The sequence below is a fragment of the Oncorhynchus kisutch genome, linkage group LG5, assembly GCF_002021735.2.
Source record: "Oncorhynchus kisutch isolate 150728-3 linkage group LG5, Okis_V2, whole genome shotgun sequence".
Lineage (NCBI taxonomy): Eukaryota > Metazoa > Chordata > Actinopteri > Salmoniformes > Salmonidae > Oncorhynchus > Oncorhynchus kisutch.
The window spans coordinates 47,717,435-47,789,523 of record NC_034178.2 but is presented as its reverse complement, the minus strand read 5'-3'; the positions used below and the strand labels follow the sequence as shown (position 1 = coordinate 47,789,523).

Here is a 72,089-nt window from a genome sequence, read left to right as displayed (position 1 = left end):
ATAAAGAAATACCCTTGAATGAGTGTGTCCAAACTTTTGACTAGTACTGTATATATATATATATATATATATATATTTCTAGGTATGTGTATGTACGTATATATATATCTATATATCCCCTGGGAATACACACCTTGGGCATACACACCATTACATGGTTATTACAGGTGTGATCATGTTCATGAAAGTTGTGCTTGTGTGGGTGAGGGGGGTTGGTTGAGCCCCAGAATAGGAGGCTTAAGACCTGGATGTGTTTTAGCATTCGTCACACTTCTCTGCACCCAGCCTGGCTCTCAATCTACTCAGTCCCTCTGTCTATTACTGTCAGTCAGGATCTGTGTGTGTGTGTGTGTATGGTAGAATAATATATTTTCCCCTCCTTATATCTGATCAAGAACATCTGTCATTGAGTCATACAGCTTTTACCAGTCAGTGGTACATAAAGCAACATGTCACCGATCAAAACCGTAGCTCTAGAGAGGGACACGAGAGGAGGGGGAGTTATCCTTCCCATGAGCCTCTGCCTGGGAGACTTCTTTCCTGCTTTCCTCTTTGGTACTGTACCTACTGACAGAGGAGTGGGGGGCTGGGGGCTGTGGTACCTCGGAGAGGGGGGCTGTGACACCTCAGAGGGGAGAGGGGGGCTGTGGTACCACAGAGGAGAGGGGGGCTGTGGTACCTCTGAGAGGGGAGCTGTGGTACCTCAGAGATGAGAGGGGAACTGTGGTACCTCTGGGGGGAGGGGGGGGGTACCTCTGAGTTTGATCACATTTCTGATTTAATCCACTAACTTAATTGAGATTCAGACACCCCAGGTGGTTCATGCCAGACCCCTGTGTGTGTGTGTGTGTGTGTGTGTGTGTGTGTGTGTGTGTGTGTGTGTGTGTGTGTGTGTGTGTGTGTGTGTGTGTGTGTGTTGGAGCACATTTGTACTCTGTGTTTTTCCCATTTTCCATGAATGTTAGTAATTATGTTGCATGTGGTTTGCCCTTCATGGGCCAAGGATTGTGTGTGCACATGTACAATGTTTGCATTGTAATTACATTATTTAAATTGAGTGCCACTCTAACCTGCTGATCCTTGTTTATGGCATACACATATAAGATGATATACCTGGAGCTTTTCATGGGTGATTGTGGTGAGTGATCCCTTCAAGGTCACTTCAATACCCCAGTGAATCTTGAATCACAGTCCTGTGTATCAGTGCAGAGGGGGCTCCGTCTGTCTCTGTGTGAGTACTGCACCCTAACTTTTTTATTTTAGGTTTGTCATTTAGCAGACGTTCTTATCCAGAGCGACTCACAGTTTGTGCATTCACTTTAAGATATCCAAGGTGAAAAAAAACATCACAGTCATAGCAAATACATTTTACCTCAATAAAGTAGTTATCATCCATCTAACACCTTTCAGTTAGAAGGATGCAGAGGCACGTTCTGAAGTCGTCGAGTGACCTTGTCTGCAGGGTCTGTGGTTGGCAGTGCTAGAGTAGTAGGAATAAGCTAAGAGGATGGATGGCGCATGCCAAGAAGTCACCCTTTCTCCCTCTCTCATTCTCTCCTCCCCTCACTCCCTCCCTCTTTCCCTATCACACTGTCTCCTGACATATTCCCTATCCAAGTACTCCGGAGGGCTGTTGTCACAGAAATAAAAATCTACTGCCATGTATGTTTTGCTTCCATTGCCGTTTACCTTATAACCTTGACACTATTGTGCAATCCTCAGGTAACAATAGTATGTCTTATCTTAAGCACATACAGTACATCTGTGTGGTGATGACCAACCATGCGCTGTGTGTGTGTGTTTGCGTCTGTGTGTGTGTGTGTGTGTCCTTTACCCATCAGCTTCATTCAGGCTTTGACCTCAGGTCTTATCTATCATCCAAGGAGTGTGTTAGTGAGGGCATTCAAAGTTCCCTGTTCAGTAAGACTTTAAATCAGAGTAGTGCCACTGTAAGCATTTATTTGGCCTATTGATCCGGACCTTGGTAGCGCCCTGCAGGACTTTTGGCTGCTCTCTCTTTTGCCAGTAAGCAGTTTTACTGGAAACAAATTAGAATTACAAATTGATATTATACATATTATCTGCCTCTTTATACATTCCCTATCTACCCCTCTCAATAACTATTAGCGGAAGGACTATAATGCATGGCAGATATACAGTACCAGTCAAAAGTTTGGACACACCTACTCATTCCAGGGTTTCTTTATTTTTACTATTTTCTACGTTGTAGAATAATAGTGAAGACATCAACAGTATGAAATAACACATGGAATCATGTAGTAACCAAAAAAAAGTGTTTGACATTCTTCAAAGTAGCCACCCTTTGCCTTGATGACAGCTTTGCACACTCTTGGCATTCTCTCAACCAGCTTCATGAGGTAGTCACCTGGAAAGCATTTCAGTAAACAAGTCTGCCTTAAAGTTAATTTAAAGTTAATTTGTTTGAGACAATCAGTTGTGTTGTGACAAGGTAGGGGTGGTATACAGAAGATAGCCCTATTTGGTAAAAGACCAAGTCCATATTATGGCAAGAACAGCTCAAATAGGCAAAGAGAAATGACAGTCCATTATTTTAAAACATGAAGGTCAGTCAATCTGGAACATTAAGTACTTTAAAAGTTTCTTAAAGTGCAATCGCAAAAACCATCAAGTGCTATGATGAAACTGGCTCTGAGGACCGCCACAGGAAAGGAAGACCCAGAGTCACCTCTGCTGCAGAGGATAAGTTCATTAGAGTTACCAGCCTCAGAAATTGCAGCCCAAATAAATGCTTCAGAGTTCAAGTAACAGACACATCTAAACATCAGCTGTTCAGAGGATACTGCGTGAATCAGACCTTCATAGTCTAATTGCTGCAAAGAAACCACTACTAAAGGACACCAATAAGAAGAGACTTGCTTGGGTCAAGAAACACGAGCAATGGACATTAGACCGGTAGAAATCTGTCCTTCGATCTGATGAGTCCAAATTTGAGATTTTTGGTTCCAACCAACGTGTCTTTAGGATACGCAGATTTGGTGAATGAATGGATGATCTCCGCATGTGTGGTTCCCACCGTGAAGCAAGGAGGAGGAGATGCTTTGCTGCTGATACTGTCTGTGATTTATATAGAATTCAAGGCACACTTAACCAGCATGGCTACCACAGCATCTGCAGTGATACGCTATCCCATCTGGTTTGCGCTTAGTCGGACTATCATCTGTTTTTCAACAGGACAATGACCCAAAACACACTTCCAGGCTATGTAAGGGCCATTTGACATAGGAGAGTGATTGGGTGCTGCATCAGATGACCTGGCCTCCACAATCACCCGACCTCAACCATATTGAGATGGTTTGGGATGAGTTGGACCGCAGAGTGAAGGACAAGCCACCAACAAGTGCTCAACATATGTGAGAACTCCTTCAAGACTGTTGGAAAAGCATTCCAGGTGAAGCTGGTTGAGAGATTGTGCAAAGGGTGGTTACTTTGAAGAATCTAAAATATAACATTTGTTTTGGTTACTACATGATTCCATATGTGTTATTTCATAGTTTTGATGTCTTACCTATTATTCTACCATGTAGAAAATAGTACAAATAAAGAAAAACCCTTGAATGAGTAGGTGTGTCAAATCTGACTGGTACTGTATATTCAGGGATATGATTAAATGCTTATGAAGGTATTTAAGAAGCACAAATTGAAGAGAAAAGTGCAAAATTGAGAACATCATACTTGCAATATTCAAGACATAGTTGAGAAGTTCTGGAGTGACAGTGTGTGCAGAGTCACAGTATGAAAAGCAATAACCTTTCTCCTTTTCTATCCCCTTTTCCCTCTCTCTCTCTCTCACACACATGAACACGCACAAACAAGTTGTTTCGTTTGATGGGTTTCACATTAGCATATTTTCTTCATTATGACAGTGCAGATTATGGGCCACCTGAATGGCTGTGCCAGAGTAGCTGAGCGTTATTAAAAGTCTCTGGGGCCGTCTCAGGCTCATAAACCCACATTAACATACGCCATTCCTCATTCCCGCCAGCTGTCATTCACTATTTCATTCCCCATTCCAATTTATGCTAAAACTATTGATGCCCCCAGTCTTTATTAGGTTGTTTTTGTTGCATTGCTCTCCCCCACTCCTCACACACACGTGCACATACAACAATGCACATACACACTCTCTCTCTCTCTCTCTCTCTCTACGTCTGGCTCCCTCTCAACTCTCTCAGGGCAGAGAACTGCCATTGACTTTGAGAGGTGGCTCAACTTACCTTCTCCCCTGGCCAGTGCAGTGCTGGACTGTTCTCAAGTATACTTTGGCTTTACCAACATGAGAGAATCTGGAAGAGCATCTCTTCCTCCTCCCTCTCTCCTCCTATCTTTATCTCTCGGCTGAAATTAGGATAATTGTGCAGCTGAGCAGGAAGTGGAAAGTGGTGGAAATGAGCCATCATTGAGAGAGAGAACAAACTATCTGGCCCTGCCCTGCTTTTACATCCACCCCCACCCCTGGACAATGTCACCCTGCCTTTTCCATCAAGTTAATTGACCCTATTGATCTTTTGGGGATTTAATCCAGGGGGGGTTCTATTCCAGTCCTGGGGCCTCCTCAGCTGACACATTTTGTTTCTTTTTCCATTCTTCTTCCATGCCTACACTAACACACTTCTTCCATGCCTACACTAACACACTTGATTCATCAAATCATCAAGCCCTTGAGTAGTTGAATCAGGTGATGCTCCTTTTAATCACCTAAACCAGTGGTGTCAAACTCATTCCATGGATGGCCTATTGTCTACTGGTTTTAGTTTTTTCCTTTCAAGTAAGACCTAGACAATCAGGTGAGGGGCGTTCCTTACTAATCAGTTACCTTAATTAATCAATCAAGTACAAGGGAGGCTGTCAGAGTCGTGTGTGTAGGTGGCAGGGAAGTCAGGCGCAGGAGAATCAAACTTAATGAAATGGAGTCGTTTAATGATTGTAAATAAAACATAACTCCAAAACTATGAATAATAACACAACAAAATGGGTACGAGGACCCGATCGCGCACCAATACAAAACAAAACAAAACAATAAACAATCTCTGACAAAGACATGAGGGGAAACAGAGGGTTAAATACACAACAGGTAATGAATGGGATTGAAACAAGGTGTGTAGGAAGACAAGACAAAACCAATGGAAAATGAAAAATGGATCAATGATGGCGAGAAGACCGGTGATGTCGACCGCCGAGCACCGCCCGAACAAGGAGAGGCTTCGACTTCGGTAGAAGTCGTGACAGAGGCGCTAACAACCCGCAGACACTCGGCCCTCTGTGGAATGAGTTTGACCAATGATTATGGGTATACTGACACGATACATGTCTCTCTCCGCACTAACAATGGGAGTCCTTGTCCACAAAGCGGCACAGCGGGTTGTCTAAAGACTATCCTTTCTTTGGATTGGTGGATACACCTCATTATTCTAATCCTTTTTTGAATATTCAATGAGGGTTGTTGATGTCAACCGCCTGTATTTAATGGAGAGAGATGCTATGCTACTAGCCTCATTCCATGAATATATACAGCCATCTCGAGAGAACTCCGATTTAAAGTGTTTTTTTTTCTCAAGGTTGCCGGGATGTCACATGTCCTACTTATATCAGTAAACTTCTAGCAACTTAAGCATTACAAAACTTTTATTAGATCAAATAAATCTCACGTAGCAAATAAAACATGTTTTTACATAATTCGACACTCTCATTGACCTCCATACAAAGAATCCTTGCTTGGTAGGGAAACGACAAAAACAACACCACCTGCTAGATGGAGACAGATTTTTAGCTGAGTTGGGCCTATCTCTTCCATTTTCTCTCTGATTTGACAAATGTGGCTTAAATGATTCTTAATTTCTCAGTGATAACTGATAGTCTAGCTAGAGTTAGAGTTTTTTGGCACAAAATGGCCAGCGTGGACCACCCAGTTGCACCAGTCAATTCCACAATGATCTCCATGAACCAAACTCTGTCTAGACTCCTGAACCATGGGATCATTACTGGGATTAGCTTCTCTGTTTTCCTGTGCAATTGTTAACTACATCTGGGCCAGTCAAATGACTCCTTTAGGTAATTAATTATTGGTTCAGTGCGTTCAAAGTTTTCTTTTGAAAACACTTCACAAGGTTTACCTTGAGTACACACACACACACACACACACACACACACACACAGCTGTCAGCTCTCCAGAGGAAGAGAGGGATATATTAGCAGGTTAGGTATTAGATCTGCCATTGACTGGGGTCATTCAATGCAGACAGATTTGTGTGTTATTGGCATTCTGCATCACGAGTAGAGCTGCACTCTATAATGATGTGTCATCTTAGATTACTGGACTCCAGACTTGCTTCTCTTTCATTGGACGCAGCTCTCTGCTCTCGTCTCAGGCAGCTTTAGCTGGGGTCCCAATTGGAGCCAGTCTTCACTGGTCATTTTGTGAAGGTGAAGGATGCTCTCGAGAGTGGAGGCTTATGCCATTGTGAACCGTTGTGACGCCATCAGCCATACAGGTGGAATATGGTGAAGATTTATTAAAGATGGGATGCTGAGGTTATTGAGAGAACAGATGGCAGGGAATGAGGGAGAGGAGAGTGTAGGAGGGGTTGACAGAAGGTGGTGAGGGGGAGAGGGGGTGAGCTGACGGATAGGTACATGGGTCACTGGCATCCTGGGAGAACAGACTGGAGAGAGTGGAGGTGGAGGAAAAGGGGGATGAGGAGAAAGGGTGTTCGGGGTTGCAGTGACAGGTCAATGCGCTTCTCATCCTCTATCTGTCACTGGATGCTGTGGATTGAAAGATTTCTAGACTGGACAGGAAGCCTCCCTTATACACACACACACAGACACGTACACACACACAGGCACATGTACACAATGTGTACATTTAGGCACCATTGTATAGACGCTTATATACACTGACACACACATTTGAACCGATTCTGTAGTTAGGCCAACAATAATGGAATAGATTATCATACCTCTGTGAAATGGTTTGGCCAGTGGTTATATCTTTCAGTTGATGCTTCCATCATTTGGTCTGGGTTGCCTTAGACCCAGAGTTGGTTTCTAAGCATCACTGTCTTCACAGATGAGACTAATTTCACAGCCCATTAGAAATGTGAAAATGTAGCGCTATGCCTATTAACTATTGTTCCCTGAAGGAGGGATACAAGGTACTTTGGGGAGTTGCACTCTCGCAACTTTGGTTGAAGGATCTACAATCACACCTGACAAGACCAATGAAATCCGCGCCTCGCTGGAAGCCCCACCTTCCACAGGTGATAAGCGTGAGGCTCGAATTCATTCCTTCAACTTAATACCGCTCTTCACCCAGCCCAGTAACAGGCTGTACCTCATGTTGGACCTCTTTCCCCTCCTTCAGGGAATATTAGTTATAGTCATAATGTTACGTTACATTTCAGTCAGTCAACTTTGGTACAACATAATATGGGGAAATGTAATCACGCCCCAAGCCGACTCCAATGGATACTAAATGAAAACGGCCCATGGCAAACCACCCAGACCTGACCCTGCCAGATGTGTCAGTCTAGGTATTGTGCACATGGCATGCTGCCTAGTGATTTTCCCTTGTCCCAGCCATAAGCACCCTGTGGGCTACACTGGGAGCAGTGACATCCAAGTGATAAAACCTCACAAAAGTGTGTGGTGATGGCCAAATCGCTGCAGCACAAATATCTCCTACAGTCAACCGTTTAAACAACGCCTAAAACGCTGCCAGACCCCTGATTGATCCTTAAGATCCTTAAGTATATTTTAGCAATTACATTTACCTTTTATACCTACTTATATTTTTACTTGAGCTATTTTCTATTAAGGTATCTTTACTTTTACTCAAGTATGACAATTGGGTCCTTTTTCCACCACTGGAGAAGGGACGCTTTCCATCTAACTAACATGCGGGAGACAACACTTTTGGCACCTGTGAACTATGGCATTTGAGGTTGAAAAAATATTTTATGTCCCAAGTTTTGCATAAAAGTCTCCTGCAATCCGTGACGTACCTTGATTTGTAGTGCCATCTGGCGACAGGTGTCCTTAAACAAGGCACTTAACCCTAATTTTCTCCAAGGGCTCCGTACTACCATGGCTGACCCTGTAAAACAACACATTTTACTGCACCAATCTGGTGTATGTGACAATAAAACATATATCTGCACCACACACATAAAACACTTTATCATGGAGGTTAACCTACCAACCAGCTATAGTTACTGGCGACAAAGCGCCTTGTAACCCAGCTGGGACAGACAGCTCTGAAAAACTGGCGCCTTCTGTGATAACAGACAGGGGCAATTGGTAATCAAATCAATTCCCAGGAATGAAAAGTGCTGAGCTGGAGTAAGACAGTTCATTTCGGCATACATATGAACCACAGAGACTGTGTGGGATAATAGCATGTTCGTGTCCAACCTTGCTTGTTCCCTCGACTCCGCTACCAACCACCAATCACCTACAGGGCCCATAACCTGTATCACATGACACCTCATAGGGACTAGTGAGCTACAGGCAGAAATTTGTGGACAGAGAGTGAATCACCCAATTTATTACTCCCTGCCCTGGGGAGATTAATATACCCCTTGAACCCTGTTAACACCATGTAACGCAAGGTACCAGAGGGGATTAAACTTGGACAAGCTTTCAACACACGTTGTACTTCCGTGAGATTGTATAGCCTGCATAAAGCTGTCTGTGCATGATAACTAACAAACACACAAAGAGACATAATAGCTGCCTGTGCATGATAACCAACAAACACACAAAGAGACATAATAGCTGCCTGTGCATGATAACCAGCAAACACACAAAGAGACATAATAGCTGCCTGTGCATGATAACCAACAAACACACAAAGAGACATAATAGCTGCCTGTGCATGATAACCAACAAACACACAAAGAGACATAATAGCTGCCTGTGCATGATAACCAGCAAACACACAAAGAGACATAATAGCTGCCTGTGCATGATAACCAGCAAACACACAAAGAGACATAATAGCTGCCTGTGCATGATAACCAACAAACACTATAAACCCATATGCTCAAACATTGTGAAAAGGATGTATAGATTAAAAGCTCTATTTGGGCAGAATTTACTACACAGTAGCCCCTTTTCTTATGGTCAAATAAAAGTATAGAATGTTTTTTAGGTCTACTAAAAACCTATTACCAGATATACTTTCTGCACAGGTGCCTGTAGATGCGTCCACTTTGGGCATTAGTAAGGGCTCAAACAAAGACACTGTGTAAACATGCTATAGCATGTTTGATTCAATTCCATCCTAAATCTTCATGTATTACTGGTGTACAGTACAGTGCCCAGCTAACACATACCGTTCTGACAACCTTATGTTTCTAAGAGTATGGTTGTCCTATGGTTATGTTGCATACAACCTCCTCTCAGCATTCTGGGAATGGTGCAGAAGAGTTGCTTGGCTTTGGAACTGTAATGAGTACGCTGAGAGTCAAGAAGCAAGTTCAGGGAGTGAGTGTTTTAATAAATAAAATAAACAATGACAACAAACCACAAACAATGCACCGACATGACAACAGAGTCAATAACACCTGAGGAAAGAAGTGACAGTTATAGGGAAGATAATCAAGGAGGTGATGGAGTCAAGGTGAGTGTCATGAGGCGCAGGTGCGCAAGATGATGGTGACAGGTGTGCGGTATAATCGGGATAACGTGACAGTAAACATTGCTCAACACACTTAAGGAACTTGACACAAATATGTTATTTTCTTGGTATTTCATTACTTTAGCATAAAGTTTCCTAAAAGTTCAGAACATAGGTACATTTAATGACATCTTTGATAGTTTTCTAGGAACGTTCTACAAATTGTTTGACATTGGGAATGTTCTCAATAGTTCTGAGAACATTAAGAAACATCGTTCTTCCGTCAGAAATTCAGTACTTCATCAAAGCGTTTCGTGGTTCTATTTAAATTCATGTTCTCAAATTGTTCAGAATGTGCAAAGTTGTCGTCAAGACAAAGGGTGGCTACTTTGAAGAATCTCAAATATAAAACATATTTACATTTGTTTAACACTTTTTTGGTTACTACATGATTCCATGTGTGTTATTTCATAGCTTTGATGTCTTCACTATTATTCTACAATATAGAAAATTAAATAATCCAGAAAAACTAATGAATGAGTAGGTGTGTTCCAACTTTTGACTGGTACTGTATAATGAACAAAAATATAAACGCAACATGTAACAATTTAAAAGATTTTACTTCATATCAGGAAATACATTAATTAGGCCCTAATCTATGGATTTCACACGACCGGTAATACAAATATGCATCTGTTGGTCACAGATACCTTAAAAAAAGTAGGGGAGGGGATCAGAAAACCAGTCCGTATCTGCCTCATGAAGCGCGATTCATCTCATTTGCATAGAGTTGATCAGGCTATTGATTGTAGCATGTGGAATGTTGTCCCACTCTCCCTGTCACACCCTGATCTGTTTCAGCTGTCTGATGCTTGTCTCCACCCCCCACCAGATGTCTAATGGTGGTGGATAGGTTTTCCAAAGCAGCCCATTTTATCCCCCTTCCCAAGTTGCCCTCATCCGAGGAGACAGCCCAGCTCATGGTGCAGCACGTCTTCCTGATGCATGGACTTCCAGTCGACATGGTCTCCGATCGCGGTCCTCAGTTTTCATCCCGGTTCTGGAATGCGTTCTGCACCCTAATTGGGTCGTCGGCCAGCCTGTCCTCTGGATTTCATCCCCAGTCTAATGGACAGTCGGAGCGAGCCAATCAGGACCTGGAGACGGCTCTTTGTTGCTTCGTCTCTGCCAATCCCACCACCTGGAGCCAGCAACTCGTGTGGGTGGAATACGCCTGCAACACCCTTCCCTGCTCGGCCACTGGTCTCTCGCCCTTTGAGTGTTCCTTGGCATATCAGCTCCCGCTCTTCCCTGAGCAAGAGGAAGAAGTCAGCATACCCTCTGCCCAGATGTTCGTCCGCTGCTGTTGTCGTGACTGGAAGAGAGCCCGGTCCGCTCTTCTCAAAACCACCTCCAGATATCGGCGACAGGTGAACCGCCACCGGACCCCTGGTTCACGCTACGTCTTGGACAGAGTGTATGGCTTTCCACTCAGGATCTGCCCCTCTGGGTGGAGTCCCATAAGCTTTCCCCCCATTTTATCAGCCCTTTCCCCATCTCTAAAATCCTTAGCCCCTCTGCTGTTTGTCTTCTGTTTCCCTGCACCCTCTGTATACATCCCACTTGTCATGTGTCTAGGATTAAACCTCTGTCTCATAGCCCTTTGTCTTCTGTTTCAAGGTCCACTCCTCTCTCCCATCTTATCGACGGCCATCTGGCGTACACGGTGAGACATCTCCTGAATCCTGAATGTTCAACCTCAGGGCAGAGGATTCTAGTACCTGGTTGACTGGGAGGGTTATGGCCCGGAAGAGAGGTGCTGGGTCCCTGCTAGAAACATCCTGGACCCAGCCCTCAGCGCTAAGTTCCCCTAGTGGGGGGAAGGGGGGGGGGGGGGGACTGTCACACCCTGATATGATTCACCTGTCTTGTGCGTGTCTCCAACCCCCACCAGGTGTCTCCAATTTGTCCTCATTATCTCCTCTATATTTATACTTGCGTTTTCTGTTTGTCTGTGCCAGTTCGTCTTGTCTTGTCAGGTTGTTCCAGCGTTTCCTGTTTCTCAAGTTTTGTTTTCTAGTCTTCCCGGGTCTGACCATTTTGCCTGCCCTGACTCTGCCTGCCGTTCGGTCCCTAATTGACTCTGCCTTGGATTACTGACCTCTGCCTGCCCTTGACCTGCCGTTTGCCTGCCCCCTGTTTTATAATAAATATATGAGATTCGAACTGTCCTCCTCCTGTGTCTACATCTGGGTCTTATTCCGAGCCATGATACTTCCAGGAATTGTGTACAGATCCTTCCAACATGGGGTTGTACATTATCATGCTGAAACATGAGGTGATGGCAGCAGATGAATGGCACGACAATGAGCCTCAGGATCTTGTCACGGTATCTCTATGCATTCAAATTGCCATCGATAAAATGCAATTGTGTTCATTGTCCATAGCTTATGCCTGCCCATACACCATAACCCCACCGCTACCATGGGACACTGTTCACAACATTTGCCGAAACTGCATGCCCACATAACACCATACACATGGTCTGCGGTTGTGAGAATGGTTGGAACTACTGAAAAATTCTCTAAAATGACATAGGAGGTGGCTTATGCTAGAGAAAATTAATTAATTAAATTATCTGGCAACAGCTCTGGTGGACATTCCTGCAGTCAGCATGCCAATTGCACGCTCCCTCAAAACTTGAGACATCTGTGGCAGTGTGTTGTGTGACAAAACTATACATTTTAGTGGCCTTTTTTTCCCAGCACAAAGTGCACCTGTGTAATGACCATGCTTTTTAACCAGCTTCTTGATATGCCACACATGTCAGGTGGATAGATTATCTTGGTAAAGGAGACATTCTCACTAACAAGGATGTAAACAGATTTGTGCACAATAATTGAGAGAATTAAGCTTTTTGTGTGTATGGAACATTTCTGGGATTTTTTATTTCAGCTCAGAAAACATGGGGCCAACACATTCTGTTCTCAGTATCAACAAAACTCTCTCTATCCTCTACCTGTTCATGTGTGTTGGCCGTGCTCGCTAATTGGTCACACCTCATCTTAATGAATGCTTGTTTCCTTTGAAATTAGGTCTGTTTCAATAAACTAAAATGAACAGCTTTGTATGTGTAAAAAACATGGCATTCTACCTCAGTCATGGTGGCACAATGGACTAATTCCATGGATAGAGAACACTATCACTAAATAATAGGTTTGAATTGCACTGATGCCGTGTCACAAGAAAAAAGACATGAGTATGCATGATTAATGGCTAAGGAAATGAATTGTCATTTGTCCTATCTGTGCTTGGAGTTTAAAAAAAAGTTGACCCAAAATAAGCTAGCAGTCTTATTAAAGGTCTTATTGAAACATTCAGTGAAAGTTTTAAGGAAGTTATTAAAAAAAATCTAAATAATCTAGAATTTACTTCCTCAGAGCGTTAATAAAACCTACCAGGAAAAGTTTAAATGAACCAGAGTAAAATGTTCTCAGAACCTCCCTGCAAACTAAAATTCCCAGAACAGGTGAAATTTGCATTTCTGTTTTATCGGTCAGGAAACTTAGGAAGCTTCATTCCCACAACCAATGTGAAACCAAAAACATTAGTTCCCACAACTTCTAAGGAACCAAATGTGCTAGCTGGGTTTGGTAATAAGATGATGAAAAAGTATGTTATAAACACACTTCAGGGGTGGTATTTAAAGAGCTTCCTCTCTGTCCCTGATTTTCTATCCTTTTAATGTTCGTAAGGTAAATGTAGGTCTCATCAATGATTCAATGTCCTAATTAGCTCTGATCAAACAGCTGCTTCACTTCTTCCCTTCCATCACACATCCCTCTCTCTCTCTCTTGCTCTCTAACTCTCCCTCTCTTTTATTGTCCGTCTTATCCACTCCACCAATCTACCTGTTGCATAATCCTCGCTGTCTGTCGTGGTCCTTTTGTTGACTAACCCCAGACAGTAACTCAAGGTCAGAGCCACAATGGCTCAAAGGGCTCATAGGCTCAGTGACACACGTTTCATTCTCCTCTTCTGTTCACTCAAATGTCTCTCTCTTTTATCTTAATCTCTATCTCTCTTCAGGGCCACAAATGTTGATGGGGCGATTCCTGTGTTTTTTCACTCATGTTCTTTTTTAACTGGGCCAATTGTGCGACGCCCTATAGGACTCCCAATCACAGCCAGATGTGATGCAGCCTGGATTCAAACCAGCCTGGATTCAAACTTGTGTCTGTGCATGGGTCCTTGAAACACAGCCCATTGTACAAAAAAAGTCACTCCGAAGTGAGGCACATCAAAGAGGTTAACCTCCAACATTCATAAGCTTGTTCAGTACATGAGGGCAAATTTAGTCATGACAGCCATAGTTTTTTTTATAGACCTGTTTTAAGGTTTTTGTTCCAGCCATTCACTAACACCTCATTCAACAAATTGTGGTCTACATTGAAGGCTTGCACACAGTACAACCCCCTGGTACAGAAATCACATCTGTATTTTAGAATAAGCTAGCTACCTTTATTAATGTGCAATCATTTTGTTAACTGTTTTGCATATTTTTTTGTATTGGTCCAGTTGTTTACAGTAGGAGTAGAATAATTTAGCCACTAATTTGAACTAGTAACACCAAACCCAATGGTGAAACACAATAGGGGAAGGGAGAGTGACAAGAGAAAATTACAGCATTCACACCCAGTGACTTGTTCCATATTTTGTTGTGTTACAGCCTGAAACTAGGACACCAGGTTAAACTGAGATGTTTTGTCATTGGCTTTCACACAATACCCCATAATGTCAAATCTAATTATGATTTTCGAAATAGTTTACAAATGAATACAACATTAAAGTTGAAATGTCTTGAGTCAATAAGTATTCAACCCCTTTTACCATGGCAATTCTAAATAAGTTCAGGAGTAAAAATGTGCTTAACAAGTCACATAATAAGTTGCATGGATTCACTCTGTGTGCAATAATAGTGTTTAACATGGTTTTTGAATGACTAGCTCATCTCTGTATGCCACACATACAGTTATTTGTAAGATCCCTCAGTTGAGCATTGCATTTTAATGTCTGTGATAGGACAAAACTGAGGATGGATCAACAACATTGTAGTTACTCCAAAATACTAACTTAATTGACAGAGTGAAAAGAAGGAAGCCTCTACAGAATACAATTATTCCAAAACATGCATCCTGAATGCAACAAGACACTAAAATAATACTGCAATTAAATGTGGCAAGCAATTAACTTTTTTCCCTGAATAAAAACTGTTATTTTTTGGGCAAATCCAATACAACACATTACTGAGTACCACTTGTTATATTTTCAAGCATAGTGGTTATGCTTGTAATCATTAGGGACTGGAGAGTTTTTTAGGATTAAAAAAAACTTTAGCAACATGTAGTAGCCTAAACCTAATGCTGTTACATTGTCCTGGGTTAATGGAATATGAATGAGAGTCATCCAATATGCTGTAATAGAAATAAGGCCATGCTCATAAAAAATAAATCATCCTCCCTCATCTTAAACAGCACTGACCACCACTGATGCTGTCGTACAATTCGATCCAGAGCATCCCATGCATGCTCAATGGGTGACATGTCTGCTGAGTATTCAGGCCATGGAAGAACTGGGACATTTTCATCTTCCAGGAATTGTGTACAGATCCTTGCGACATGGGGCTGTGAATTGTCATGCTGAAACATGAGGTGATAGCGGTGGATGAAAGGCACGACAATGTGCCTCAATATCTCGTCACGGTATGTCTGTGCATTCAAATTGCCATCGATAAAAATGCAATTGTGTTCGATGTCTGTAGCTTATGCCTTCCCATACCATAACCCAACCCCACCATGGGGCACTCTGTTCACAACGCTGACATCAGCAAACCACTCGCCATACACGCTCATGAAATATGTGACCAACACTTTACATTTATATTTTGGATCAGTGTATATAAAACGGCGGTTGTTGATGTGTATGCCTGCATTTCAGATACATTTTCGTACATTTGAATGTTGCAGTAATAGGACCTTGGCCTAGCGTTATGAGCGAGCGAGAGAGAATATTATTTTGATAGCAGGCCTGATCTCAATGACTCGACTGCACCTGCATGGAGAGAAAGAGAACTGCTCATTTTCTAAGAATCTCGAGGCTCATTTCAGTTTCCTAATGCAGCAGGAAAATTATTTGTGAAAAAATAATCATCAAGTTAAGATCTGACACCTGTAGCAGCGTTGTGACATTTTAAACTGCACAGTCTCAGTTTCGTTATCCACTCCAGCTGGTCTTCACTCAGAGGCTCTAATAAGGTCAGCCGTGAGGTTCCTGTCACTGCGTCTCGGCCTTCAAAGGCGATGCAAGCTGTGTCTGAATGTAAATCAGCTTAAAGCACATCCTAATTTAATTCTCAAATCCATTATTGACCAGGTGCCTGGGATTCATCTTTAAGTTCTTTGTGAAAAAGTCAATAAAGTAAAGAAAGATCAGTTGTCTTCAAAAACACTACTACTCCTCCTGAATGTAATTAATTTGAATAGATTGTTTTAAAAGTATCATGACAATAATGATTTGCTATTGTCTTTGTGGGATAACTCATTTAGCTCAAGTCAAGTGTGTGTGTGTGCATTCCAGCACGTCCCTAACAGATGCTCAGCTGCTGAGGTCTTTGGTCACAGCTGTTTCAAAGATCAAGAGCCTGTCTAGAATGTGCATGGGAGTGTTACACAAGTGTGTGTTTGTGCATGCTTGCGTATGTTTGTGTGTTTGAGTGAGTAAGTGTGTGCGTGGATATGTACGTGCTTGTCTGTACATCCCTGTTTATATAGGCCTGTGTGTGTGTGTGTGTGTGTGTGTGTGTGTGTGTGTGTGTGTGTGTGTGTGTGTGTGTGTGTGTGTGTGCGCCCACTAGTGGCTGTGGTGCTGGCTAGGCTTGTCCTCTTGACTGAGGTGTTGCCAGAGCTCGAGCCATGTGAGGGTTCCTGTGTTGATACTGTGCCAGGGTCACAAGTGGGGGTGCTGGGGCTCTTCGATGCTCCGCTGCTTGGGCAGGTGGAGGCCCACATCTCCTAAAGCCTTTTACATGCTTCCCAGTTGAAAAGGTTGCCACACATATTATGATGACATTTGTTTACGCTTTCGTTCGTCTTGGTGTTCGGCAGGTTTTTTTCTGGCTGTTCGTGCATACACATTTTTTTCTTGAGGCAAGTCGAAGTTCAGTAGCCAAAGTCTACGCCCCTTCATCTGTGATTGGTCAACAGTACTACTCCTAGTAGGACTGGGAACTATGGACGGGATTCTTCAATGAAGTGTTGTCATTCAATTAGAGAACCTCACTACTGTATATCGCCAGTCTTTTTACTGTTGTTTTATTTCTTTACCTACCTATTGTTCACCTAATACATTTTTGCACTATTGGTTAGAGCCTGTAAGTAAGCATTTTACTGTAAAGTCTACACCTGTTGTTTTCGGCGCCCGTGACAAATAAACTTTGATTTGATTTGAGAAAGCTGTGTTCCAAAATGCGTACTTGCGTTCTCCCGTTCTTTCAAGGGCGATCTTCCAAGAACTCCTGAGAGAGAAAACCGTCTAGTATGGGAGACCGCAGAGCACCTAAATACTTTGACATGACCTCTAACATGAACAGGAAACTGCATCACCACGTAGCCTGCATCATCACGTAGCCTGCATCATCACGTAGCCTGCATCATCACGTAGCCTGCATCATCACGTAGCCTGCATCATCACGTAGCCAGCATCATCACGTAGCCTGCATCATCACGTAGCCAGCATCAAAAAAGCTATGTGCTTCAGCACTCGGCAGTCCCATTCTGTGAGCTTGTGTGAGCTCTTCAGTGGAGATTGCTGTGTGCTCGATTTTACACACCAGTCAGCCACGGGTGTGGCTGAAATAGCCGAATCCACTAATTTGAAGGGGTGTCCACATACTTCTGTATATGTAGTGTATTACATCCATGCATATTATTAAATGACACTGATGTTCAAGATAGTTTGGTTTTATATTCACGTTACGCATTGATAGCTAATTGATAAGTGATATGATGCAATACAATTAGATTAGAAGGCCTAGACTACTTCATCCTAACGTAAGCTAAATGCACTGGATACAAAACAAACACTGGCACATTATAGGAGAACATGGAGGAGAACATGTCCAATTTAATGATATGTATGCATTTCAAACAGGAATATATATTACATTAAATGAATACACCATTGTAATATTATTAATGCCTTTCTCTCCTTACAGGGGATTAGACAGATGAACTGCAGCCCCCAGATGCCCAAGCCTCAAAACCAGAACAGTGCCGAGACATCAACACTTGTCATTTTTTATAAGTATTAACCCTTTTATTTGCTTTCCTGTATCTATGGATGAATCCTTAGAACACAGCCCCTTGTACAAAACAAGTCAAGTTTCAAGTTTTATTGGTTGTATGTACCAGATACACATGGTCCAACGAAATGCTTACTTGCAGGTTCCTTCTCGACAATGCAACAAAAATAAGAAATACTAAAAGATAAGAATACGAACATAAAGTAAATGGCTCTGTAGAATACACCTTTTAGCATCCCCAAGTGAGCGACATCGAGGAGATTAACATTCAATATCTTGTTCAGTACATGAGGGCAAATTTTGTCACGACAGCCATGGGTTGTTTATACACAGGAGTTTGCAGTGTTTTTTCCAGTCTTTCACTAACTCCTCATTCAACTAATTGTGGTCTTTGCTGAGCAGGAATAAAAACATGCACAGTGCAGTTCCCTGGGGCAGAAAATGCCCACGTCTGTATTTTAGAATGAGCTTCATATGTTACAATGAGCTGACAATTCTGCATGATAGAGAATAATGTGTGGATCTACTTCTAACATAGTGATGTTGCACACTGCTGAATAAACTCCTGGGATAGGGTGATTTACCTTGTGGGCGAGAGGATCCAAAATTCTGTCTGGGTGATGGGGTAGGATGTGCTTAAACCTGAGGAGAACAGTGAAGAAACCTAACGCCATGGGAGGAGACATTTACTTCACTGCAAAAAAAGTATGTTTTTCTTAATGTGCAATGGTTTTGTAAACAGCTTTGCATATTCATAGGCTTGATCAAGTTGTCACCGATTTACATTTAATTGATCATTTCATTATTCAAAAATGTTTCCTTATATGGATGGTGAAACACGAGGGGAGGGGAAGTGACAGATGTTAGCTAACGTTAGGTAAATAGACAATGCATGCATTTATTGACTGATCATGTAAGAATACACAAGTACCTTGGCTTGCTAGCACACCTAGATTAAACAGAACACAGCTAGCTGCCTTTTCTACATTTTTAATCAGATGTTGTTAAAATGTCTTACCTCTAAACCAGTCAGGAATTACTATTTTGTCCTGCCAAGCCAATGCCATAGAGTGAAATGAAGGCATCAGTTGCCATCTGTCCCTGAAAACAAATAGAAAAAAAAGATTTGCTACAATCATCATTAGCTGGCGAGCAAGTTTACCAATTCAGGATTAAGGAACTGTCCGGGTAAAGAGCAATGACTCAACTTTTGAATTCATATGAAAGAAATTAGTTGAACATTTTAACATAATTTGGTGAATAAATAAACATAATACTTACATTTTACAAATTTAATCCTTAATCCTCTGGAATATTTTCCCTGAAGTGGGAATTTTCTCTGTGTCGCAATTTGTTATGGGATACCCTCCCCGGTGAAGAGAATGAAAAAGTATGCACCCATGTGCGTTTTGTTTTCCAGACCTCCCAAGTATCCTTATAGAACTTCCGGTACATACTCGCTATAATATGCTCTAGATAGAAAAACAAGTATGCATTTTGGAACATTACGTAGTTTTCATGCACATTTTTGTTAGATACCACATTTTTTGCAAACATCTAAGTTAGATTTTTTCAACTTTTGCAACTAAGACCTCATCTGCAAAAACATCAAAATGTATTACAAAATATCTTGGTTTATCTTCGATTAATTGCGACTATTTTGAGGAAGTGTATATCATGTCTATGTTGTTGCTATGGTGTCTCAAAAGGGACAAACAGTAATATTGATGCTTTTTTCTCGTTTTTCAACAAAATATATTTTAAGGGAGTATGCAAGGCACAGATGTTTGCTTCGCTTAGCCGAGTTCTGCTACAAGCAAACTGAACCTAGTATGTGGGCGCAGTCAGGCCTGCTGTCAGACAGGACACTAGTAGGTCTTAATGATGTGACACTATATACAGGGTCAAGAGTTTTCCTGACAGTGTAATCTGCTCTAAAAGATGCCCCTAGCCCAGAGCAAGGGCTCAGAGTTTTACCTGGTTAGGTAAGTGGTTGATACAATTATACAAGTGTGTGTGTGTATGCATGTATACATGTGTGTCTTTGCACCCTGGCTCAAGGACACAAGTGTAGCGTCTGGTATATGGGCGTTTGGCTGGCCCTCATGATCGCTGGCTCATTCTGCATTTTAATACAACTGAGGTCATCAGCAATACTGATGGGTAACAAGGCCAGATTGTGTGTTTTAGAAAGAGGCAGAAAGAGAGAGAGAGAGATGTCAGTCAAATCACTGTGTTCTAATCTAACATGAGCCTCCGAACTCACTCCATAATTTTCCCCAGCAGCACCCTCCGGCCTCTGTTTATCTGCCCTCATTTCCCTTGGTCTGTATTTCCCGCTGTTCCCTGAATACACTGCTGTATTTTCCCTTGCTGTGTGAAGTTTAGTGCACGTTTGGCGATGGCAAGGGTTTGATCGTTAGACAGGTAGAGAACGTCTTTGAATACTAAAACGTAAACACGTGTGTGTGTGTGCGTGCGGGTGTGTGTCCATGAGAGAGAGAGAGAGAGAGAGAGAGAGAGAGAGAGAGAGAGAGAGAGAGAGAGAGAGAGAGAATGTAAAAGTACACCATAGGACACAGACTATCTCTGGTAGACATGGCCCCCTGTCCACATTGATATTTAATTTCTCCCTGTGATATTATCAGTTTTAGCATGTAAATCTTGGTGGGGCAAAAAATGTAAATGTGGGATGCATGCCAGCAAAGACACTACACAACACTAAACAATACATTATTTGCACTATACTACAAATGGCTATCAGCGGAGCCTTGTCTGGCAGCGAAACAGATCATTCAGCCTCATTTACTGCCTTTTAAAAAAACATAGCTGATATGGCTGATTTGTTTAAACAAGTGTGGTTTCTACTGACAATTGAGATGTACAAACTATGGCATATGGGGACGACAAGCGGATAAGAGGCAATCCATAATTTCGATTAAGACATTAATGAGCGAGCTAGGACAGACGTACACAATATAACTATTTGATCAGTTCTTTTGAAATGTAGAGCAACAGAATTCAGAACATGGGCCATTTTTACAGTGTACAAGTCAGAACCGTAGGGAAAAATAAAGGGGGAAATGATAGTGACAGGTAACGCGTAATGATGGTGACAGGTGTGCGTAATGAAGGGCAGCCTGGCACCTTCGAGCGCCAGAGAGGGGGAGTGGGACTGCTGAGGCATGGGCACTGGACAAGCTGGCTGAGGCGTAGACACCTGACGAGCCGGCTGAGACGTGGGAGCCTGACGATCCAGCTGAGGCGTGAGAGCCTGACGATCCCGCTGAGGCATGGGAGCCTGACAGGCCGGCTGAAACATGACGTGGGGTGGGCGCCTGCCGAGCCACCCGAGGCAAGAAGACCTCTTGAGCCAGCTAAAGCATGGAAGACCGATGAGCTACCTGAGAGCTACGTTGGAGACGAGAAGCAGGTACATGGAATGAACATTTAATAAACAACGGACATGAAATAGAACAGGAACAGCGTCGGGACAGGGAAAAAATAACACATCAATGCTGACACAGGGAGCAGACAGATATAGGGGGGTAATCAACAAAATAATGGAGTCCAGGTGAGTCCAATATTGCGCAGCTGCGCCCAATGATGGTGACAGGTGTGTGTAATGATGAGCAGCCTGGCTCCCTCGAGCGCCAGAGAGCGAGAGAGAGAGAGAGAGAGCAGGAGGATGCGTGACACATTTAAGCAGACAATGAAATCTCTTACAACATTCAATGATTACATTTCTCAAAAACAGGTTATAGGCTACATGTGCACCACCAAGTCAGAACAGTAGGCAAAATTATTAGGGTGAGGCACATGGGCTACTAACAGCCTACTACACAACATACACTTACTATTACTTTCTTAGCTGCAGTATACATATCTCCCTGGCATATTACATAATTTATGCAGCAGCATACAATAAATGTTTAGTCTCACCTTGTTGTGCTGTGCTGGCGGTCCTTTCATGGGCAAATTTTGTCACCAGACTTTGTCATCAAAGTCTGTCATTCTCTGGATTTATAGTGCTTTCAAGACAACTGGGAATTCTGGAAAAAAAGGGTTGAATCATGATGACGTCAGTGATCTTCAGGTCGTAGCTTTAGAAAGATGCCCGAGTTCCAAATTTACAATTACGAGTTGGCTGAAAGTTTAAAATGCATTTTCTCAGTCGTAGCTCGTTTCTCCAGAGTTGCCAGTTGTCTTGAACTCACCAAAGTCATATTTTGAGCGCGGCACAAATCATGCTTCATTGACAGCATGGACAATGTTGAATGTTTATCATTTTAAACTAGGAAAAGAGACCCTTAATCTTAGACTTGGGACCACACAGCCACTCCACTGAATAACAGGCTAATGATTGCTTTGTAATGATTGCAGTTAGCCACTGATTCCTTCCAAACCACTCATTGTTGAATTTGCGATTTCCAACTTGCTGTGTAATGTTTATGTCCAATGGCCGATGTGCACCGATACGTTTGATCTATAATTTCTCTTCATTAATTATCTTCATATGACAAGGATTAAAAAGGATTTGCCAGTAGATTGTCAGCTTGATTCATGATGATGACTGCTAGCTAAGAAAGTATGAAAGTATGATGTTGTCCAATCAAAGCTACTGTAGATATAACGTGATTAGACGTCATTTTATCTGTGGCCAATCACCTTGAGCCTTCTTGGATGGGCACTACTAATGTAACTCTATAGCAGCACACAAGGGGCAGGAATTTTAGAGCTCTATCCTTAGACTTGGTGGTGAAGTAGTATCCCCATGAATGACAGAACACCGCTCAATGCTCCGTATTTTCTACTGGCTTGCCCCACCACCACAGAAAGTACTGAGCTAGGCTGAAACACCTGCATTTTGGAGCTGCCTTACCCAAGAAAACAAAGACGAGACCATGTGTGTATGCAACTTTTTTAACTCAATGATATATCTATATTTTTTTACATTGTTTGCAAAACTGATATGTGTCACATATTAATGCCCCCAAAAAATCTAAAAATGTGGGCTCTGCCCCATCTGCCCTGAATGATGGGTCGCCACTGGATATTTTCCACTAAACACTACCTTGTTTTACAGGGAAGAAGTGTTTGAATTATAAACATTGAGCTTCACTTATATGGCATCTCATCATGAAGTCAGTGTGACAATTTACTGGACATAAATTCATATTTTTGACAGGTTCACATAAAAACCTAACCTCCAGCTTTCTCCCTTTTATATGCCACCTATTTTATTCTTCATCCTATTCATCTTATCATTTATTTGGTTTAACTTCTCACCCTCTCACAGATTGAGATTGAAACGTCTGATATGGATGGACAATGACTGACATTTCTGTGCCAGGGTCTGACATCAGACAATGTGTAAAGTAATTCAGTTTTGCACTCGTCACTGACACCCGTTCATATTCAAGGCAGTGTGATTACTTGTGGGGAGCTCTCACCTCTAGAAAATACAGGGGAAAATAGAGGAAAATAACCAAATGAAACAGAACATTGTCTGAATACAATATCTGTTGAATAGAGAGGAAAACAGTGGCCATTTTTTATCAAGCGGACCTGCCATTCTTTCATCTTGTCCTCACATACCCACCCTGAGAGATAGAGAAGGTGGAGGTGGTGTAATATAGTGTTGTACTGTGTGTGAGAGGGAACAGAAATGTTTCAGGAATCACTGTTAGGGAGCATTCACCCTTGAGGAATCTCAGGTTGTCCTTGTAACAATACCCATCACACCCCCTCCCTCATATTCCATTCCCCCTCCAACTATAGCGCTCAATCCCCCCTTCTCCACCCGCCTCCCCTTCCCACATGCCTTCCTTTATGCCTGCAGATAGTGACCATATTGGAGAAGGGTTGGATTGGCTGCGCTTCTATGAGCGGCAACCAGCTGCAGTGCATGTGTATTCTATGCGTTTCGTTTGATTGATCCATGTGTGGGATGCTTCATTCTGTGTAGAGACAATGAGCTGATTTCGTCTAGAGAGGGAAAACGCTAAAAGGTTGAGGAATTAATTGATTTATGAACAGAAAAAGGTCGGTACTAACCTCTCTTTCTTGTCCCGTGGAGGATTTCGTACCAATCCCGCGCTAAAGGCGCGAAATTATTCCGGTCACGTCGCGCTGAAAGCGGGCTGTCCTGGAGCTTTGGTGCTCTGTGCACGCGAGAGATAGCGCAGCGCGCGGACACCTGCAGTAGAATGTAGCGGGAATTCCCCTCCTAAACCGGCGCAAGGAGGTAAGTCAAAAAAAGTACTAAACCATTTACATTATGTTTATAATACTATATAGGTTATAGGCTGCCGTTAGCCTTCCACCATGTTATCCTCTACATATATATATATATATATACTGCATCTTGAGAGTTCATTTATCTATTGAAGGATAATTTGTTTGTTTTAGACATTGATACAAGAGAAGTTGGAAGAAATTGTTGAATTGAAAAATGTTGAATTATGCAACATTAACACACATGTTGCAGTTCAGACCACATGGCAAGGACGCAGAGTCGGTAGAAGTGTGCGATCAGCCCAGAGGGTCGGGAAGAGACGTCCATAGAGCGTCATTACCAGCTCAGTAACCTAACGTAGCCATGGCAGTAATGGGATACTTACCAAAGCCTGTCCTGCCGAGGAGTGTCTCTGTCGAATGGTTGTTTTTATGGATGCTTTGGAACGACAAATAAACATAAGTCGCCAAGTGCATAGTTGTTACTCTGTATGCTGTAATAGTACATGGTCTAGTTTTTTTGTATGCTTCATTGTGGCAAGTAGGCTAAATGTTAGACTACTATAGAGGCATATTGTCATTGCAAACACCACTGACTGTCACATAGCAGGGGTATTTAAAAAATATATATATTTAAAGATATTTGTCTTTTTTCTAAATTCTTGAATAATAGTGAATGCATAACACATAACACATGGAATCATGTGGAAAACAGAAAGTGTTAAACAAATCAAAATATATTTTATATTTGAAAGTCTTCAAAGTAGCCACCCTTTGCATGATGACAGCTTTGCACACTCTTGGCATTCTCTCAACCAGCTTCATGAGATAGTCACCTGGAATATATTTCAATTAACCTGTTGAGTGTAGGGGGCAGTATTTAGATGTTTGGATGAAAAACGCACCCAGATGAAACTGCCTATTTCTCAGGCCCAGAATCTAGAATATGCATACAATTCTCAGATTAGGATAGAAAACACACAAAACTTTCCAAAACGGTCAAAATATTGTCTGTGAGTATAACAGAACTGATATTGCAGGTGAAAACCTGAGGGAAATCCAACAAGGAAGAGCCTAAGAGAAACTAATCTCCCTGTTCCATTGCATGCCTTCCCTCCATTTAAAGGGATATCAACTAGATTCCTTTCTCTATGGCTTCAATATGGTGTGAACTTTCTTTAGACATAGTTTCAGGCTTTTATTCTGAAAAATGAGCGAGAATGGTCACATCATGTCAGTGGATTGCTGGGTGCCAGCAGAGTTTTGCATGCGCAACAGCTTGGAGCAGACAATTTCTCTCTCTCTCCTAATGAAAAAGCTACGGTCCGGTTGAAATATTATTGATTATTTATTCTAAAAACAACCTGAGGATTGATTATAAAAAACGTTTGACATGTTTCTACGAACTTTACGATACTATTAGGAATTTTCGTCTGCCCGGTCGTGACAGTTCGAGCCTGTGGATTTCTGAACAAAATGCGCCAACCAAATGGAGGTATTTTGGATATAAAAATAATCTTTATGGAACAAAAGGAACATTTATTGTGTAACTGGGAGTCTCGTGAGTGCAAACATCCGAAGATCATCAAAGGTAAGCGATTAATTTTATTGCCTTTCAGACTTTCGTGACCAATCTACTTTGCTACTAGCTGTTTGTGATGTTTTGTCTGCTGGGAGCGATGTCCTAACATAAACGCTTGGATAGCTTTTGCTGTAAAGCTTTTTTGAAATCTGACACACCAGGTGGATTAACAACAAGCTAAGCTGTGTTTTGCTATATTGCACTTCTGATTTCATGAAAATTAAATATTTTTAGTATTTAGTATTTTTTTGGCGCTCTGCAATTCAGAGGATGTTGATGAAAATGATCCCGCTAACGGGATGGGTGCGCCAAGAAGTTAACAGGTGTGCCTTGTTCAAAGTTAATTTGTGGAATTTCTTTCCTTGCGTTTGAGCCAATCAGTTGTGTTGTGACAACTTAAGGGTGTTATACAGAAGATAGCCCTATTTGGTAAAAGACCAAGTCCATATTATGGCAAGAACAGCTCAAATAAGCAAAGAGAAACGACAGTCCATCCTTACTTTAACTTCTTGGATATAGGGGGCGCTCTTTTAATTTATGGATAAAAAAACGTGCCCGTTTTAAGCGCAATATTTTGTCACGAAAAGATGCTCGACTATGCATATAATTGGCAGCTTTGGAAAGAAAACACTCTAAGGTTTCCAAAACTGCAAAGATATTATCTGTGAGTGCCACAGAACTCATGCTACAGGCGAAACCAAGATGAAACTTCAACCAGGAAATGGGCAGAATTTTTGAAGCTCTGTTTTCCATTGTCTCCTTATATGGCTGTGAATGCGCCGGGAATGAGCCTGCCGTTTCTATCGTTTCTCCAAGGTGTCTGCAGCATTGTGACGTATTTGTAGGCATATCATTGGAAGATTGGCTATAAGAGACTACATTTACCAGGGGTCCGCCCGGTGTCCTTTGTCTAAATTGGTGCGTAATCTACAAGCTGCACACAGTCATCCAGTGATTGAGAGGAGAGAGGAGGCTTTCAACGAACGATATATCATGAAAAGATATGTGAAAAACACCTTGAGGATTGATTCTAAACAACGTTTACCATGTTTCAGTCGATATTATGGAGTTAATTTGGAAAAAAGTTTGGCGTTTTGAAGACTGAATTTTCGTTTTTTTTGGGTAGCCAAACGTGACGCACCAAACGGAGCAATTTCTCCTAAAGAAATCATCTTTCAGGAAAAACGGAGCATTTGCTATCTAACTGAGAGTCTCCTCATTGAAAACATCTGAAGTTCTTCAAAGGTAATGATTTTATTCAAATGATTTTCTGGTTTTTGTGAAAATGTTGCCTGCTAATGCTAACGCTAAATGCTACGCTAGCTTGGCTAGCTGTTACACAAATGCTTGTTTTGCTATGGTTGAGAAGCATATTTTGAAAATCTAAGATGACAGTGTTGTTAACAAAAGGCTAAGCTTGAGAGCTAGCATATTAATTTCATTTCATTTGCGATTTTCATGAATAGTTAACGTTGTGTTATGCTAATGAGCTGCGGGGATAATTACACTCCTGGATACAGGCTTTTTTCGTAGCTAAACGTGACGCACCAAACGGAGTGATTTCTCCTAAACAAATAATCTTTCAGGAAAAACTGAGCATTTGCTATCTAACTGAGTCTCCTCATTGAAAACATCTGAAGTTCTTCAAAGGTAATGATTTTATTTGAATGATTTTCTGGTTTTTGTGAAAATGTTGCCTGCTAATGCTAACGCTAAATGCTATGCTAGCTGGGCTAGCTGTTACACAAATGCTTGTTTTGCTATGGTTGAGAAGCATATTTTGAAAATCTGAGATGACAGTGTTGTTAACAAAAGGCTAAGCTTGAGAGCTAGCATATTAATTTCATTTCATTTGCGATTTTCATGAATAGTTAACGTTGCGTTATGGTAATGAGCTTGAGGCTGTATTCACGATCCCGGATCCGGGATGGCTCGACGCAAGAAGTTAAGACATGAAGGTCAGTCAATCTGGAAAATGTCAAGAACTTTGAAAGTTTCTTCAAGTGCAGTCGCAAAAGCCATCAAGCTCTATGAAGAAACTGGCTCTCATGAGGACCTCCATAGGAAGGGAAGACCCAGAGTTACCTCTGTTGCAGAGGATAAGTTAATTAACTGCACCTCAGAATGCAGCCCAAATAAATGCTTCACAGAGTTCATGTAACAGACATATCTCAACATCAACTGTTCAGAGGGGACTGCGTGAATCAGTCCTTCATGGTCTAATTGCTGCAAAGAAACCGCTATTAAATACACCAATAAGAAGAAGAGACTTGCTTGGGCCAAAAAACACGAGCAATGGACTGGACCGTGGAAATATGTACTTTGATCTGGTGAGTCCAAATATGAGATTTTTGGTTCCAACTGCCATGTCTTTGTGAGACGCAGAGTAGGTGAACGGATGATCTCAGCATGTGTGGTTCCCACTGTGAAGCATGGAGGAGGAGGAGGTGTGATGGTGTGGGGGTGCTTTGCTGGTGACACTGTCTGTGATTTATTTAGAATTCAAGGCACAATTAACCAGCATGGCTAGCCATCCCATCTGGTTTGCGCTTAGTGGGACTATCATTTGTTTTTCAACTGAACAATTACACAACAAACCTCCAGGCTGTGTAAGGGCTATTTTTTATTTTAATTTTATTTATTTCACCTTTATTTAACCAGGTAGGCTAGTTGAGAACAAGTTCTCATTTGCAACTGCGACCTGGCCAAGATAAAGCATAGCAGTGTGAGCAGACAACAAAGAGTTACACATGGAGTAAACAATTAACAAGTCAATAACACAGTAGAAACCAAAGGGGGAGTCTATATACAATGTGTGCAAAAGGCATGAGGAGGTAGGCAAATAATTACAATTTTGCAGATTAACACTGGAGTGATGAATGATCAGATGGTCATGTACAGGTAGAGATATTGGTGTGCAAAAGAGCAGAAAAGTAAATAAATAAAAACAGTATGGGGATGAGGTAGGTGAAAAAGGGTGGGCTATTTACCAATAGACTATGTACAGCTGCAGCGATCGGTTAGCCGCTCAGATAGCTGATGTTTGAAGTTGGTGAGGGAGATAAAAGTCTCCAACTTCAGCGATTTTTGCAATTCGTTCCAGTCACAGGCAGCAGAGTACTGGAACGAAAGGCGGCCAAATGAGGTGTTGGCTTTAGGGATGATCAGTGAGATACACCTGCTGGAGCGCGTGCTACGGATGGGTGTTGCCATCGTGACCAGTGAGCTGAGATAAGGCGGAGCTTTACCTAGCATGGACTTGTAGATGACCTGGAGCCAGTGGGTCTGGCGACGAATATGTAGCGAGGGCCAGCCGACTAGAGCATACAAGTCGCAGTGGTGGGTGGTATAAGGTGCTTTAGTGACGAAACGGATGGCACTGTGATAGACTGCATCCAGTTTGCTGAGTAGAGTGTTGGAAGCCATTTTGTAGATGACATCGCCGAAGTCGAGGATCGGTAGGATAGTCAGTTTTACTAGGGTAAGCTTGGCGGCGTGAGTGAAGGAGGCTTTGTTGCGGAATAGAAAGCCGACTCTTGATTTGATTTTCGATTGGAGATGTTTGATATGAGTCTGGAAGGAGAGTTTGCAGTCTAGCCAGACACCTAGGTACTTATAGACGTCCACATATTCTAGGTCGGAACCATCCAGGGTGGTGATGCTAGTCGGGCATGCGGGTGCAGGCAGCGACCGGTTGAAAAGCATGCATTTGGTTTTACTAGCGTTTAAGAGCAGTTGGAGGCCACGGAAGGAGTGTTGTATGGCATTGAAGCTTGTTTGGAGGTTAGATAGCACAGTGTCCAAAGACGGGCCGAAGGTATATAGAATGGTGTCGTCTGCGTAGAGGTGGATCAGGGAATCGCCCGCAGAAAGAGCAACATCATTGATATACACAGAGAAAAGAGTCGGCCCGAGAATTGAACCCTGTGGCACCCCCATAGAGACTGCCAGAGGACCAGACAGCATGCCCTCCGATTTGACGCACTGAACTCTGTCTGCAAAGTAATTGGTGAACCAGGCAAGGCAGTCATCCGAAAAACCGAGGCTCCTGAGTCTGCCGATAAGAATATGGTGATTGACAGAGTCGAAAGCCTTGGCAAGGTCGATGAAGACGGCTGCACAGTACTGTCTTTTATCGATGGCGGTTATGATATCGTTGAGTACCTTGAGTGTGGCTGAGGTGCACCCGTGACCGGCTCGGAAACCAGATTGCACAGCGGAGAAGGTGCGGTGGGATTCGAGATGGTCAGTGACCTGTTTGTTGACTTGGCTTTCGAAGACCTTAGATAGGCAGGGCAGGATGGATATAGGTCTGTAACAGTTTGGGTCCAGGGTGTCTCCCCCTTTGAAGAGGGGGATGACTGCGGCAGCTTTCCAATCCTTGGGGATCTCAGACGATATGAAAGAGAGGTTGAACAGGCTGGTAATAGGGGTTGCGACAATGGTGGCAGATAGTTTCAGAAATAGAGGGTCCAGATTGTCAAGCCCAGCTGATTTGTACGGGTCCAGGTTTTGCAGCTCTTTCAGAACATCTGCTATCTGGATTTGGTTAAAGGAGAACCTGGAGAGGCTTGGGCGAGGAGCTGCGGGGGGGGCGGAGCTGTTGGCCGAGGTTGAAGTAGCCAGGCGGAAGGCATGGCCAGCCGTTGAGAAATGCTTATTGAAGTTTTCGATAATCATGGATTTATCAGTGGTGACCGTGTTACCTAGCCTCAGTGCAGTGGGCAGCTGGGAGGAGGTGCTCTTGTTCTCCATGGACTTCACGGTGTCCCAGAACTTTTTGGAGTTGGAGCTACAGGATGCAAACTTCTGCCTGAAGAAGCTGGCCTTAGCTTTCCTGACTGACTGCGTGTATTGGTTCCGGACTTCCCTGAACAGTTGCATATCACGGGGACTATTCGATGCTATTGCAGTCCGCCACAGGATGTTTTTGTGCTGGTCGAGGGCAGTCAGGTCTGGGGTGAACCAAGGGCTGTATCTGTTCTTAGTTCTGCATTTTTTGAACGGAGCATGCTTATCTAAAATGGTGAGGAAGTTACTTTTACTCCATCACCCTCCATCACCCAAGGAGGGTGATGGAGTGCTGCATCAGATGACTGGGCTTCCACAATCACCCAACCTCAACCCAATTGAGATCGTTTGGGATAAGTTGGCCGGCAGAGTGAAGGACAAGCAGCCAACAAGTGCTCAGCATATGTGGGAACTATTTCAACTGTTGGAAAAGCATTCCAGGCGAAGCTGGTTGAGAGAATGCTGGGAGTGTGCAAAGCTGTCCTCAAAGCAATGGGTGCATACTTTTAAAATCTAAAATATATTTGGATTTGTTTCATACTTTTTTGGTTACTACATGATTCCATATGTGTTATTTCATAGTTTTGATGTCGTCACTATTAAGCTGCAATGTAGAAAATAGTCAAAATAAAGAAAACCTCTTGAAGGAGTAGGTGTGTCCAAACTTTGGACTAGCACTGTATGTATGTGTTTATATAGGCCTAAGCTACTATATAAACTTCTATAGCATCTGAGTGTTTTGTTTCAGAACTAGCCTATGGATTACTACATTAAAGTATCTCTATAACCGATAGGCCTACTGTTATCAAAGAGGCTCGCAGGTCGCAGTTGCAAATGAGAACTTGTTCTCAACTAGCCTACCTGGTTAAATAAAGGTGAAATAAATAAAAAAAGGCTGTGTAGTCACACAGTATTTTACATTGCCTGTGCATTTGTATGCAATCAGTTGTGTGTTATAGGAGCTGCTTTTCTCCTCATTCGTATTGTTGCTTGGGGAGTCCCTGTTGTGAAACCCAAAGGGATTGTCTCAAAAAAACTATTCCCATTCCACTCACATTTTTTTTGTGGCTCCCCACTCTTGACGGCAGAGAGAAAAACGTGAGTTTTAATGTTAATTTTCTGCAATTCTACACATTTAGCCATGGGGCAGGCATAGAGAATATGTTGCAGGTTTTCTGCAATTCTACACATTTTCCCATGGGGCAGAGATGATGTTTTAAAGCTAATTTCCCGCTATTCTACACATTTTGTCATGACTTATGTCATGGAATGATATCTGAGTGGGAGTGACTAGCAAAATCAATGGGGGCCCCCTGGAGATCAGGGCCCCTGGGCACGTACCCTGTGTGCCTGGTTGGTATTCAGCCATGATTACTAAAAGTTTAGATAACTATCTAAACTAACTTACCAATGTAAAAATTGTTAGCTGACATGGCTAATTGAGTGACTGTCTGTTACTGACAAAACAAGAGAACTACTGATGCACACCCAAATTTCGAACTTGCACCTTGAGTCTTCTACTATTCTAACTCCCAAAAGAAAGTTGAGACCCCCGCTGACTTTATAAAAATAAATTTAAAAAACACTTATGACTCTTATGCCTGGAGCCGGCCCTGTGCGTGTGAGAGAGAGTGCGAGCGAGAGAAAGAACGTGTGTGTGCATACAATTTACAATTTTGCACACTAGAGTGTTTGTTTGGTGTTTGTCTTTCTGTGCATGATGTGGTGCACGTGTGTGTATTCATGGAGGATTTGATGGTGGATGTGGTGGGGGAATATATTTTTACAAATGTGTCACTCTACAGCTAGCTGCTGCAGTAATTGAGCGAAGCTGTCATGTTTGATTTCTGTACAATGAGTAAAATATTTGCTCTCTCCTACAGTTGTTCTGTAATGCACTGAATGTTCTGATGTAGAGGTTAATACACTCACTATCCTAAGATTTCACAACATCATGAGAGTCACAATTTGCCTGGAAGTCTAGGGACATCAGAAATAAGAAAGGCTAAGAAAGGTTGATGTTTAAGGCAGTTGTCTATGGTTAAGTCATTTGTGGTTGAGTATGTTTTCATCTGTGTTGGTATATCTGATGGGCTTTTGTGTTGTGAATCTGAGGGCCTACAGTACAGACTCACTGGTTCCAGCTATTTCCTAAGACTGCTAGAGACTATTATTCTTAACAGAGTGGTTGCAGATCCAACTTTTCCTGGACCTTTCTTCCTGCCAACTAAAGGTCCGAGAGGTCTCTACAGTACCTATATATATATTTGCATAGCTGCTGCTCACTCTGCTGCCGCTTCAATGATCGGGCGTCTTGTCCTGTTGTAGTCTACCAACTTCGACATGTTGCACATGATCGATATGTTGTTTAACAAACTTCTTTGTCTGTTGGAACAGTAGGCTAGGCTATGGCAAACATAAGCATGACACAAACAGGCAATCTAATTAGCAATGGCATGTTCTTTTTTCAAAAGGGAGTACATGCAGCTATTTAGGCAGCATATCAAACACAAGCAAGACACAGACATGCAGTCTAAATAATGATTTAATTACATTTTTTCATCATCATTGCAACATTGGCATGGTAGTGAGCAGAAAAGCAGTCAAAGTAATAGTGTTCTTTTTCAGGATACAACAAGGCAGCATAACTATTGAGATTACATCATCGCAAATGTATGTGTGTGTTTAAAAAGCAGATTGTTTTTCCCTAATGCAATGTGTAGACTGCGCCCTGCTTATGCTGCTGCAATATCCTTGGTTACAACAGACGGAGAAAGTGGCAGCCTTCGTCCTAAATTACCCTTAGTAATATAAGGCCGAGACATAGGCTACATCATCATGTCGATCAAATTGGTTGAGGGTTCAGAAGAAGGTGAATAAAGAGAGAAACGTGAAGGGGAGGTAGAGCAGCAGATACGTAAAAACAAAATAGTGCGTAAAATAACACATGCAGAACTTGAATCGGACCTTCAGCTCTGGGGAAAAAAAGATCCAGGGGGGCAGGACGGTTACGTACGGATCCGCAGCCTCGGTTTATTCTTCATGGCCGGATATTTAAAGTCATCCAAAACCATCTCTAAACTTTTCTCTCTCTGACTCAGAAGGTTTGAACAGGGTTGGATAAATACAAATGAATATGAAGAGGGTTCAGTTTTACACAGTTCTACTGTGCAGACTTTCCCCCTGTGTAAAGCAGTGAGGTGGCTATGTGAAATTAGAAGCACATTGCAATTAATTCACTGATCCAAGATAATGAGTGACGAGAAGAGATTTCTCCACCGCACAATAAATACATCGAGAAAGTGAGAGAGATGTGTGTGTGATCCAAAGCTAGATAGGATAAAAGTAAGGAGAGGGGGTGGGAGGGAGGGACACATGAAAAGCAGACAAAATGGATAGATGGAGAGATAAATCGCCAGTGAGGTTGAGGGAGACACTAAGGAGAGATATGCCATCAAGGAGGGGGAGATCGCTGTGAAAGTGGGGAGATAAAACACAAATGTGTGTGCTTTTTTTATCCGTTCATGTGTCTGTGTGAGTGCATACGTGTGTGCGCTTGCTGTGTGTGTCCACGTGTGTGTGAACGTGTGCACGTGGGTGTGTCCGTGTTATGTGTGCCCGTGTGCATCCGTTCATGGGTGTGAGAGTGTGTGTGTGACTGTATGCGTGTGTACATGTGTAGTATGACAAGGCCACGTGCAGGACGGTATGGTGCTGGTTTCCCTTTCCTTCTGTTGTTGAGGTCTGTCACTGCAGTGTGATAGCCTAGCGGAGGGAGTGAGGGAGATGACAGTAGTGGCCCTCCCCTCCTGCCCAAATGACGCCCTGTCTGCAGGAGATAGATGGGATTCATTGAGCTCTAATTGCCTTCTGGAGAGATTTAACTTCATCACTTTAACCCTACTTAGGCCTCTCATATCTGTCATGTCTGTCTGTCTTGCCTTTCTGCTACTGTGTCTATCCTCTGTCCCTTTCTCTTTCTTTCCCTTTGCTCTAAAAATGTAACCTCTCTTGATCTACCCATCTCTCTGTTCCTGTTTTTCTCTCCTTCTCCCTCTCCCCCCTCTCTCTCTGCCTTGGCTTGTTCAGGCAGATGTTGAACTGTAATGTTACAATTGGACTCTGGCGTATGTTGAAACAAAAACAAAACTACACCTCCGTCCCAACACCAGCAGCCTGCTTATCTGGGACGAATTCATACATAAACACTTCCTAAAAGTGGCAAACTGTCTGCGGAAACTTTAGTTTTCATGTGGGGGGAGGGGGGGGGGCATGGAATGACAATGGGGAAAATACCACACCTGAGTTTGAAATACTTGTGAATTTGATTCAAATACTTGTTTGAGCCTGTCTGGTTTAATAAACCAACAGAAAAGTAGCCTACTAAAATTGCAAACCTGCCCATCTGGCACGCCAGGTAGACTCAAGCAAAGCTCAAAGTATTTGAATACATTTTTTAAGTATTTCAAACCCAGGCCAGGTCAGAAAAATACGCAGGATTTGAATGCTTTTCTTGGAAAACAGTGCAATTTCTGTGAAGCTGGTCCTCACAATTTATGAGATTGTCATGTTTTTTTCACCTAAAATGGCCATTTGTGCCCCAGACGGAACTCATTCACGGCTCATGACAGAAAGGTTTGTGACGCCACCGTTGCTTAGCACCGCTTAGCACTTAAAACCCCTCAAGTAATGTGGGAGTAATTATGGGGAAAAAAATGTATCCTAATGAATGTAATTATAATCCACTAAGTTATTGTTCAACAGCACTACATATCACATTGTTCTAGAATACACAACCTACCAGCATCATAATTTCCCTCCATGCGGCCTGCTATGCTTAAACCCTCTCCGTCATAGCTTGATTATACAGTGACTCAGTGGCGCCTGATTTGGATTCATTCTCTTTTTTAAAGAGGCTTGATTGCATTGCGGTCTTGATTGGCCTTATTGATGGGCTGGTACTTGTAATGGCTAAATGACAGACTTGTCTCTCGGGCTGGGGATAGTTATGTGATGTGAGAAGGTTTTATAACGGATGCTAAAGCAACTTCCATTGACAACAATCTGATAAACCGACACATGATAATGATGACACTTCCCCAGGACCCAAGGGTTACCTAGAGATCAAGGTCCTCTTCATCTATAGCTATCCTTAGGGGTTCCTCTGCCTTACTGTACCAGGGCCATTTTGGACAGGATTTGGGATCACCTCAGGCATGTGGATGTGTTGCTGGGTGGGTGAGTTGTGGGCTGTTTTGTGTAGGTGTTAGGCCATCTGTGTCCGTTTGTGTGAGTAAGGCAGAGAGAGATAGTGGGAATCAAAGGTTCTTTTAAAGAGCAAGTATTAGTGTTTATAAGGAAATACAAAATGTTGGTGATAGAAATTAGTAGAATTGTGATTACAGAGATTTCCATTGGAAATCTGTTTTTAATTGATATTATAGCTGATACAGAAATAGCTTTAAAGATCTCAATACATTGAGGAGATACTGAAAATATGGAGAGAGAAAACAAGCAAGAGAAGGTGGAGGTATGATGGATGGGAAAGAGGAGAGAAGAGGAGGAGGGTTTGGGAGTGGACAAATGAGAGCTGGATAGAGGGAGTGAATAGGGCTCAAACATTCCCCTCAAGCGATTACACGACTCAACATCCATCTGCAACTCTATACCTCCCTCCCATTCATCACTCCTTCCCTACATCCCCCTTTCTTTTTCTCTCTTTCTGTCTCACTCTCACTCTCAAACAGGTGGATGGGATCCAGCAGTCTTTTAAACACACAAGATGTAAGTTACCACAGATGGTTATCAATCTTCAAAGGGGAGTAGGTTTGTGTGGTTTGTTGGTGGTGATGTGGGATAGAGGATACGTTCCTGTGTGGGGGTTTGAAGCAGTGGATGGTGGGATAGGCTGTGTGTATTGGTGGCACAATATGGCGTGTGTGTGCTCGTGTGTGACGTAGCCATCTCTGAGGCGGGGCGCAGTAGGCAGTGTGTGTACATGTGAGTGTGTATATCAGTGTATGGTTGGGTGGTGGGGGTGTGCATTAAGCGAACTGAGCAGAAGTGAAAATGACAGGTGGAGCGTATTCTATTATTTTACTGTCAGATTTAAATAGCATATCCCAGTAGCGCTAGCCGTAGTATGAATATTTCTATTTACTATTGATGACTGTCCAGAGAAAATAGAGTGAACTAGGCAGCTACATTTCTTTTCTCATTTGGCTTCTTTGCATTGAGCTGGCAGTAGCATGCTCTGTGTTGGGCTTGGACAGGCTGCTTTTTCTGCTAGGTGTTGGTTGGCTTCCAGGGAGGCTGCTGGCCCAGCTGGTGGCTGCTAGCGGTTAGCACTGCGGGATGAATTGAGTGGGAAAATTAAGCCTTTGATCGATTGTCTCACTGCGGACATTAGAAACACCTAAGACAGCCATGAGTCAGCAGTCTCTTCACTCTCTTCCCATCTCTCTCTCTCTAGCCCTCTTATTCTCTTTCTCTCTCTCTCGCTATCACTCTCTCTTTCTCCAACCCCCCTCTCTCTTTCTCTGTCCCTCCCCCTTGCTCCCTCTGTCTGTCAGTACCCATCTATCAATACACTTTATCACTATATTTTCACTCTCGATTTAGTGGTGGTCTCTGTCCTTTTGCAGATGTCACACCATTTTGTCTCCCAAGGCCATGGCTGTGTGTGTGTGTGTGTGTCTTAATGAGAACCTGTCACATTGACAGCCGGATCTGTTTATAGATTTGCCTCCTGTGACAGTGGAACTATAGGAGCTTGACTAGCTGTCAGTCAACTCTCACCTATACCATAGCAACAGAGCCCCATAACTGTAGTAGATGGAGCAGAGTTCTCGCTCTGGTTAGAGTGACACACCTCTACTTAGGACCAATAAATGCTGCGTTTTGTGTTTATTTGTTAAATCTGTCAACAAGACAGTGTGCACTTAATTATATTATAAGTTCTAAAACAATGTTTCTATCTGCTGGTTGAGGCTAGTAGTTAGATCAAATTGAACGTCATGAGCTCGATAGCCATAAGCAAGGTCTATTGGTTGCCTGCTAGGTGAGGTGGTAGAACTTGCTGTCTTTCTGAGAACAATGATGTGTGACTGGTGCAAAGTTTGTTCCAGTCACAAATCAATCTGAACAGAGTCAAACTAATGAAGAGGGCACAGAGGAACACACAAGGCTCTCATGTCACCCCCTGAGTCCAAATGAAGCTTCTGAATGGGTAATGAGAGGCCTGGGATCTTATTGGTTCCTTTGACTTTGGCCAAATCAGTTGATTGATTGCTTGTTTTTTGTTAGGAGTTTTTGCTCCTGGTTGGGGAGATGTGCTGGATCTGCCATCAAACTTTAATGACCTCAGGGACTAGCATTTTCCCCTCGTTTCTCCTCTATTTGGGTTGTTGCTAAATAGAACATGAGGCTGGTTGTCTTCATCTCTTCCCCTATCCCCTCCATCTCTGTCTGGCCTGTCAATCACATGCCTGTTAGGCTTTGTGTCTGTGGTGTGTCACCTTGCTTCCAGCTATACTGTTCACTGTTTACTGCATACTTGGCTGGCCAAATAACACACACAGGCGAGTGTATTAGTATTTTATTCGGATCCCCAATCAGCTGCTGCCAAGGCAGCGGCTACTCTTCCTGTGGTCCAAAAAGGAAACAAAACACAAAAAATATAATACATCTCTCTGGTGATTTCACATACATTATCGAGCATTTAACACATACTGTATAGTCCAAATTATGACTTTTATAAAAACAGATCAGGGTGTGACACTTTTAGCACTCGGTGGTCTATACTAACTTCCTATGAGAATAGGCTTTAGGTAAGGCAGATGAACCTGTAGCTATATTACTTCCACTTCATCTGACATGAGATCGTCTCTCAGCCTAACAGGAATATTACTCTGGACATGGATAGCATATACACCTCCTCCATTTGCATTCCTATCTTTTCTGTATATGCTATAACCATGTATAGCTGCTACTGCATCATCAAAGGAATTATTTATGTGTGTTTCAGAGATGGTCAGAATATGAATGTTTTCTGATGTTAGTAAGATGTCAATTTCATGAACCTTGTTTCTCAGGCTACATACACTCAAAAGTTTGGGGTCACTTAGAAATGTCCTTGTTTTTGAAAGAAAAGCCCTTTTTTTGTTAATTAAAATAACATCAAATTGATCAGAAATACAGTGTAGATGTTGTTAATGTTGTAAATGACAATGGTAGCTGGAAACAGCTGATTTTAATGGAATATCTACATAGGTGTACAGAGAGGCCCATTATCAGCAACCATCAGTCCTGTGTTCCAATTCCAATAATCCAAGTTGATAATTTAAAAGGCTAATTGATCATTAGAAAACACTGTTGCAATTATGTTAGCACAGCTGAAAACTGGTGTTCTGATTAAAGAGGCAATAAAACTGGCCTTTAGACTAGTTGAGTATCTGGAGCATCAACATTTGTGGATTCGATTACAGGCTCAAAATGGCCAGAAACAAAGAGCTTTCTTCTCAAACTCGTCAGTCTATTCTTGTTCTGAGAAATTAAGGCTATTCCATGCGAAAAATTGCCCAAAAACTGAAGATCTCGTACAACGCTGTGTACAACTCCCTTCACAGAACAGCGCAAACTGGCCCTAACCAGAATAGAAAGAGGAGTGGGAGGCCCCGGTGCGCAACTGAGCAAGAGGACAAGTACATTAGTGTCTAGTTTGAGAAACCGACGCTTCATTACTCCTCAACTGGCAGCTTCATTAAATCGTACCTGCAAAACACCAGTCTCAACGTCAACAGTGAAGAGGCGACTCCGGGATGCTGGCCTTCTAGTTCTTCTGTCCAGTGTCTGTGTTCTTTTGCCCATCTTAATCTTTTATTTTTATTGGCCGGTCTGAGATATGGCTTTTTCTTTGCAACTAGTGAAAAGGTTAATCCAGTGTTCTCTGTGAACCTCTTTTACTTCCATTTTCTCCCTGCCATTTCTCAACACCATCTATCTCTCTCTCTCTCTGGCTCTGCCTCTTGGTACTCTCTTCACCCTCTCGCCTCTTGTCAAAAGGAATAACTTGAGTTTACCTCTCCTTACATTTTTACATTGTTAATTTTTTTTGTCATTTAGCAGACACTCAGACACTTACAGTTAGTGCATTAATCTTAAAATAGCTAGGTGGAACAACCACATATCACAGTCATAGTAAGTACATTTTTCCTCAATAAAGTAGCTATCAGCAAAGTCAGAGCTAGTAAGTGGGAAAAGAGTCAAGTACGAGTCTTCGTTTACGAAAGTGTTTTTTTGGAGGGGAGGGAGTGCTTTGAGTGCTCGGTTGGGGTGTAGGGTTTGAGCATAGGTAGGGAGGGGGAGTTCCTCTTGCTGCTCCGTAGGCAAGTACCATGATCTTGTAGTGGATTCGAGCTTCAACTGGAAGCCAGTGGAGTGTGCGTGTGAGCGGGGGTACTTGGTAGAACTTGGGAAGGTTGAACACCAGGTGAGCTGCAGAATTCTGGATAAGTTGCTGGTGTTTGATGGCACAAGCCAACAGAGAGTTGCAGTAGTACAGAAAAGAGATGACAAGTGCATGGATTAAGACCTGCGCCGCTTCTTTTGTGAGGTAGGATCTTACTCTCCGGGTGTTGTAGAGCATGAACCTGCAGGAGCGGGTCACTGCTTTGATGTCCATCATGTTGTCCATCTCAATAGAGGGTTAACACCAATCTCTCATTCTTGTCGTGTTCACGGATTGGAACATATTCAAGAACAACAATGCCAACATACTTGACTACAGAGACAGGGTCACATCTTACATCAGTGTATGTGGGGAGAACTGCATCCCATCAAACACTTTTTTATCAAACAGCAGTGACAAGCCATGGTTCACTGGTGAGCTCAGGGCTCTCCAGTGCCAAAGTGGAAGCCCGCAGGGCTCTCTGCTCTGCCAGAGAGGAAGACCACAGGAGAAAGACCGGGGACCTCTACAGAGAGGCCAAGAAAAAGCTTCTCTCAGGAATTAAGGCAGCCAAACAGCCGTACAAAGTCAGGCTACAGCAATAGTTCTCCAGCAAGGACTGCTTGTTTGTCTGGAAAGGACTAAAACAAATTACCAACTACAAACCAAAAGCTCTGACGGCAGATGACCCCTCACTGCTGAATAAACTAAACCAGTTTTACTGCAGATTTGACTCACAATGTCTCCTCAATCACCAGGACAATACCCCCCCCCCCCACCTCCCCCTCCTTGCCACTTCCGCCTCTCACCCATCTACCCATCTACTCAATCCCACCCCTCCCTTCCCCATACCTCTTCAGGCTCCTCTCTACTCTACCCCTCTGCCATCCCAGGTCCCCGCCATCCTGTCCCAGGCTGCCCCCTCCTTCCCCCACCCCTGGTCATCACACAGCATGAGATCAGATAACAGACTCTTTAGGAAACAGAACAGCAGGAACGCTGCCAGCCACACTTAAAGGTGCAATATGCAGAAATCGCTCTGCCATTTCCTGTTGCTAAAATGCTAATAGTTTGCCCAATTTCAGTTTATCTAAACCGCTATGAAAAACCGCTTTATCTAAACTGCTATATTTTCAATGACCAAAAATATTGTATTTTCAGCTGTTTGAAGCTGGTGTACAAAACCAACTTTAAATTATTAATATTTTTTTAACTAGGCAAGTTCGTTAAGAACAAATTCTTATTTACAATGACGGCCTACAACGGCCAAACCTGGACAACACTGGGCCAATTGTGCGCCACCCTATGGGACTCCCAATCACAGCCTATAATCAAACCAGGGTGTCTGTAGTGACGCCTCAAGCACTGAGAAGCAGTGCCTTAGACCGCTGCGCCACTCAGGAGACCAATTACAAAACTTAAGAACGGCAAGCATAGAAATAGTTCACATAGAACAGATCTTCCACTTCTTAGACGTGCTTTCAATGAAGATTGACAGATCATAACTTACATTTCTATGTGAATTTGGTCAGGTTGCCCAAAAAGTTACATATTGCAGCTTTAAGCACTGCGCTGACCAGCTCTCCCCTGTTTTCAATTATATATTCACGACTACAGACCTGTAGTGCTCACCTCAGTCAGTCATCATGAAAACCTTTCGTGCCTGGTACTGTCCAATCTAAAATCCATCACTGACGCCTCCCTCGACCCACTGCAGTTTGCCTACAGAGCTAACAGGCCTGTGGACGACGCTGTCAACATGGGCCTACAAGACATCCTCAAACACCTCGATAACCCAAAGACATATGCAAGGATAATGTGTGTGGACTTTAGCTCTGCATTCAATACCATCATCCCAGAATTTCTACAAGACAAACTCTCCCAGCTGAATGTGTCCAGCTACACCTGTCAGTGGATCACTGACTTCCTGACCAACAGGACGCAACACCTGAAGCTGGGAAATCACCTTTCGAACTCTTTATCCCTCAGCACAGAGCGCCGCAAGGGTGCTTGCTCTCACCTCTACTCTAGACTACACTAATGATTGCACCTCCAATAATGCATCAGTCAAACTACCCAAGTTTGCAGATGACACCACCAGAGGTGGGACCAAATAACACTTTCTTTGAGTCTCAAACAAGTCTCAAGTCACATGGTCCAAGTCTCAAGTCACAAGGACCAAGTCTCAAGTCTCAAGTCACAAGGCTAAGTCTCAAGTCGAGTCACAAGCAGAACAGGTCGAGTCTCCAGTCACGTCCATGTCATGCATTCTAAGAACAAGTCAAGTCAGGTTTTTGTCAAGTCAAGTAAAAAATACATATACAGTGGGGAGAACAAGTATTTGATACACTTTGCAGGTTTTCCTACTTACAAAGCATGTAGACGTCTGTATTTTTTTTTATCATAGGTACACTTCAACTGTGAGATATGGAATCTAAAACAAAAATCCAGAAAATCACATTGTATGATTTTTAAGTAATTAATTTGCATTTTATTGCATGACATAAGTATTTGATACATCAGAAAAGCCGAACTTAATATGTGGTACAGAAAACTTTGTTTGCAATTACAGACGTTTCCTGTAGTTCTTGACCAGGTTTACACACACTGCGGCAGGGATTTTGGCCCACTCCTCCATACAGACATTCTCCAGATCCTTCAGGTTTCGGGGCTGTCGCTGGGCAATACGGACTTTCAGCTCCCTCCAAAGATGTTCTATTGGGTTCAGGTCTGGAGAATGGCTATGCCACTCCAGGACCTTGAGATGCTTCTTACGGAGCCACTCCTTAGTTGCCCTGGCTGTGTGTTCCGGGTCGTTGTCGTGCTGGAAGACCCAGCCACGACCCATCTTCAATGCTCTTACTGAGGGAAGGAGGTTGTTGGCCAAGATCTCACGATACATGACCTCACTCAATCTCCCCTCAATACTGTGCAGTCGTCCTGTCCCCTTTGCAGAAAAGCATCCCCAAAGAATGATGTTTCCACCTCCATGCTTCACTTTTGGGATGGTGTTCTTGGGGTTGTACTCATCCTTCTTCTTCCTCCAAACACGGCAAGTGGAGTTTAGAGCATAAAGCTCTATTTTTGTATCATCAGACCACATGACCTTCTCCCATTCCTCCTCTGGATCATCCAGATGGTCATTGGCAAACTTCAGACGGGCCTGGACATGCGCTGGCTTGAGCAGGGGGACCTTGCGTGCGCTGCAGGATTTTAATCCATGATGGCGTAGTGTTTTACTAATGGTTTTCTTTGAGACTGTGGTCCCAGCTCTCTTCAGGTCATTGACCAGGTCCTGCCATGTAGTTCTGGGCTGATCCCTCACCTTCCTCATGATCATTGATGCCCCACGAGGAGAGATCTTGCATGGAGCCCCAGACCGAGGGTGATTGACCGTCATCTTGAACTTCTTCCATTTTCTAATAATTGCACCAACAGTTGTTGCCTTCTCACCAAGCTACTTGCCTATTGTCCTGTAGCCCATCCCAGCCTTGTGCAGGTCTACAATTTTATCCCTGATGTCCTTACACAGCTCTCTGGTCTTGGCCATTGCGGAGAGGTTGGAGTCTGTTTGATTGAGTGTGTGGACAGGTGTCTTTTTATACAGGTAACGAGTTCAAACGGGTGCAGTTAATACAGGTAATGAGTGGAGAACAGGGGGGCTTCTTAAAGAAAAACTAACAGGTCTGTGAGAGACGTAATTCTTACTGGTTGGTAGGTGATCAAATACTTACTGTATGTCATGCAATAAAATTAAAATGAATTACTTAAAAATCATACAATGTGATTTTCAGGATTTTTTTTTTTGATTTCGTCTCTCACAATTGAAGTGTACATATGAGAAACAATTACAGACCTCTACATGCTTTGTAAGTAGGAGAACCTGCAAAATCGGCAGTGTATAAAATACTTGTTCTCCCCACTGTATATACAGTTGAAGTCGGAAGTTTACATACACTTAGGTTGGAGTCATTAAAAATCGTTTTTCAACCACTCCACAAATTCCTTGTTAACAAACTATAGTTTTGGCAAGTCGGTTAGGACACCCGAGTGGTTTCAGGGGAAGCATTTTAATGTCTTGGAATTGGCCTAGTCAAAGCCCAGACCTCAATCCAATTGAGAATCTGTGGTATGACTTAAGGATTGCTGTACACCACCGGAACACATCCGACTTGAAGGAGCTGGAGCAGTTGAAGAATGGCTAAGAAGAATGGCTAAAAATCCCAGTGGCTAAATGTGCCAAGCTTATAGAGACATACCCCAAGAGCCTTGCAAAAGGTGGCTCTACAAAGTATTGACTTTGGGGAGTGAATAGTTATGCATGCAACATTTTCAGTTTTTTTGTGTTATTTCTTGTTTGTTTCACAATTAAAAAAAATATTTTGTATCTTCAAAGTGGTAGGCATGTTGTGTAAATCAAATGATACAAACCCACCAAAATCTATTTTAATTCCAGGTTGTAAGGCAACAAAATAGGAAAAATGCCAAGGGAGGTGAATACTTTCACAAACCACTGTACAAACAGAGTGACTGAGACATAGGACACAAACACACAGAACTCTGACATAGCCCTGAAAATATGAACAAAGGATACCATACATTGAATTTAATAAACAGAACTTCTACCACATGAGTCTTGCAAGCATTGAAGTGCACAATAAACATTGCGCCCAATAAGAGGGTAAGAAATAGTAGGCTAAATTCAAATGTATCTTATCACACATTAAACAAGTGTTGCAATAAACAGTACTGGGGAGGAATGATGACATGCTAGTAGGCCTATGCTAGCAATTGTTGATTGATGCCCAATTGCTTGTAAGCTTGCAAAGTAAACACTTAATATTCTTGATTTGCCAAACAATTTTTGGATGTCAATTCTCTCTCCCTACAATTTGACATTTGCGCTGCACCTGATCCTATAACTGTACAGTAAATCAGGAAACTGCTGACCAGTGTTGATTGACAGTTTGCTGATCCAATTAAAAGGTTGAGTTTGCATTTCACTAGCTAATCTGTTCCAGTTTTTGTTGTTGCAAGGTCAATGCTGCGGCTACTGACTGCGTGGAGAGTAATCCATGGAGACTGTGTCTCAAAATGAGTGACAAAACATTACAAAACCTGGCCAGATAATTTCAGGTCATCAGTCTCAAGTCAAAGTTGAGTCCCGAGTCTTGAGGATCCAAGTCCAAGTCAAGTCTCAAGTTATTTTATTATCTACCAAACCGAGTCTCAAGTCATCAAATTTGTGACTTGAGTCTCTTGAGTCAGACTGGTTGGTCTCATCATCGACAGCAAGTCCATGTACCATGGAGAGGTCGACCGGCAGGTGGCCTGGTGCAGTCACAATAAAAACAAGGAGATGTTGGTTGACTTCAGAAAACTCTTTCAAATTCCTTGGGACCATCATCGCCCACAACCTCAAGTGGGAGGACAACATCACAGTGGTCACCAAGAAAGTACACCAGTGTATGTACTAATTCCTGCAGCTGAAAAAAACTCAAATCTCCGAGTCAATCCTGGTTCAGTTTTATGCATCAATTGTTGAGTCCATCACCACCTGGTTTGGGTCTGCACCTGTAGGAAAGGTCATCGTCGATCCCTCCCACCCCGGTCACCACCACCTTCAAAAATTCCCTTCTGCCAGGCGGTTCAGGTCACTTATGACCAAAACCTCCCACCACCTGAAAAGTTTCTTCCCCCGGGCTGTGGCCCCCATCAACCAGCCATCTGGCCCATAGAGACTAAAGAATTATGCTGTGGTCCTCATCAACCTGCCATCTGACCCATAGAGACTAAAGGACTATGCTGTGGTCCTCATCAACCAGCCATCTGGCCCATAGAGACTAAAGAATTATGCTGTGGCCCTCATCAACCAGCCATCTGGCCCATAGAGACTAAAGAATTATGCTGTGGTCCTCATCAACCTGCCATCTGGCCCATAGAGACTAAAGAATTATGCTGTGGTCCTCATCAACCAGCCATCTGGCCCATAGAGACTAAAGAATTATGCTGTGGCCCTCATCAACCAGCCATCTGGCCCATAGAGACTAAAGAATTATGCTGTGGCCCTCATCAACCAGCCATCTGACTCATAGAGACTAAAGGACTATGCTGTGGCCCTCATCAACCAGCCATCTGGCCCATAGAGACTAAAGAATGATGCACTCTATGCTGCACACCGTATCAAGCCATCTCTGAACTACACACAGAATAACTGCACTATACAGCATTTACACTCTGTTTGTCTCTCTGCATTTAGATATATTCATACTGATACTGTAAATGTGTACATCCACTGTATATAAACCGTAAACCCACTGTATATTTGTATATCTGCTCATTCCCTTATAACTTTATGCTAACTCTACCTAGTTGTAAATAATGTACGTAAACTTTGTTTAAACTTTGTCTGTATTCTGTCTCTAAATGTTGTCTGTCACAAGCAGCACCATATCACCAAGTAAAATTCTGACTATGTGTAAATGTACTCGGTGAATAAAGGTGATTCTGATCAACAATCATTGACTCATCACTTTGTCTGAACATTAGCCTGTCGATGCACTCAATTGTTTCAATTAGAATGTTTGACCTTGCTGTCAGTTCACTCGTGTATGCTCCCCTCAGGCTATTAGCTTTGTTGTAGTGTAGTAACTGCAGTTAATACATGTCAGCATGACACACTCATTCTATTCCTAAACATTCAGTGTCTTTCTGCCTTCATTGTTTACATTAGATAGTCAAAAACAGCATTGTTCATTCCTGGTCCTGGGGACATTTTGTTCTAGCCAGTACAACTACTACTGCTAACACATGATTCAACAAATGTACTAATCATCAAGCCCTTGAATAGTTGAATCAGGTGTGTTAGTACATGGATGGAACAAAAGCCTGCACACACTGTGGTTCCCAAGGACCAGGATTGAAGAACATTGGAAAAAACTCTAATACTTAGTGCGTCTCTCACTACAGAGCTTTCAAAAGAAGCTTTTTCAATAAATGGCATAGTAAAAAGTGTGCTTCTTGTATGTATAATCCATTTCTGTGTGATCAATCTTTCAACTATTGATCAACATGCTTATGTCCATCCCCAGCCTAATTTAACATGATTTGTTGATTGCCTTCAATGCATCTATATCGTATCTAAGTTTCCAATGGAGGCCGTTTTATATATTTACAACCTTTATGATATTTCCCACATGACCCTTGACCCTTTATACCTCCCCTTGGATCATGGAACATTCCGTTCTTGACCTTTGTCCGTAACGTTATGCGTCAGACAGATTTGTGTATTGATTAGCTTAATGTGAGGATTGTTAAAAGTAATTTACATGTCACTTGAAAGGATAAGGATTCAAATATATTTTAGGCTATTTCTTTAGTATCACAACTGACATCTATTTTTGTCATTGGATTTTGTTTATCAACTAAATGTATTTTTCCATATCACCTTAACTATCTCTGAAGAAAATAGTTTCTGAGATAATTGACCAATGTAGTTTTCGGTTATTCTTCGAGGTGAGACAGAGTATTGATATTGAAGTTTGAAGGACTTCATGGTAAATGTTGTTGTGTTTAACCACCGTTGAGATATCTTTGTCTCTGTGATAGGGTGTGAAAACAATTGTTCTTGTCATGTTTTTATTGTCCCTCTGCGACCAAATCAATATCTCATCCGCTCACATAGTGGTCTAACCCAGTGTTTCCCAACTCTAGTCCTCGAGTGCCCCAACAAGCACACCTGATTCAAATGGTCAACTAATCATCAAGCCCTCAATGAGTTGAATCAGGTGAGTTTGTCAGGGCTCCAACAGAAATGTGTGCTGTTGGGGATAATCAAGAACTGGAGTTGGGAAACACTGGCCATCCATTCAGCACTGTACTATAGGCCAACCTTTAAAAACGTTAAAGCAATATGTGTCATCATCGTTAGCATACTATACTGTTACAGCCTTTGTGTGCGTCCCAAATGGCACCTTATTACCTACATACACTCTTAGGCATTCTTTTGCTATCTAGAACAAAACATATTTTGAAAAATATTTTTAGGTTCCAGGGAGATGGAACCAAAAAGGGGACAAACGAAGAACCCTTTTGGAACCCTTTTTTCTAAGAGTGTAGTGCACTACTTTCGACCAGAGCCCATATTGGGAATAGGGTGCCATTTAGGACTCAGAATATACAGTATGTGTCTATTATGAATGTCAAAGTCCTTTTCAAACATCATACATTTTCATCATCTTACCATCCATGCAAAACTTATCTTCTTTTTCATTACATCTCCCTTCCCTTGTTCCATGGTCACAACTTTTCAAAGAGAATGTGTCTACATAAATACTAAGCCCAAGTTGCAGGCAACTTTTAAAGGTTACAACAAATCACCTCCCAGAGAGCTTACACAGTGACAGGATGTATCACAACAGAGCGACTTCATTCCAGGTGTTCTGGGGAGTGAGTGTGTGTGTTCTCTCTTGTCTCAGGCCCGTTAAATTGGCAGATCGATGATGCCTTACATTGATGTTCCAGCCACACCTCAAACACCACGGATCCCATTACTGGATTACGAGGAACAAGGTTCAACATAATGACTTTTTGTACTTTGTCTGGCTGCGGCTTTAAACTGGAGACATGATGGGAGAAGAGAGCAGAGGAGAGGCAAGTAGAGGATAGCATAAGAGAGTGGAGAGCGGAGAGGAGAGCAGAGCAGAGCAGAGAGGAGAGGAGAGGAGAGGAGAGGAGAGGAGAGGAGAGGAGAGGAGAGGAGAGGAGAGGAGAGGAGAGGAGAGGAGAGGAGAGGAGAGGAGAGGAGAGGAGAGGAGAGGAGAGGAGAGGAGAGGAGAGGAGAGGAGAGGCAAGTAGAGGATAGCAGAATAGAGCGGAGAGAGTAGAGCAGAGAGGAGAGCAGAGCAGAGAGGAGAGGAGAGGAGAGCAGAGAGAGGAGAGGAGAGCAGAGAGAGGAGAGGAGAGGAGAGGAGAGGAGAGGAGAGGAGAGGAGAGGAGAGGAGAGGAGAGGAGAGGAGAGGAGAGGAGAGGAGAGGAGAGGAGAGGAGAGGAGAGGAGAGGAGAGGAGAGGAGAGGAGAGGAGAGGAGAGGAGAGGAGAGGAGAGGAGAGGAGAGGAGAGGAGAGGAGAGGAGAGGAGAGGAGAGAGGAGAGGACAGCAGAGAGAGGAGAGGGAGCAGAGAGAGGAGAGGAGAGGAGAAGAGGGCACAGGTTTGGTTACGAATGCAGCACTAGTCCGTTATAGCCTAGTTTGTTAAATAGCCTACAGAAACAAAATAACAAATTGTAGCTAGGCCTATCCCATATTTTCTAAATATGTTGAACATGTTTGCAGTCCACATTGTTCTAAGTACACTAAACAAAAATGTAAACGCAACATGTAAAGTTTGTTTCATGAGCTGAAATAAAAGATCCCACAAATGTTCCATACTGTACGCACAAAAAAACGTATTTCTCTCAAATGTTTTTAATACATTTGTTTACATCCCTGTTAGTGAGCATTTCTCCTTTGCCAAGATAATCCATCAACCTAACTGGTGTGGCATATCAAGAAGCTGATTAAACAGCATTATCGTTACACAGGTGCACCTTGGACCTCCACATCTGGTTCTTCACCTGCGAGATCGTCTGAGACCAGCCATCCGGACAGCTGATTGAAATTGGCATATGGGTGCATGTTTTTAAGGACACACCTCAAATACACTACACATCGAACGTCTCATTCCAAAATCATGGGCATTAATATAGAGTTGGTCCTATAACAGCCTCCACTGCTGCTATAACAGCCTCCACTCTTCTAGGAACATTGCTCCGGAGACTTGCTTCCATTTATCCACAAGAGCATTAGAGAGGGCAGGTGCTGATGTTGGGCGAGTAGGCCTGGCTTTCAGTCGCCATTCCAATTCATCCCAAAGCTGTTCAATGGGGTTGAGGTCAGCGCACTGTGCAGGCAAGTTCTTCCACACCAATCTCGACAAACCATTTCTATATTGACCTCGCTTCGTGCACGGGGGCATTGTCAGGCTGAAACAGAAAAAGGCCTTCCCCAAACTGTTGCCACAATGTTGGAAACACAGAATCGTCTAGAATGTCATTGTACGCTGTAGCATTAAGATTTCCCTTCATTGGAAATTATGCAAACAATTACATTGATGGAAGCAACAATCTATCCACAATATAAAGCTGATCCACCCACTAAGTATATTTCCCTTCACTGGAACTAAGGGGCCTAGCCCAAACCATGAAAAACATTATTCCTCCTCCACCAAACTTTACAATTGGCACTCTGCATTGGGGCAGGTAGCGTTCTGCTGGCATCCGCCAAACCCAGATTCATCAGCTGGTGAAGCGTGATTCATCACTCCAGAGAACGCGTTTCCAATGGCGGTGAGCTTTACACCATTCCAGCCGACACTTAGAATTGAGCATGGTGTTCTTAGGCTAGCTTAGCTGCTCGGCCATGGAAACCCATTTCATGAAGCTCCCGACGAACAGTTGTTGTGCTGACGTTGCTTCCAGAGGCAGTTTGGAGGTCGGTAGTGAGTGTTGCAATCGAGGACAGACGAGATTGTGTGGCCTTCCATTTCGCGGTTGATCCGTTGTTGCTCCTAGACGTTTCCACTTCACAATAACAGCACTTACAGTTGACCGGGGCAGCTCTAGTAGGGCAGACATTTTAAGAACTAACTTGTTGGAAAGACGGCATCCAATGATGGTGCCGCGTTGAAAGTCAATGAGCTCTTCATTAAGGCCATTCTACTGCCAATATTTGTCTATTGGGATTGCATGGCTGTGTTCTTGATATTTTACAGCTGTCAGCAATGGGTGTGGCTGAAATGGCTGAATCCACTAATTTGAAGGGGTGTCTACAAACCTTTGTATATATAGTGTATTTCAACCCCTCCCACCTCAGCTCAAGCGAGCTGATGTTAGACAGATAAATTGCAGAACCTGGCGTAAGGGGTGGCAAATCCCAGTGTGCCAGTTTTTACATGCCTAAATTGCAAACTAACCTGCTTTGATTCTTGCGACTCCTTAGCGCCAGACAAAAATAGAGCCCTAGATCTCTGGTCCTTTGTCTCGTAAACATGTGACAGCCTTTTTGAAACACCTTTAGCCAGCTACAGCAGCCACTTAAAAGCTAGCAATTGGATGGTGTGTGTGGGTGGGGATATTTCAAGCTAAGGAGTTAGTTTAACCAATTCAACTGGGTTGCATAAGGTTCTGAGCATAATGCAGAACCGTATGTCTGTGAGCGAATCCAACTTGAAAGTCAATATGTGCCAACTAGGACAACATAAGATGGAGGGAGGCAGGGCAAGGCTCCCGAAGAAACAGACAGAAGAGCGAAAGGAGATGGAGGGAAGAGATGGGCGAGTGCTGCTGTTGGGTCCTCCATCCCTGTTAGCCTTGTTTATGTGCCACTGTCTGGGGATCATTCATCTTCATTACGTGTCTCTCTGAAAACTATTGACTGCCACACTCGGTTGGGCCTGGGCTAGGTCGACAAGCCCCGCAAGCTATCCCACGCAACGAGGAAAACTGGAACCTGCTCATTGCCATGGCAAACCTCTCCTCTCGTTAGCTATCCACAGTTTTAAATTGTGTTTCACCTTCTCATGGGTGTGCATCACAATCATCTGTGGGCAGTGAAAGACTGTACTCATATGTAGATTAACCATCACCGATATCATTGGAAAAGTGCTTGTCTTGTTTCTGGACATATATTTGTGAGTATTTCTTTGCTAAAAGCAGGCTTTTTCATAATGTATGTATGTTATCTGACCTAGTTAATGGAGGATGTATGTTGTGTAAGGATGAACCGCCCACCCACTCACTCAGTGTGAGCAGTGAGATATGCCTCCTTACTGGTGCAGGGATACAGCCAGGCAGAACAATACAGAAGGTAGGGAGTTCTTTAGGCCAATATCTCCCTGATGACTTGTTTAAAAGCTGTGGGCTGTTTGTGTTACCTCCATCTGTTCACCTCTCATTGCACAGCACAGCACACACTCACACACACACACACACACACACACACACACACACACACACACACACACACACACACACACACACACACACACACCTATTAACTCCGTGCCACCCTCGGAGAGAGGAAAGTACTCCCACCCCCAGAACTATTTCCACTGCCTTCATGACACATGTTGTTGTCTCAGCTCTCAACACACATCATACCTCTAGCCTAGTCTATACAGTCAGCTGCCAAGAAAACTGATCACACTGTTACTGTTGTTTCTTCTCATAGCTGCACCCTATTTCATGAAAAACAACATGTTTGTCACACATTTGTTGTTGGAGACTTAGGATGTGCTATATTTGAATGTGGTGATACTAGCTAAACTGAGCTATTCTCTCTCTCCCTCTTGCCACAGAATTTCCGTGAACTGCACACCACTCAATCACCCTCACCGGGGTCCCGTCACAGCCAAGAGAAAGGGAGAGGGCGGGAAATGGGCTGGCGTGGCCATTGCTATGCGTGAGCGAGTGCCGCGGTGTCCATGGAGACCAAGGGCTACAGCAACCTTCTGGAGACTAGCGATGGGCAGGGGACGGGGCTTCTGGAGGGTGGAGACTCGCCGGGGGCTGAGGAGGGTTGGAGCCCCCCCTTACCCCTGGGCTTTCAGGTGTCCCTCACCAGTGTGCTAATGCTGGAGTTGGTGCTGGGATTCAGCAGCAACCTGACCGTGCTGGTGCTCTACTGCGCCCAGTCCAACCTGGTCGACTCGGTCAGCAACATGGTCACGGTCAGCCTGCACGTGCTGGACATCCTGGTGTGTTTGCTGTGTCTGCCGCTGACTGTGGCGGTCATCCTGCTCCCAGCAGACGGTAGTGGCGGGGGCAGCCTGGCTACACTGTGCTGCTTCCATGAGGCCTGTGTCACCTTCACCAGTGTGGCCACGGCCATTAATGTGCTGGTCATCAGCCTGGACCGCTACGACATCTCCGTCCGGCCAGCCACACGGCTGTTGACCCCGCGGCGAGCTGCACTCCTCCTGGCCGCTGTCTGGGCCATGTCATTGGCCGTCTTCTTCCTGCCCTTCCTGGAGGGGGATTTCTTCTTCTCGGGGGTGGAGGTGGAAGACAGCGAGGGAGGAAGAGGAGGGGGGGAGATGGATATGGGGGATCTAACCTCTGGCCCAGAATCTGACCCTGAGACCCCTACTGGGCTGACCCCCACTCGGCTAAACCCTACTGGGCTGACCCTCACCCCCTCCTCCCCCTCTACTCCCTACTATACTCACCACCTGCCACCAGTGTGGCAGAACCGGACACTGCTGTGTGTAGGGGGGCAGGGCTACCACACGGGGCTGGCCATGTACTACCACCTTCTGCTGCAAGTGCCCTGCTTCTTCATCGCAGTCATTGTCATGCTGTTCACATACTACCGCATCCTGCAGGCCCTCAACATCCGCATCGGCACCCACATCAAGAGGGGCCCACGGGCCTCCAATAAGGACTCAGGCTGCAGGATCCGCAGGCGGAGACGAAGGAGGAAGGGGCTGAGTCTGGCCACAGAGGGGGGAGGTTCCTCCAGCCAGAACCAGCACCTCACCCACCCGCCCCTCATTCCATCTCCCACCCCCACCCCCACCTCCCCCCCACCCTTCTCCTCTATGCCCCTGGTCATCTCTGACAGCGGGGCCACGGGGGTCACCAACACCGCCGCCACCACCCCCATTGCCACCACACCAGCGACCCCTGCCCCCCAGGCCCCAACCTCCACTGACGCCACCTGCCCCCCTCCGGTGGCGGCAGACCGCCCAGGTGTCCAGGCCTCTGTGTCAGCTATCATCGCCTTGAGGCGGGCCGTGAGGCGTCACCGAGACCGGCGGGAACGCCAGCGGAGAGTCTTCAAGATGTCCCTTATCATAATCTCCACCTTCCTGGGCTGCTGGGCTCCTCTGTCCATGGTCAATGTGTTGATCCTGTGCATGGGCCCCAGTGACAGCCTGGTACGTGTGAGGCTCTGCTTCCTGGCCATGGCATATGGCACCACCATCTTCCACCCGCTGCTCTATGCCTTCACCAGACAGAAGCTGCGTAAAGCGCTGAAGACCCGTGTCAAGAAGAGGGTGGTGTCCCTGCTGCAGGTGGACCCAGCACCCAGCGGGGGAACTGTTATTCACAACTCCTGGGTGGAGGGGGGAGGACAGAGGAAGGGACGCAAGCCTCGACTAGAGGGCAGTGATGCCACCAGTAACTGTCTGACAGTGGCTGTGAGAGAATGATAGGGTGTGTGTCTGTGTGTATGTGTGTGTGTGTGTTTGTCTGTATTTATGTGTGTGTCTGTTTGTGTGTGTGTGTGTGTGTGTCTGTGTGTATGCGTACATGTGATAGTTGACAAAGGTCAGGAGACGTCATTAGCTCCTCCCTCCATCCAGGTGTGATGATGGCAGGTGAGCCCAGAGCTCTAATTAATGTCAGACCTGTTCTGTGATATACACAGCTCCTCATTAGTCCCCCAGGCAAGATGCCTGCTCCGTCTCCATGGCAACACCAAGCTACCAAGCAATATGTGACATCACCTGCTCCGCCACAACCTTAGTTACTTTATATACATTCCAGTACAGGTAAACAGCAACAATCCACACAATCCATACATGCAGGCACATTGATCAACCTGTAGTCGTTCACAGAGCAAGTAAGCACACAATATCTGCCTGCACACAGAACTCAGTGAGAGTCCATATCCAGTGACATTTTATAATTTGATTAGTCATGCCTTAATTCAGTTCCTAATTGATTCCCATGGTTCTGAATGTTTTACTGTATGTGTATTGTGTTTACAAGAATGGTGTGTGTGTGTGTGTGTGTGTGTGTGTGTGTGTGTGATCATGTGATCATGTGCAATAAAGCTTCAACAGTGGCTGAGCCTCCCCAGAGAGGAAAAGGCAAAGTGAGAAAAATCTGTTCACGAAAATAAGACTACGAAGTGAGGAATTTTTGTATTGAGGGCAATGAGTGTCAAATTTGGTCAACAAAAAATGTTGTTGCTAATTTGCTACATGAGGCTTATTTGATCGTATTAAAGTTTCGTAGTGGTTAGGTTGTTAAGAATTCACTGATATAAGTGGACGCACGTGGCATCTTGGCACGTGAGAGCAGTTACTCGACTATCTTATCAATATAATAGATCATCTTTGACCTCCCTGAGGATGTGAACAAAGCATTGTGGGATTGTTCTCATGCTTGTTCTCATGGGCTAGACTACAGAACAGGGAAGGACTTCATCTGTTGATTGACTGCAATACCCTGTTGCCATGGCGATATGGGTGGAGCACCTGACATGATACCTGCGAAGATAACCTCCAAACCATGTAGAACTGTAACCATGTGATTAGAACATGGTGTTCATTTACTAGTGAAACATCAATTTTATAGAGGACTTTTAGGAATCAAAGGGCAATATTTGGTAACCCTCACAACTGTTTATCAATGGGACAAGTCAACAGAGTGGAACACCGCTGTGAACCACCCCAGGCCCCAAAGATAAACAGGTCCTGGAGCAGCTCTTGAGGGTTGTTTTCTCTCTGTGTCTCCCTCCTCCTCAGGGATTTATATCAATCTCCCTCTGAAGCATGTTGAACATCAGTTACACCCTTGCACCAGCCCTCATTCACTTATTCTGATAGGTATTAGTTTAGTTCTTATAGGCTACATATGATCAACAGTTTGGGTAGACTATGTATGGCTCTCAAGTGTGAAGGAGTTTTTTCAGGCTTGTTTGTTGGGTACTATAATATAGGTCATTTTTCTCTCCCGTTGTTCCCTCTTTCTTCACTTTGGAGCCAGACGGAAGGAATGGATTCCTGTGTATTTATATATATGTACATGATCAGGGATGTAAATACTCTATCTAGCTCTTAGGGGTTTGAGTGGTTGGAGTGTTTTGGGTTGCAGCAGTCATCTGTTGGCCATAATATCAGCCGTGGTAAGTGAGAGGGCGAGAAGACACGTGGAAGAGATCAAACATCTAAATGTATTGTGTTTCTGTATATGTGTACTGTACATGGTCATGTATATAGAGATATGATAGTATTGTATATAATTTATATTGTGTTATTGTATTGTATTTCTTATTAGAAAAGAACAAAGTCTGTATTAAAGAAATTGACTATTTACTGTATGCTTTTGTGCCAATCATTTGTTTGAAGGGACCATGTAAGTGTTTAAGAGTCCATTTTTCTAACTTAAATTCCCTGAATATATTCCTTACAAATATACACATTGGACTATATTCACACACTCTCAATAACTGTCTCCTATCCGATAGAACAGTTGATATTTTTAACCGCACACTATTAGAAAAAAGGGTTGATAAAGAGTTATTAGGTTGTCCCTGTAGCACACACTCTCACTCATCACTGCTCCTGAGCTGCCACGTGCACATGCCAACATGCACGCATGCTTTCTCATTTACATAGTGAGTAGCTTACAGAGAGATAGAGGGAGGAGCTTGAGTGTGTGTGTGAAAGAGAGCACATCCAGTCCAATCATGCACCTGTCTTCCTGTCAATCAACTCTGCACAGCTATTGTAATCTCCTGTCTAGACTACCATCAAACCCCTGCAACCTATCCAGAATGCCACAGCCCACCTGGTGTTCAACCTTCCCAAGTCCTCCTATGTCACCCCACTCATACGCACACCACTGGCTTCCAGTCAAGGCCCGCACCCACTACAAGACCATGGTGGTTATCTACGGAACAGCAAGAGGAACTGCCCCTCCCTACCTTCAAGCTATGCTCAAACCCTACATTTCAACCCGAGACCACTTCTGGTCTCTTGGCCATCTCACCCCTACGGGGTGTCAACCTGCTCATCCCAGTCAAAGCTCTTCTGTGTCCTGGCACCCCAATTGTGGAACCAGCTTCCCCTGAAGCTAGGACAGCAGAGTCCCTGCCCATCTTCTGAAAATGTCTGAAATCCTACCTCTTCAAAGAGTATCTTAAATGAATCCCCAGTTAGCGTCGACTGGGGCTCTGAGCGTTCAGGATTGGTGTTGTTTGATGGTTAGTGTGAAGAGCTCTTATAGGACCTAAAAGCAGTCAGTTTCAAAATATTTAATTGACTGTTGATGTCATTTCATTTCCATTCTCAGTTACAATTTTCATCTAGTTGATTCAAATTTATGACAGCACTCTGTGAAAAGTGGTTCTTCCAATTTGACGACCTGGGGCAAAAAAAATAGTAATCATGAACAAGTTATTGACATGCAATTTCTATTAATATTGCAATGAGTTTAACACACAAAGAAAAACGTAATTGATTACCAATGTAACACCACTCTACATGCACAAACAAACAAATCCATTCTAAAAGCTTTAACAAGAGCAAAAGGTATTGTGTTTCATTTGAGAACAAACAGCATAACATTTAGTCAAATCAGATTGTGCTGTGAAAGTATAAATGATGTGTCTGATTAAGGCCCCAAGTTTTGCTAGGTTTTTCACCAATGTTTTTTGCAACGTAACAGACGTGAGTCAGGCTCACAGTCTCGTGATGAGGGAGTCCTGCTGTCCAACTTCAAAATCAACCTTGTAAAATGGTTGACACGTTGGTTTATCCCCTCCTTGTGGAGAGTTTGACTTAGTAAAACCATGTTTAATCATGTATTATGGGTATGGCTGACTAATATCAAGGAAGTGAATATCAAAGCTAGTATTATTTAATAACTTTGTAAAATGAAAGGATATACATACAAGACTTAAAACGTAAGTTACAAAGCAATACTGACATTTACTAAGCATAATTCTAGGCATATAGATCCTAAAGTTTACTTTCAAGACAAAGCTTGAACAAAGAGAATGCCTAGAAGCCTAGGAAATTAGAATGGATTATACAACCTTCATCCATGGACAGGCTACAGGTTAAGAGACTGAACAAAGTGTGTAATTTCATTATATTTGTAACACTTGAAAATGTAACTTTTTCAAACCAAAACCAACCACCATTAGCCAATCAAATGATACCAAGTTTACAGTAACCTGACCACTGTTGCAGGAATTAAATTCCTCTGTTTTAATACCCAGTTAAAATCAAACACTCTGTCAATTCATAAGGATATGTATGACCCTTATTAGTATAAAAATGGACAGAGCCCAGTCTTAAAGTCAAACAGCAGCCTTTATTCACGAGAGTACTGCTCCTTACACATTTTACCACAGGTTATAAACTTAAAATGACGTCATTAGTTTCTGTACCAGCTCATGTCATCTCCGCTGTAGTACAATGGCTGTATGGTTCTCACATGTCTCTTCCTATTTAAGATAATATATGACCGAGCCAAGGTCATGCTTGTGTAGATAAGCCTTCTAGCCAGACTGGCGATATAGTTCATTCATTTCTACCAAGGAACAGACAGTCATTGTTCTAATTCTTGATTATATTTACACACATTATATTCAGTACTAGGATTAAAAAGAAAATTCATACATATACAGTAACATAATAGTATTCTGATTAGTACATATACAGTAACATAATAGTATTCTGATTAGTCAGTCCTGATTGAAATGTATACATAATTAGTCATCATTGATTAAAATTCCCTTAACATATCCACCCTTTGATTAAATATTATACATCCAATCACACATGTAGTTATATTGTAATATAAAAAGCCTATTTCTATTTTTATTATAAATATTTATTGTCATCAAAACATCACCTAAACATAACCTACTACTTGCATTCGCACTGACTGTTTCTTAGGCCTACATCAGAATCATAATTCTTCTTATCAGGATTTTCGTTACAATCTTCATAAAACAACAGTTTAATATTGAAACAAGATAAATCAAATCAAATCAAATTGTATTTGTCACATACACATGGTTAGCAGATGTTAATGCGAGTGTAGCGAAATGCTTGTGCTTCTAGTTCCGACAATGCAGTAATAACCAACAAGTAATCTAACTAACAATTCCAAAACTACTGTCTTATACACACAAGTGTAAGGGGATAAAGAATATGCACATAAAGATATATGAATGAGTGATGGTACAGAGCGGTACAGTGTATACATATGAGATGAGTATGTAAACAAAGTGGCATAGTTAAAGTGGCTAGTGATACATGTATTACATAAAGATGCAGTAGATGATATAGAGTACAGTATATACTTATACATATGAGATGGATAATGTAGGGTATGTAAACATTATATTAGGTAGCATTGTTTAAAGTGGCTAGTGATATATTTGACATAATTTCCCATCAATTCCCATTATTAAAGTGGCTGGAGTTGAGTCAGTGTGTTGGCAGCAGCCACTCAATGTTAGTGGTGGCTGTTTAACAGTCTGATGGCCTTGAGATAGAAGCTGTTTTTCAGTCTCTCGGTCCCAGCTTTGATGCACCTGTACTGACCTCGCCTTCTGGATGATAGCGGGGTGAACAGGCAGTGGCTCGGGTGGTTGTTGTCCTTGATGATCTTTATGGCCTTCCTGTAACATCGGGTGGTGTAGGTGTCCTTGAGGGCAGATAGTTTGCCCCCGGTGATGCGTTGTGCAGACCTCACTACCCTCTGGAGAGCCTTACGGTTGTGGGCGGAGCAGTTGCCGTACCAGGCGGTGATACAGCCCGCCAGGATGCTCTCGATTGTGCATCTGTAGAAGTTTGTGAGTGCTTTTGGTGACAAGCCGAATTTCTTCAGCCTCCTGAGGTTGAAGAGGCGCTGCTGCGCCTTCTTCACGATGCTGTCTGTGTGGGTGGACCAATTCAGTTTGTCTGTGATGTGTATGCCGAGGAACTTAAAACTTGCTACCCTCTCCACTACTGTTCCATCGATGTGGATAGGGGGGTGTTCCCTCTGCTGTTTCCTGAAGTCCACAATCATCTCCTTAGTTTTGTTGACGTTGAGTGTGAGGTTATTTTCCTGACACCACACTCCGAGGGCTCTCACCTCCTCCCTGTAGGCCGTCTCATCGTTGTTGGTAATCAAGCCTACCACTGTTGTGTCGTCCGCAAACTTGATGATTGAGTTGGAGGCGTGCGTGGCCACGCAGTCGTGGGTGAACAGGGAGTACAGGAGAGGGCTCAGAACGCACCCTTGTGGGGCCCCAGTGTTGAGGATCAGCGGGGTGGAGATGTTGTTGCCTACCCTCACCACCTGGGGGCGGCCCGTCAGGAAGTCCAGTACCCAGTTGCACAGGGCGGGGTCGAGACCCAGGGTCTCAAGCTTGATGACGAGCTTGGAGGGTACTATGGTGTTAAATGCTGAGCTGTAGTTGATGAACAGCATTCTCACATAGGTATTCCTCTTGTCCAGATGGGTTAGGGCAGTGTGCAGTGTGGTTGAGATTGCATCGTCTGTGGACCTATTTGGGCGGTAAGCAAATTGGAGTGGGTCTAGGGTGTCAGGTAGGGTGGAGGTGATATGGTCCTTGACTAGTCTCTCAAAGCACTTCATGATGATGGAAGTGAGTGCTACGGGGCGGTAGTCGTTTAGCTCAGTTACCTTAGCTTTCTTGGGAACAGGAACAATGGTGGCCCTCTTGAAGCATGTGGGAACAGCAGACTGGGATAGGGATTGATTGAATATGTCCGTAAACACACCAGCCAGCTGGTCTGCGCATGCTCTGAGGGCGCGGCTCGGGATGCCGTCTGGGCCTGCAGCCTTGCGAGGGTTAACACGTTTAAATGTTTTACTCACCTCGGCTGCAGTGAAGGAGAGGCCGCATGTTTTGGTTGCAGGCCGTGTCAGTGGCACTGTATTGTCCTCAAAGCGGGCAAAAAAGTTATTTAGTCTGCCTGGGAGCAAGACATCGGGTTTTCTTTTTGTAATCCGTGATTGACTGTAGACCCTGCCACATACCTCTTGTGTCTGAGCCGTTGAATTGAGATTCTACTTTGTCTCTATACTGACGCTTAGCTTGTTTGATTGCCTTGCGGAGGGAATAGCTACACTGTTTGTATTCGGTCATGTTTCCGGTCACCTTGCCCTGATTAAAAGCAGTGGTTCGCGCTTTCAGTTTCACACGAATGCTGCCATCAATCCACGGTTTCTGGTTTGGGAATGTTTTAATCGTTGCTATGGGAACGACATCTTCAACGCACGTTCTAATGAACTCGCACACCGAATCAGCGTATTCGTCAATGTTGTTGTCTGACGCAATACGAAACATATCCCAGTCCACATGATGGAAGCAGTCTTGGAGTGTGGAATCAGATTGGTCGGACCAGTGTTGAACAGACCTCAACGTGGGAGCTTCTTGTTTTAGTTTCTGTCTGTAGGCAGGGATCAACAAAATGGAGTCGTGGTCAGCTTTTCCGAAAGGAGGGCGGGGCAGGGCCTTATATGCGTCGCGGAAGTTAGAATAGCAGTGATCCAAGGTTTTGCCAGCCCTGGTTGCGCAATCGATATGCTGATACAATTTAGGGAGTCTTGTTTTCAGATTAGCCTTGTTAAAATCCCCAGCTACAATGAATGCAGCCTCAGGATGTATGGATTCCAGTTTGCAAAGAGTCAAATAAAGTTTGTTCAGAGCCATCGATGTGTCTGCTTGGGGGGGAATATATACGGCTGTGATTATAATCGAAGAGAATTCCCTTGGTAGATAATGCGGTCGACATTTGATTGTGAGGAATTCTAAATCAGGTGAACAGAAGGACTTGAGTTCCTGTATGCTTTTGTGACCACACCACGTCTCGTTAGCCATAAGGCATACGCCCCCGCCCCTCTTCTTACCAGAAAGATGTTTGTTTCTGTCGGCGCGATGCGTGGAGAAACCAGCTGGCTGCACCGACTCCGATAGCGTCTCTCCAGTGAGCCATGTTTCCGTGAAGCAAAGAACGTTACAGTCTCTGATGTCCCTCTGGAATGCTACCCTTGCTCGGATTTCATCAACCTTGTTGTCAAGAGACTGGACATTGGCGAGAAGTATACTGGGGAGTGGTGCACGATGTGCCCGTCTCCGGAGTCTGACCAGAAGACCGCTACGTTTCCCTCTTTTACAAAGTCATTTTTTTGGGTCGCCGGCTGGGATCCATTCCGTTGTCCTGGGTGAAAGGCAGAACACAGGATCCACTTCGCGAAAGTCATATTCTTGGTTGTACTGATGGTGAGTTGACGCTGCTCTTATATTCAGTAGTTCTTCTCGAATGTATGTAATGAAACCTAAGATGACCTGGGGTACTAATGTAAGAAATAACACGTAAAAAAACAAAAAATTGCATAGTTTCCTAGGAACGCGAAGCGAGGCGGCCAACTCTGTCGGCGCCGGAAGTCACAGCCTAACCTCCCTAAACATCAACAATGGTCTCATCAAATATAAATTCCCCGCAAATGAAGGATCCAGATTCGTCCACTTGTTCTGTAGACATGCATTCAGCACTCCACGGGTCAGAACCTGGAATCGGCTGGTACCTCACCATCCATTGTCATCGATTTCTCCAGAGTCCTGGAAACAAGGCCTCGTACACAGGGAATTAGACAACAGCCCCATAAAACTAAAACAGTCACACAGGTGAATGTAGTCCATAATACAGTGATCATAATATTTTTACATTTTCCAAACGTACTATCAAACCAATTAGTCAGATAGTATCCATTCCAGAGTTTTCTGCCAAACCGTGAGCCAGGGTGGTCAAACCAGCTGAGGCTTCGGTCACTGATTCGACCGGAGCTGTGTTATTTGGGATGTAAGCACAAACATGCTCCGAAAATCACACATACTTCTCCCTTTTCAGCCAATAACATACCTAATGCAATTCTATTCTGCCAAGCCATCAGGCTGGTTGCTTCAGTCTGTTCTGCAAAACCTTTAATAGCATCTCTGGTACAATTGGTAAAGCGCTGTTGATTATAATAAATATAATTAATCCAGTCCACGTTCTTCTTGAGAGTAGACCACCCGGAAATGCTTAACTCTAATCCTGCTAGGATCTGATTTCTTGGTTTGAACTCATCTGGCACCCCCCGTGGAACCCCAATGTTATCAATGTATACTTTGTCATCAAAAGACCCAGATGGAGTAGCTCTTTTCTCCCGTTTGGCTAAACTTCATGTCTTGGTGTTGAATGAGTGTGAAAGGCATTCCCAAATGTACAAGGGAGCATAATCATGTCCAATCTGCCGGTAAAACCTCGCCCTGACATAATTTCCCAAGAGTACTGTACCGAGCCAAACGGTAATAATCTCCTCCGGTCACTGTAAAGGGAGGAACCTGTGGATATAAATAGTGCAAATCAATGCAACTGTCATTTATCTGGCATTCCTGCTTTCGTGAACAGCTTTACCATACTGGCCTAACCTCCTCTACCTGGAACCGTACTAGGGTGTTGACCAAAAACTGGTCATATCCATCATACCACAACCCTAGATCCTCCTTCATTACTGTTTAAAGGGTAAGGCGTATCTTTATGCAATACATCCCTCTCTCCGGATTACAGTCAAAGACTCTCACCTTCACTATACTCCACCTCCTTCCATACTGGGTGAGTGGATTCATATAGCCCTCTCTCTCCATATGAGCTATGACCTGTGTCCATGATCAATATGGGGACCTGCACCGATATAGACCATAATGGCTCAGAGTCCTAGACTGCCATGTCATTAGGGACCCCATTTGGTCTACATAAACTCCATTGAGAGATCCTTCCCAACCTCTACTCTAACTTCCTGTCTACCCAGATCTAGGGATATCTTATGCTTGTTTTGGAACAAAATCCTCATTGTCTAAACCATGGGTCAAATTACCACTCTCCGCATACTCAGGTAGGATGTTCTGTATCAGGAATATGGCACCCACGATAAGACAGCTCAGACGAACAGCGCCCATGTGAAGCCCCACCCTCTCCCCGAGAACACATCACTAGCAAGAGCCAGACACACCTTCACTTCTATGAACAAAAACAGGGGTGAAAAGACAGGAAGGATTTTCTTCATTCGAGAGATGGCCCCCGGAATTCTGTTAATTCCAGTTCTCCTCTTGAACACTGTTTATTGTTCGACAGTGTCAGGGTGTCCTACCCTCCCGCTGTGTGATATGAATCCGGGTAGCTCTTTCAGCTAGCTGTCACCAGGAGTCCTTGGTATGGTCCCCCCAACAAGCCTCAGGGACTGGATTGAGTGACTTCACCCGTAGTTCACCTGTAATGCATAAAATCCTGGACATACAGGCTTGGTTAACAAACAGTTTCTCAAATGTTTTATCTGATTATATCTTTAACTTCTATGCCTATTTGTTAGCTAAACATTTTTTTTATTATTAGTTTATTATCCAATAGGCCACTAACTTACCCATCCCCCTTTTGATACCTGGCTCTGCCCAGGTAACAACCTTATATAACCTAAATAATGACTTAGGTAGGATTAGTAAATTATCCTTATATTCTGACATTATCATGTATGTCCAATTCTCCCTTGGGCATCCATTTATATCAATCCTGTATCAATTCTCTGTCAAGTGTTTAAGAAGTATCTGTGCAATTTATATATGTTCTTAAATATATATATTTACCGATTTAAACAGTAACCCCTTTCTCTCCTATCTCTCAAATGCCACTAAGCGTCTCACTGTTTGACTTTATCTAAAATCATTGATTTTAGAAAAAACATGTCTATAAGTGGCAATCTCTAAAGTCCTTACATTTCCTTAATCAATCTATCTTAATCCTTACCAAAATCCTAAATCATCACAGATGTCATATATTCCTGTCAAATGTAATACTATTTAAATAAAAACCTCCTAATAGTCAAACAAAGCCAGAATTAATGCTAACCATATTCAAAATCCTTCCTACACTTACAAGCTCTTTCCTTCAGAGATCCTCAGTATTCTATCTGACAATAACATGAATTGAATATATGTTGCATAGTGTGGAATACCTTATCTACAGTAATTTATCACCCCTAAGAACTGAAACTTATTTTTCTATGTCATTTCCTGCCCTATTGGCTTAATAGGTGTCCTGTCCAAACCTCAAAGGACCATGTTTTATCTCCCCCTATTTATTCTCAATGATAAATAGGATTATTTTCTGTTGTAATACCAAATCAATAATAGCCTATTCAAAAACTTCACAGCTAATATTGTAAAACAGAATCCTGAAACACTTTCTCATCAGTGATTCAAACAATAATTCTAACCCCAAACTAAAAGTCCATTATAATTAATTTACCTTAAAACTAGTAACCCAAATGACCACAAATTCATTATACAAATGGCTCTCCCCTGAGGCTGATCAGACCCCAAAAGATAGCCATGATAAGGTCAATAGGTCATGCCACCCTTTTATAGTCATGTTCCATACTACATTAGACATATTAAAGAACCCTTTATCCTTAAAATATAAAAAATTCACTTGTGTAATTAAAACTCATAAAATAAAAACTCGTAAAGTTCCATTTGTGAGCGTGCCTCTTTAAAATACCTTTGCACTAAAACAAATAGTCCTAACAAATGTTTTATCTGTATATATTTGCAAAGCTTAATGAATAAACAACTTAATAAACTTCCAGGTCTTTTTCAATTTGGTCGTTTATTCCCTCAATCTCCCCCACTCTCCCCAAGATTATAATCCCAGGAAACATCTAAAAGTGAGACACCTAAACATCAATTTTCCCAGAAGAACTCAAAATGCCTAACTAGCATTCACTATGCTACTTCGATTCAGAAACTCAAAAGTGAACTATAAACTAAACCTAATCATAATTCCCCTTTACCTCAAATCATTAATCATAAGTTTTAAACAACGTCAATGTATATGTTTACTTAAATGAACATGCTACCCTTAGATACAATTAACCAGATAACATTATTATCCAATGTATTACTTTTTCCCTCTGCCGTAAATGTTGTACATTTCTCAGTGTAAGAAATCCGTAATTTAATCCCAGATATTTAATAAAAATGTAAACGCATTCTCCCATGGCTCCTTCAATTTACATATTTTAGATAACTTCCATCTGTCCCGGAATAAGGAATCCTACTTAAACACACCAGAATACAATGTTTAATTGAGTTAAATCAAACCCTAAAATAGACCATAACCGGTAACCAAATAAACAAAACACTTTTATCAGCAAACAATTTTCTCCGTTACCCCCAGTCACAACATCATTTCCGTGGTGACAAAAGTGCCTTGCGAGTGATGTCATCAACAAGCGCTCAACCGAGAGCCGATTCGCAACGACTTTCAATGAATAGTAAATCATTGTTGGCTGTCTGCAGCATCAGAAGTACGCGTTCGATAAACCAAACCTAATTTCTCACATCTGTTGAATCCTGAATTAGAATTTACAACATCAATCAACATCTCTCATCTCTCAATTCGCTAAATTTATACGAACATTTCGATGGGCATAAATCGTAATTGTCTCTTCGTTATTATTTAGAATTCATTTTGATTTAAGTAACTGTCTCGTCTTTGACTTAGCATTTTAATTACGACTCTATTCCCAATACATTATTCACTTGTCTAATTAAAACTCCTAATATTCCATATGTGAGTGTACCCCTTTAAAATATCTTGTCTCTGGGAACAGGGAAATCCCCTTAACCCAAACGTTTACTACAACAACGAAACCTAATAATTATGATAATCCCTTCACATCATTCGTTTTAAATCCCTCAACGTTTCATGTAACTCATTCAGTCTATCTCCAAATTGTCGTCCCAAAATATTTTATACACTGCCATACACTCAAACCACTGTGCTAAACGTGCACTGTCCCTTTAAGATAAAACATTTACTTGTTCCCCGTAATGAAAACAGATCATGTTTTTAGAATACGTTAACTTCTTGTTCGAATTCACTGGCGTTACCTAACCAAAAATCAATACTCGGGAAAACAATCACAACTTTTTACGATTCAACTATTCTTACCTATTTTATAGTCCAAAGTAGTGCACTATATAGGGAATAGGACTCTCGTCTAAAGTAGTGCACTATATAGCCCAATTGAATGCCTAGCAATTCCGTTGCTAGCTGTAGCATCTTTTCGGAATATCCTTACGATATCCAGCTCATTTAAAAAAATATATATTTGGAACTTTTAGCCACTTTTGAAAAGTAACTCTAAGCTATAATGCACGCATTTTCCCTCTAAATGCCACAACCCATTTTCTCTGTTTAAATTTGAGGAACGGTGTTGTCAACGTAAAACGACGTCGCAAGTCAGCCTTCCTCTCTAAAATATATATTCCCTATTCAGATTGAGTTCTGCTTTAAATTCTATCAACAAAGTAAAACCAACCAAACTTCTCAACTTTCTATACCCTAACATTTAAACATACCATGTTCTGTGCTAAATTTATCGTATGTCAGTCGATTCATAAAAAATTATATCATCCTGGTGGCACAAAACTGTATCGTATCTCTCCGTTATTCCCTACATTTAAACCGGTTTAGGTGACTCTCTCTTCTCAATACATTATTCCAGCAGATCATTTTGGGCAAAATAGCGTATTATATCGAAATTGTCTCGCCATTATTTTTAATTACTTATTTTTTCAATTCAATCTAAACAACATATTAAACGTTCAGTTCATATCTTATACAAACACTAGCGACCGTATTTTTTCAGGCAAAACATACAAATAGATTAATTACAATCTAAAATCAATTTTAGTCTATCGGGTTCAAAGCTGAAATACGAACCTTGGTGTCCCGCTATTAAAATGATTGAGTTTCCCCGCCAATAACTATATTATTATAATTGTCTGTAGACGCAAACTTCGACATCGAGAATTCCCAGAAAATCGTCCTAATTTAAAATCCTTCCTGACTATTTTAGTACTATCAGCTTCTATTCAGGTGCTTTGTCTGAGTCAGATTTTGGACGCCTCCCTTCCATTCTCTTTGTTCTCCTATAACGGTAATTTCCCGTTAGTTCCGGGACCTCTTTGGATTTCTATTTGTGTTTTCTCTTTAATGGAAACCTTATCAATAGCTTTGTCTGTTGAATCAGATATTAGGTCTTACCTATACAACTATAAGCCCAGGGGTCGTAAATCCCTAGTTAATATCTTATTTTCCGGTTGTGTCAGAGGGCTTTTAAAGAACGCTAATAATCGTTATCTCACGCCACTATTTCTTAGGCTTCCCTCTCGCATGGAACCTCTTGTCTATAGATTTGCCTTTTATCCCATTTCTCTAGATTTTGGTTTTCCCTCTCCTCCTCATTTGGATATTTCAGTACTATTTGTTGAATTGGAACGATGATCAATACTCCCACAATTCAAATGACCATTCCAGTTATCTTGTCCGCATAGCATTCCTTCCTGTCTCCCCACGCCTAGTATTTGTACAAGATCACCGAACCTGCCCAGTGTATATCGGTTATACAAAACCCAGTGTATGTTGGTCATACAAAACCCTGTGAGAATAGCAAAGCTCCCATTATTGATGAATTCAAAAAAGAATTGAACATCAATCAAAGAACTCAAATCCCCCCAGAATCGAGAATATAGGCTACTGACCTTGCCGCCGACTGGGAAAAGCATTGTTCGTTGGATCTAGTCACCGTCCCTGTCGGTCTGGGGTGTACACCGGCCTAGTCTTTTCACCCTCAATTCAGAGGCCAGGTCTTAAATAACGGGACCAGACCCGCTCGTGCACAATTTTTCAGCATACGACCTTCAGATGGCAGGGACGGATATTTTAGATCCCGGTTCGAAGGACCAATTGTTGCGGGAATTAAATTCCTCTGTTTTAATACCCAATTAAAATCAAACACTCTGTCAACTCATAAGGATATGTTTGACCCTTATTAGTATAAAAATGGACAGAGCCCAGTCTTAAAGTCAAACAGCAGCCTTTATTCATGAGAGTACTGCTCCTTACACATTTTACCACAGGTTATAAACTTAAAATGACGTCATTAGTTTCTGTACCAGCTCATGTCATCTCCGCTGTAGGACAATGGCTGTATGGTTCTCACATGTCTCTCCTACTTAAGATAATATATGACCGAGCCAAGGTCATGCTTGTGTAGATAAGCCTTCTAGCCAGACTGGCGATATAGTTCATTCATTTCTACCAAGGAACAGACAGTCATTGTTCTAATTCTTGATTATATTTACACACATTATATTCAGTACTAGGATTTTTTTTAAATCATACATATACAGTAACATAATAGTATTCTGATTAGTACATATACAGTAACATAATAGTATTCTGATTAGTCAGTCCTGATTAAAATGTATACATAATTAGTCATCATTGATTAAAATTCCCTTAAAAACCACCCAGGCCCAATCTCCACAGGGTGTCCCAGTATCTAATGGCTGGAGTGGGGGATGAGACCAATGTAAATAAGACAGAATTCCTGAGAGGACAATACAATTCCTTTCCATAGAGTAATTTAAAGTTCACCCTGTGCAGAAACAAGTTACCACAGAGATCATACATCCATATAGATGGAATAAAGGTTATCCTACAATAGCCCTACTCCATTCTTCACCCCTTGGCTACACCACTCCCTCTTCTTTCTCTGATCCCTAAATTTAGCATCTCTGTCCCAGATTCTTACAGTATTTACTGCTGACTGCAGCCACTCTGCTCTTCTTTAATAAAAATATGTTATCCCTTCCTCCCTCTCTACAATGCTGTGACAATGGGAAGCTAATGAAAATGAATGCTGGTGTGTTCAGGTAAACTTGTCCTCTACTGACACCTTCCACTACTATACACTCTAACTCACCTCACCTCTTTAACACTCTCCTTACCTTATTAAGCCAGATTGTTAACGTCCAGTATGTTGTTGTTTTGTATGTGTGTGGGTGTGCATGTGTGTGCACCATACTGATATGGTTACGCGACAAATAACAATACAGATTTTTTACCCCTCTGTTAATCCTATTAGTTCCCTTCTCTACACCTAACTCTGTCCTTCATCTCATCCCTTTCCTTCTCTTTCCCCCCCTAGTCTTCGTTCCTCATCTCTCTCATCTCTTATGCCTTCCAGAACAAAGGGAAAACCTCTGCAGTGCCTGTATAGGAATGAAAGTCACCTTGGGGGAGAGAGAAACGGGAGAGGTAGAAAGAGAGGGAGAAAAACAGCAGAGAGTGTGTGTTAGAGTGAGAGAGAGAAAGAAAAAGAGAGAAAGACTGGCAAGAATAGAAGCAGGAGAGAGTATGAGAGAGAGAGAGAGAGAGAGAGAGAGGGGGGGGGGGGGAGTGGGGAGCACAGATACAAAGAAAGAGAAAATAGGAGGGGAAAGTGGGATTAGTGGGAAAGGCAGGAAGAGAGGAGGATAGAGGGAGAGAGAGGAACAGGACACAGTGAGTAACAGAGAGAAAGCACTGCATAGCCCCCTCCAATAGAAAAGCAAGTCTCTGCTTTAAAGGTCTGATGCAGACATTTTCATTTCATTATCAAATAATTTCTGGGTAACAATTAAGTACCTTACTGTGAATGTTTTCAATTAAAATGGTCAAAAACATACAAAAATCGATTCTTAGCAAAGAGCAATTTCTCAAGCAAGATTTTTGCTAGGACTGTCTGGGCGTGATCTGAGTGGTGAATGGAAAAGTGAAAAACTAGCTGTTATTGGCAGAGGTCTGGAACTATCTTTCTTATTGGTCTATTAACGAATTTACTACTTGATTATGTCAGCAGGCAGGCAGGCCAAAACTCCATCCAACCTAAACAGATTGAAATTTATTTTCAGACCGCTCTTATACCAAAAGGGCATTATCATAATGTTCACAATTTCACAGTATTATTCCAAACTCATACTGTGGAAACACACTAAGTATACAAAACATTAAGAACACTCTTTCCATGACATAGACTGACCAGGTGAATCCAGGCGGAAGCAATGATCCCTTATTGATGTCACTTGTTAATTCCATTTCAATCAGTGTAGATGAAGGGGGGACAGGTTAAAGGATTTTTAAGCCTTGAGACAATTGAGACATGGATTGCATATGTGTGCCATTCAGAGTGTGAATGAGCCAGACAAAAAATGTAAGTGCCTTTGAACGGGGTATGGTAGTAGGTGCCAGGCGGTTTGTGTTAAGAAGTGCACCGCTGCTGGGGTTTTCACACTCAACAGTTTCCTGTGTGTATTAAGAATGTTCCGCCACTCAAAGGACGTCCAGGAAATTTGACACAATTGTGGGAAGCATTGGAGTCAACATAGGCCAGCATTCCTGTGGAACGCTTTCCACACCTTGTAGAGTGCAACTCAACATCGGTGTATATAAAACACAGAAAAATCATGTTTTTGAGTGCACTGGGCCTTTAATGAATTTAGAGATAGAATAAACACTTATGGTTAGAGTCAACACTGGATGAGAATGTAGATGCATAGTGATGCATCTGTGAGCTAAACCACCACCCCCACAACTACCGCAGCTCCCGCCTGTAACAGCATATAGCCTAGCCATGGCAATGCTCCTACGCATGCACCAATCACAGGCTGTGGGAAAAACTAGAAAGGTAGACTGTCAGAAAAGGCCATTTTCATCAGAATTTGCCTGTGGAGAGCATGTAGCCTAGAAAAGTAGGTCAGACAGGCCAATTCCACCTAGGCTTGCTTTGTAGGCCTATTGATTTTTTATTTACACTCAACTTACACCCACAATCAAAGAACAGATTTACACAACTGTGTTCCACACTAGACCATAGTGTTGAAACCACAACCACCTCTAGATATCATATACAGTATATTGCACTGCGGCAGCCTATAGTCTAATTGCTCAGTCTCCAAATTCAAGCAAGCTATTGTAGGGCAGGCAACTATTAAATTCAGATTATATTCTTGCTGAGGTGTGCAGCAGTGTGGCGGTTGTGTGACGCAGCTAGCTAGCTGCCTGTCAGAAAAGCGTTCGTCTTTGACCCCAGGAGGTTCTCAGAGGACGACACTGAATTATTCATTAGGCTCCTCGTGGATCTGATTAAGTGCTGAATTAAATTGATTACAAAAAAATGATTAGCTGCCTTCAAAATCAGAATAATGAGTCAGGCATTCTGGAATGATTCAATGTTGCAGGCAGCAGTGTAGGCTTTCCTTGGCCTACATTTGTTACTGGGGAGGTA

At 42.8% G+C, this 72,089-nt stretch overlaps 2 protein-coding genes across 2 annotated transcripts in view; one reads left to right on the top strand and one right to left on the bottom strand.

Moving 5' to 3' along the window:
- Positions 1–23,882: 23,882 nt before the first annotated feature.
- Positions 23,883–56,216, top strand: LOC109891572 (G-protein coupled receptor 22-like). Its single transcript, XM_031825225.1, has 2 exons — positions 23,883–24,264; positions 52,469–56,216. Exon 2 carries the CDS (start codon positions 52,595–52,597, stop codon positions 54,323–54,325), a length of 1,731 nt encoding a protein of 576 aa, XP_031681085.1. The 5' UTR covers positions 23,883–24,264; positions 52,469–52,594; the 3' UTR covers positions 54,326–56,216.
- Positions 56,217–71,291: 15,075 nt separating this feature from the next.
- LOC109891571 (transmembrane and coiled-coil domains protein 2-like) overlaps positions 71,292–72,089 on the bottom strand; it is a 3,227-nt gene continuing 2,429 nt past the window's right edge. Inside the window, exon 3 of the mRNA XM_020484112.2 lies at positions 71,292–72,089. This exon is cut by the window's right edge and continues 512 nt beyond it. The gene's annotated coding sequence lies outside the window, so the exon portion shown is untranslated.

What these genes read in the sequence shown, in the direction of transcription:
- LOC109891572 (XM_031825225.1), top strand. Translation starts at nt 52,595, where the DNA reads ATGGAGACCAAGGGCTACAGCAACCTTCTGGAGACTAGCGATGGGCAG.